General features: G+C 34.9%; 2 protein-coding genes, 2 non-coding genes and 2 pseudogenes across 4 annotated transcripts; 2 read left to right on the top strand and 4 right to left on the bottom strand.

Moving 5' to 3' along the window:
• Positions 1-8877: 8877 nt before the first annotated feature.
• Positions 8878-25200, bottom strand: LOC145633079 (uncharacterized; annotated as a pseudogene).
• On the bottom strand, positions 13826-13932 carry LOC145633410 (small nucleolar RNA R71). The gene has a single exon (XR_014112737.1). It is a non-coding gene; the product is annotated as a small nucleolar RNA R71 (small nucleolar RNA).
• Positions 25201-48108: 22908 nt separating the features above from the next.
• LOC145633078 (uncharacterized) lies at positions 48109-48477 on the top strand. The gene has a single exon (XM_081685373.1). The coding sequence runs from the start codon at positions 48109-48111 to the stop codon at positions 48475-48477; it is 369 nt and encodes a 122-aa protein (XP_081541499.1).
• Positions 48478-49982: 1505 nt separating this feature from the next.
• Positions 49983-57657, bottom strand: LOC145630945 (outer envelope pore protein 16-3, chloroplastic/mitochondrial-like). The gene is made up of 3 exons (XM_081683065.1): positions 57501-57657; positions 56273-56624; positions 49983-50403 (listed from the first exon to the last, which is right to left on the bottom strand). Exons 2-3 carry the CDS (start codon positions 56610-56612, stop codon positions 50255-50257), a joined length of 489 nt encoding a protein of 162 aa, XP_081539191.1. The 5' UTR covers positions 56613-56624; positions 57501-57657; the 3' UTR covers positions 49983-50254.
• A 2119-nt stretch (positions 57658-59776) lies between these two features.
• Positions 59777-60268, bottom strand: LOC145630944 (pathogenesis-related protein 1 pseudogene; annotated as a pseudogene).
• Positions 60269-69795: 9527 nt separating this feature from the next.
• On the top strand, positions 69796-69902 carry LOC145633506 (small nucleolar RNA R71). Its single transcript, XR_014112828.1, has one exon. It is a non-coding gene; the product is annotated as a small nucleolar RNA R71 (small nucleolar RNA).
• The last annotated feature ends 2187 nt before the right edge of the window (positions 69903-72089 follow it).

The raw sequence follows: 72089 nt of genomic DNA, 5'->3' as shown, positions 1-72089 counted from the left end.
GCCCTATCGGGAGCGAGAACAATGGTAAATTTTGCTGTTTTTCTGCCCGAACGGGCAGTGGTGGCCCGATCATAATTTAAATGTTCATCATCATAATTTACCAAATTTTGGTTTACATTTGACCACAAATATACTACACACTATTGTGATTGTCTTCGTTGTATCTCCTGGTAATTTCGTGATACCCGGTGTGTTTTAATCAGGGTCGAAATATTACTTTGGGAAACTGATTTTGTTCAGCCTCGATTTGAAATTTGTTCAAGTTCGTTGTGGTTTTTTGTGACCCGGTAATCATTTTCACCGACAATCCAAAGTAATAATTTCAGCAAAAATGGCAACTGTAGACACCTAAAAATGTCTCACCAAAACCAAACATGATGATGAACAACCTTTCACTGCCATTATTGGTTAGGTTGAGTATTTAATCTTGGAGTGCTTAAATCCATATTTCCATTTCTTAAATCAACCCAATTCCTATCCCATTTTCCCAAACCATAACTTATTTTCCTCTTTTCGTGCCTTAAAACCCAAAATAATTCTTTTCGTGTCCTTTAAAATCATTCATTTCGTGTCCTTTTTACAAAAACGTTTAATCCAATTTATTTTGGTCCATAATTTGGGTCCAATGATTTAATAATTGGATGGGGATTTAAAATAGCTTTCCAACGATATATTATAAGCCCAAATCCGAGTTATAACGAATAAGTTATGACCAAAATATTAAACTAAGCTCAAACCGAACCTAAGCCCACCTTACCTACGACCCATTGATCATGTGGAGAGTCAAAATTATTTAATCCCATTCCTAAACCAATTAGGATTAATTAGAAGATTCTATAATTTTCTAAAATATCTTAATTATCATTTTTCGAAAAGATAAGATTAAAGAGTTTGAAATTGAATAAAACTCCTTTTATTGAAAGTCCTAATTCTATTCGAATTGAAAGACGTTCAAAGATAGATAGATATTATTTTTGTGCCTCATATTTTTTATCCAAATCTTTGATGGTTGGATAGCCCTTGAAATTATCTTTCTAATGATATATTATAATATCAATTTGGAGCTATAACGGAAAAGATATGAATAAAATATCAAACTCTATCCAAAACTGACACCTTCTCACTATTTCGACCACATCTTTTATTATAAAAAATATTTTAATCTGATTCTAATTATCTTAGAAAGTAGACTTCAAGAACTTTCCAATGATATCTTATTTATCTTATTCCAAGTTCTGGATCAAAATATATGATAAAAATAAAAACCGCAAAATCTGTTGTCTATCGCAAGAGTTTATTTCGATTCGAATTCTTATCTTTTCTTGATTCTTCGACCCTCTTTTTTCCTTATAAATAGAGGTCATATATCCTATTTTTCAATCATCAATAATATTGATCACAAATTCATTCTCTTCTCCCTCTTTAGCCTAAACACTAGCCTCCCCATTCTTTCACTATTCCTTCCTTTAAGCACTCCAAGGAGTCCATACATTACCCAAAGTTCTATACTTAAACCAAGGTGCGAAAGGTATAATTAACTGAGGGTTTGGACTAAATCAACTCTACTTTTTATTTAATTTAATTGTTTCAATTTGATTTATATTTTAATTGAAGTTACTAACAGTTTATTCATAATGTAGCAATTCAAGGAAACGCGGAAAGTGAGTAATTAATCACTTAATTACTCTTATTTTTATTTTAATATTGCTAGTATCATGATTAGGTTATTTTATATTTGATTTGACTAACGCTATTATTGTTAAATTTCTTCCAAAATTAATGTTTATTATATTATATTTATTATGGTCACCATATTGCATGTTAAAGGGAATATGTAATTGAAAATCACGACTAATAAGATAATTTGGACAACCCGTTTAGGTTCCTTTTTAATCTTGTTAATAATTCAAGTGATCACAATATTTTAGAATAATGTGTTTCATTAATATTCAATCAATTTAGCTTAATAATAGTTTGGAGCAAATTGAATATTTTGTTTGTACGCTTTTGAGATCACAGGAATCACTTTTCAGAATAAAAATCGAGTAGAGGCCAATACGGGCGAATGTTACTCCATGACTCACTTCGTACCATCATCCCCGATCCTCCTTTTGTGGTTCCGAACCATATGGAGTTAGTAATCTCATGGATTATGAATGGGGTGTAACCTTCACGGGTCAATCGTTGTTGCCTATCGTTGTCCCTTAATTGTGGTTGCCTTTTATGATCCGTGAACGGTATACAAGTTCCTAACAAAAATTTGTTAGCGGCTCCCTACTTTCCTTTTCCCTAATCGTATTATGTCAATTCCCACTTCCTATGAGTGCCAAGCATATTCACACATGCTTTAACGTAGGTGCACTTCAAGCGACGCCTACAGCAACGGTGAAAGAATTAATGTCAAACATTCAAAGGACAAATTTGAATGAGTTGATTTCCAAAGATGGGAAAAGAAGATGCATTTCTTCTTGACCACGATTGGGGTGGCTTATGTTCTCGCTACTCCGAAGCCTGCGGAGAAGGAGGATGAGACTTTGGATGAAACAAGAAAACACAACAAGTGGGAGAATGACAATTACATTTGTTGTGGTCATATTCTCAATGGTATGTATAATGAACTCTTTGATGTTTATCAGTTTAATGATTATGCTAAGTCTCTATGGGATGAATTAGAGGCTAAATATATGGCTGGAGACGCTTCTAGCAAGAAATTTCTTGTTAGTAAATTTAACAACATGACAACATGACATAATTCTTGATGAGACCTTTATAGTGTCATCTATTATATACAAGTTGCCTTCCTCTTGGAAAGATTTTAAGAATGGTTTAAAGAATAGAAAGGATGATGTAAACTTTAAAGGTTTGGCTACTCACATCCGGATTGAGGAAGAAATCCGGGTACAAGAGGGTAATAAGGATGCAAATCCTAGTTCCACTATGGTAAATGTAGTGGAGGGTGCCAATCCAAATGAGAGGAAGAGAGGTAATGACTCCAACAAAAATAAGGGCAAGAATCCTAAGTTTAGCGGTGATGGTTCAAAGTCACGTGCTTGTTGCATTTGTGGAAAACCCGGATACTTTAAGAAATATTGCACAATCTGGAAGAAAAAATTGAGCAAGAAGAAGGCTCAAGGTGGGGATGGAAATGCTAGCCAATCCAAGACAAACAAGGTAAATCTTGTGCACAAATTTCATTTTATTCATTTATGGATTATGTGTGTATGATTTCTGAAATCAATTGTGTACATGCTAATTGTTCGTGGTATATCAATTCGGGCGCATCAAGGCACGTGTGCAAGGATAGATCATTATTCAAGACCTTCTTGGAGGTTGATGATGGAGAAATTCTCTATATGGGCAATGGCTCTACAGCTAAGGTGCTTTGCAAAGGACAACTGGAGCTAGTCTTTAGTTCAGGAAAGTCTCTTATTTTAAGAGATGTGTTGTATTCTCCCGAACTTAGGAGGAATCTTGTATCCGGTGCGATCTTAAATCGATTAGGTTTTAAGATGGTGTTTGAGTCAGATAAAATTATTTTGTCTAAAGGAGGTCAATTTGTAGGACTTGGTTATTTGTGTAATGGTATGTTTAAGTTAAGTATTTTAAATACATTGAATGATGTTGTGTATGTTATTAATGATAATTCTTCTGAATGGCATTTGCGACTTGGTAATTTTAATTATAAAAATTGATATTTTATGTCTAAGCATGATTTGATACCCATGTTTGATCAAAGAATAGAGAAGTGTAAGATATGCATGTTAACCAAAATCACAAGGAAACCATTTCCTAAAGTTGTTGAGAAAAATACTTCATTGCTTGATTTAGTGCATAGTGACTTGTGTGATTTTCACAACACACCTTCTTTAGGGAATAAAAAATACTTGGTAACTTTTATTGATGACTATTCAAGGTTTTGTTACATTTATTTGTTATTTTCTAAAGATGAAGCCCTTGACAAATTTAAAATCTACAAAAATGAAGTAGAATTGCAAACCAATGGAAAGATTAAAAAGCTAAGAACCGATAAAGGAGGTGAATACTATAACCCAAGTTATTTTCAATCTTTAGTTTAGTACATGAAACTACCGCGACATATACACCACAACAAAATTGTGTAGCGGAAAGGAAGAATAGGACACTAGAAGAAATGGTAAATTCTATGTTGTCATATTCAGGTTTGAGTGATGGATTTTGGGGTAAAGCCGTTTTAACGGCTTGTTACGTGTTAAATCGTGTTCCTATGAAAGGGAAAGATGTATCCCCATATGAGATATGGTATAAAAGGAAACCAAACTTGGGTCATCTCAAAGTTTGGGGTTATAGGGCAATTGTAAAAGTGTCGATACTTAAACATAAAAAGTTAGGTGAAAGAGGAGTTAAATGCATTTTTATAGGATATGAAAATCATAGCAAATCCTATAGGTTCTATGTAATAGATAAAAAAATGAATTTTGGTCGGTTCACACCACCATTGATTCAAGGGATGCATTGTTTGATGAAAATCAATTTTCTTCAATTCCTAGACCAAAGGATATAACTCCAAATATCAATGCTCAAAATTTTGATCAAGGTTTTATTGATCAAGAGGTGGATGACCAAAATCATTTAGAGGAGGCATATACATCATCATCACAATTAAGGAGAAGTAAAAGGCCAAGAAAATAAAAATCTTTTGGCTCGGATTTTCATGTGTACTTGGTTGAAGGATCAAGGGATGAAGTTTCACTACAACATCCATACATTTTTAATGTGGAAGATGATCCTTTAACGTATGAAGAGTCTATGAAGTCTCGGGATGCTCCATTTTGGAAGGAAACAATTAATGATGAGATGGATTCCATCATGGGAAATAACACTTGGGTTTTAGCTAATTTACCGCCTAATTTTAAACCAATAGGGTGCAAGTGGATCATCAAAAAGAAATTGAGGATTGATTATTTTGATCCAATAATGGCACAAGGTTTTACACAAAAACCTGGCATTGATTATTTTGATACATATTCACCGGTAGATAGAATTTCAACTATTAAATTGTTAATTACACTAGCGGAAATTAAGAATCTAGTGATCCATCAAATGGATGTCAAGACTGCTTTCTTGAATGGAGATTTGGTAGAAGAGGTTTATATGCGACAACTGGAAGGGTTTGTTGTGGAAGGTCAAGAGACAAAAGTTTGCAAGTTAATTAAATCACTGTATGGGCTAAAACAAGCACCTAAGCAATGGCATCAAAAGTTTGATGAGGTTGTGTTGTCTAATGGTTTTAAGTTGAATAATTCTGACAAATGTGTGTATAGCAAATTTAATGAAAATGGTCAAGGTGTCATAATTTATCTATATGTAGATGACATGTTGATCTTTGAAACAGATTTGTCACAAGTTGAGATGACAAAATCCTTCCTTAGTTCTCAGTTTTCCATGAAAGACATGGGAGAAGCGGATGTCATCTTAGGAATAAGAATAAAGAAAGAACAAGGGAATTTGATCTTGTCACAGTCTCGTTACATTGAGAAAGTGCCCAAGAAGTTTAATGTTAGTGAAAGTTCAGTTTTTCTTTATTCAACACCTATGGACCCTTGTATAAAGTTGGTACCTAATGAAGGTAATGCAGTTTCACAACCGGAATATGCTAGAGTTATAGGATTTTTGATGTATGCCATGACAAGTACTAGGCCGGATATTGCTTATGCGGTTGGTCAATTGAGCAGGTTCACTAGTAATTCTAGTATGCTCCATTGGCAAGCGATTCATCGTTTGTTGAAGAACTTAAAGAAAAAAATGGATTATGGTTTGTGTTATAGTGGATACCCTTTGGTTGTTGAAGGCTATTCGGATGCAAGTTGGATCTCAAATAGAGATCAATCATCCACAAGTGGATGGGTATTCCTATATGGGGGAGGTGCCATTTCATGGGCATCTAAGAAGAAAACTTGCATTGCTGATTCTACATTGACATCGGAGTTTATTGCACTACATTCCGCTGGTAAAGAAGCATAATGGTTAAGGGATTTAATGCATAAGATACCTTTGTTGCAAAAGCCAATATCGCCAATTGTGATACATTGCGATAATAATGCTACTTTGTCTAAGGCATATAGCCAAGTGTATACTGCTAAGTTAAGGAATAATGGAGTGCGGCATAGCTACATCCAAGGGCTTATCAAGAATAGTGTGATCACTATTGATTATTTTCGAACATATTTCAATCTAGCCGATTGTTTCACCAAGGCATTAGCTAGAGATGTGAATAAAAGGATGACAATAAATTTGGGATTGGAGCCCTAGTTAATTACCAATGAGGGAGTCTTAACTTAACGCCCAATAAGACATTGGGTCTTAAGTTCAATAAGATTAACTTTCTTACTTGGTAATTGGGAACTTGTTTATTCATCCAAGGTAAAGTTCCGGTTTACTGTGATGAAAAGAGGTTGTTTTAAACTTAATAGAATTCCTAATTAAGTTCTTTGTCACAGGAGCATGTTGGAAGCATACCTATATAAGTATGAAATTTAGCCGCTCCAAGAAGCTATTTGGGCATAATTTTGAAGTACTTATAAAAAGATAGGGACATATGGCTTTACGTGTCAAGTATAAATATAATCAAGTAATTTATTTTGTGTCTGTAATATCTTCATGAATTCAATATACATTGCTATTGGTTCAATCGTTTTACAACACCAAATGGATACGGATTCTTGGAATGTGTATTGCACTAAGTGGGAGTTCAAGTCTTTGTACACTTTCATTTATGCACAAAATTGTTTTTTATGATGATGATTTTTTGCAATGTGTCTAGTTTAATTCTCAAAATGGGGGAGGATTGTTAAATAATTTTGAGAACTTAACAAAATGTCAAGTTAATTAATTAATTTACTTAGGAAATGGTGTTGTAAATTAATTAAGTAAGAATATTAAAGCAAAAGGAACAAAAAAACAATGGTGAAAAGAGCAGCTTTCGGTTTTGTGAAAGCTGTAATTGTAGACCCCATTTCCTCCTGGACTGTCGCCCAATTTGGGTGTTGATCGCCCGAACGGGCGTGATGGTGGGTCTGTTACTCTGGTAGTCATCTCCGCCGCCTGATCGGGCAGCCACCACCCTATCGGGCGCGAGAACGATGGTAAATTTTGCTTTTTTTTTCTGCCTGATCAAGCCACCACCACCCGTTTGAGCTCGAGAGTAACCATCATTCGTCACTCTGGTCTGCCCGGTCGGGCGGCAACAGCCCGATCGGTCGCGTGTGTCTTGGTTGATTCTTGAATTGAATTGTGACGGTTACCTTCGAATATCAATGGCGGTTGCTTAGTGTCCGTTGAAGTTCATTTGCTTTTGATATAAATATTATTAACTCATTTACAAATGTGTGTCTAATTTATTATGTAGGAATCAGTGGGTTCTTTTGGTTTTATGCATGGCTAAGCGTGAAGTCTACATCTTTGATTCTTTAAGGCAGAAGCGAAATTTAGCAATTAAGTTTGCAATGACAACGTAAGTCTAATTTGTTATTAATGTCATGATTTTATGTGTGTGTAAGGATAATAGATGGTTTTACATATTATGTATAAATATGTTATTTATTTCAAATGTGTAGTGCTTTTTGAAGTTACAAGGCATTAAGTGGACAATCTAGGGGAAGTAAATTGACATGGCATTTGGGACTAGTTACCTTAATTCCTTGCCCAAACTTTTAGTTTCTTAATAATTTAAGTATAGCAATTTAATTCAACTTATAAATATATTACATGCAGTGTCCTCAACAATTTGGTGGACATGAGTGTGGTTACTACGTCATACGTTATATGTACGAAATACTTGAACATCATCATAGCAGTGATGATCTTATTAAGGTATGAGTTGTCTATTTCATTTTTGTTTGATAAATACAATTTGATGTTAGCTACAATCTTGAATTAAAGCTTTCCTCTTGTATATTTGTTGTGTTGGACTACACCGTATACCGAGGAGGAGATAAATGAAATTCGGGATATTTGGGCCGAGTATTTTATATGTAATGTTGAACTTTAGATTTACACTTAGCAAATGTTGGACTCTTGTTTTGGATTATAGGCTTGACATGAATGAATTTAGTTAATTGGTGTTGGGATGATGAGTATAATGTCAATGATATTGAGATGTAAACTTATTGGACATGTTGTTAATATAATGCCGTCATTCCCAATTTTATGGGTAGGCCAAAATACAAAGGAAACTCTGCCGAAATTTACATTTGCATTCATTAATATTGCATTTTAATTTCAATTATTGGCGTTAGCATATTACGTTATACCACTACCAAGGGAAACAGGTACTACAAACATATACAAACAATTATTATAATTAAAAATAAAAAAAATCACATCATTTGCGTCGCTCATTAAACAAACAAGTGACGTAAATAACTCGCTTTTGTATTGTTTAGTAAGACATTTGCGTCACTCCTATATAAACAAGTGACGCAAATAAAAAACAAGAAGTTGCTCAGAACAACTATTTGCGTCACTTGTTTATAAAGGAGTGACGCAAATAACTCTTATTTGTGTCGCTCCTAGGAGCGACACAGATGATTTAAAAGTCATTTGCGTCGCGAGCAGTTGCGTCGCTCATAGAAGCGACGTAAATACACTATAAATGTGCGACGCAAATGAGCCTTTTTCTACTAGTGAACATATGTGTCAGGAACTTTTTCAAAAGAAAAACTTGTTTCTTTATTTTTCTTTCTTGAAAAAAACAAATTGCAAGTTCAATTGTTTATCATCATAATTTACCAAACTTTGTTTTATATTTGACCACAAATATACTACACACTATTGTGGTTGTCTTCGTTGTATCTCCTGGTAATTTCGTGATACCCGGTGTGTTTAATCAGGGTCGAAATATTACTTTGGGAAACTGATTTTGTTCAGGCCTCGAAGTGAAATTTGTTCAAGTTCGTTGCGGTTTTTTGTGACCTGATAATCATTTTCCCCAACACTTTCCACACTTGCAGTCGCAACTGGTAAAAGCAATGCTAGCTTTATGAGAATATGTACTGATGGATATATCACATATTTCCCTGTTTCAACCATCACTTTACAAAGATCACCAAAGTCAACAAGACCTTGAAACTCATCACGTTGTCGCACATTAATGATAAAGTTTCTCAACTCAGAAGAAAGTCCCCTAATATCATTTGAATCAAAATCATAGGGATATAGTTCTGCCATTCTTACCAATTTCATGACATCAAAATTATGGAATGAGTTCTTTGGACACAAGCAAGCCACACAACGGAGCAACTTCGTATTGATTTCATTGAAGAGATTGTTAAGCTCTTGAAGCTGTAAATCAATAGTAGCATAAAACACCTCTACATGATAGGGATGTTCATAAGTGATTTTTGGAGAATTTCTCTTTAGTCTTCCTGGAGTCATATAAAAATCATTCATGTTAGGAACATCAATATCATGACCATAACAAAACTGATTTACCTTTTCTGACAAATCCTCAAATTCATCTTCTCTCATCAATTGGAGGCGTTGCTCGGCTGCTCCGACCAAATCCATCGCATTGATAATATCTTGATCCTCCCTTTGAAAAGCTAATGATAACTCATTTGTGATACCCAAAAGATCAAACATGAGGTGCAGTATGAATGCAAAATCAAATGAGCGTAATGAAATCATAAGACCACGTGCATTCTTTCTATGTCCCGAAAAAGAAGCATCACCATAAATGAAATCCAATACATCAATCACATATGGGTACAACTCAATCAAATTCAACAATGATTTATATTGAGATCCCCACCTTGTTTCCCCTGGTCTTTTTAGACCAAGTTCTTGGTTTAACCCCTTTCCAATTTCAATCTCACCATTATTTATCTGCTCTGCAACTCTCATGGCACGTTTTTCTCGAAGAATATCTTGTCTCTTACAAGAAGATCCAAAAACATTGAGCATATCATAAACGACATCAAAGAACGAAATTATATCAACATGATACTTAGAAGTTCCTACAAGTGTTAATTGTAACTGATGGGCAAAACAATGAACATAATAAGCTGATTTATTTTCATTCAAAACCAATGTTTTAAGTCCACCAAATTCATCACACATATATATTACTTGCCCTATCATAACCCTGTTCTCGAATGCTTGTCATACTTAACCCATTTTCCAACAATAAAGATTTAATGGAAAATTTGAGAGAAATGGCAGATTTGAGAGATATGGCACAAGTATTGGGAACATGCATAAGTCCAAGAAAGCGTTCCACAACCGAACCCGACTTATTAACAAAATGCAACACAACAGCCAATTGCTCTTTGACAGAAACATCACTAGATTCATCAACTAGTATGCCAAACAAATCACCTCCAAGTTCTTCAATAATAGCTTTAGTTGTTTCTTTAGCACATGCATGCACAATTTCTTTTTGGATACTAAGAGCAATCATTTGTAGATTTTTGGGAGCATAGTTTAACACAACTTTATAAATTTCACCATTCAAACACAGCAACAACTTTTACAAGTTCAATGAAATTTCCCCGATTACTTAACTAATCAGATTCATCATGATCACGGAATGCCAATCCTATCCGCAACAAATATATAATACATACAATAGATGTATTTAAACGAGTCTTATAATCATTTTTCATTTGAGGTGTTTGCAATGGATTGAATGATGTTTCAATGGAAGCATGGACATTTTTAAGATATAAATATTTTTCAACAGCTTTATTGTGTGAGCTTTCAAAATCACCAACATGCAAATCTAACCTATCCTTTTTATTCCAAGATGAAAATCCATCAACAATAAAAGAATCACCCCCACCTTTATACCCCTCGGGTTTGAACAAGTAGCAAGGCAAACAAAACAATGCATCTTTTTTAATGCTATATTCTAACCAATTGCTATAATCATCATACGAACTAGAGTTAAATCTTCTCAACTTATTTCTAATCAATTTTTGAGGAAAGATATGAGTGTGAGGTTGGATAGGACCAATGGTAATATATTTTTGTTTTACCACCTCTTGGAATTTAGAAGGATAGTCCGAAATTCGTGTTCTTTCTCCCGGATCAATTGGAAGATTTTCTAAATCAACTTACTCATTAGGAACGGGTTTAAACGATTTTGGGGTACTCCCACTTGTACCTTCATCCGTTCTAGCCTTTTTCCTTATTACAAATTTGTCCATAACTGAAAAAAAAATATGAAATATACATATATTAATTAGCGTCTAGACAATAACAGTAAAAAAATCTTGTCACTTTCGAACATTCAAGAAGGTATACTAACATACTGTATAAGTTTAAAAGGTATAAATCTAATCTAACTATTACCAAATATTAATAATTTGATACTTAAATAATTCATATAAACTAAAATTAAAATTAAATAACATTAAAAATTAAAAACCAAAAAAAAAATATATATTGTCAGCCGCACAACCAAAGCGTCAATTTTGTCTATTGATTGTTGAATTTTGGATGATTGGATTAATGATATGTCCATTTTATATAATGTTTTACCCCCGTCCCTTGGTCGTTATTAGTAGTGTTTTTGGCTCTTTCGGGCCACTTTTATTACTAATTTGTGTTTTCTAGTGTTTTTGTAGTTTTAGTTATATTTTACAGGAAATTGCACTCTATGAGCATTTTCCCGGGCTTTATGGATCAACTACAGAAGCTAGAAAGACACGACCACTTTTGGAGCCCAGGATCGGTGAGAGCCAGTGATTAAGGGCTCGGTAATTGGGATCCCGAGGTATTCGGACCAAGTATTCAAGACCCGAGGAGGAAATCCGGATTGGGCCGAGAAATTAAGCCCAATCGAAGTTCGAGCCTCAAAGTGGAGCAAGGGCCCGATCGGGAAACCTCTAGCCCGATCGGGCGCTGCAAGACCATAGTGTTGTGCATGCTAAGGCGCGCCCGATCGTGCGAGCATCTAGCACGATCGGGCGATGCTGCTTGGGAGGAACGCGAAGAAAAAGGCGCGCCCGATCGGGCGCGCGTTTTTTAAGAGACCTGATTAGTTAGCCTTAACTTTTGTTTTAGGAAACGTTTATATTGGAGTTTTGTACAAAATTTTTGTTTATCTTCTTCCTTAGACTTTCTCTCTCTACTTAGGATGTTTTCTCTCTCTTAACTCTTCTCTAAACTCTTGTTCTTGATTATTTCCATTAATACATATTAGTTTGGTAACGATTTCTCTTCCCTTAATCTTAGTTGTTTATTTTATTCCTTTCATCATGATTTATTTTATTTCTTTGATTAGTTTAGTTTTTAATATGTGTGAGTAGTTTTATTTCTAGGGTTTATGGGGATCCATAAATAATATGAAGGGGTAATTTATTGTTGTTGATTATCAATGCTAGATTAATTTCCTATTGATTGATTTAATGCTCTGTGACTAGATTTGCGCAGATCTTTTATGCATGAGTTTGACAACATTGATTCGAGATTCGACAGATGAGAACTAATGTTTAGGTCTAGTTTCAATAGGCAGATTAATTTATAAATGGTTAAGTCGAGATTCGAGAGATGAGATTTAATACCGGTAAATTAATTGTGTGATTGTAATACGTAGCGAAAGCCCTTTACAATCTGGTTAATTGATGCATTGATGATTGACTATTATTGATTATTGGTATGGCATGATAATTTCTTATTGAATTGTTTTAACGTTTTACAATTACGACTTGTAAAAGTATAGCAATATTAAATTGATGAATCGAGCAGATGTTGATTTGATATTAAAGGCTATTTTCAATAAGAACTTAGATCTAGTAAATTGCGAAAGCCTGTTAGATCTATGTTGATTAATAAATTGCGAGAGCCTGTTAATCGTGTTATTTATGCAATGTCAATGATTGATTACTATGTTTTACCTTGGAGTATTATTTATTGGTGAACCTATACCCTAGATCCTTCTATATATTGTTTTCTCCCTATTCTCAATCTTAGTATTTTAGTTTCTTATTCAAATATAAATATTGGTTACTTAGATAATTTAGATTATAATAATTAATTAGGAGTAAAAAGACTTGTTTCCCTGTGGAGATCGACCCTACTTCCCTATCTACTTTAGTTAGAGGACTTAGGAATTATTTTTGATTAGGGGATACGACTTTACCCTGTCAAAATTTGGCGACGTTGCCGGGGAAACGGTTTTATTTTTATTTCTGATTGTTTTTGTAGTCTAGATTATTTATCTTTTGTCTCAGAGAGCGTTAACGCTCTCTGAGACAAATCTCATATTTGCTTCTAGTTTTTGTTTATGTCCAGGTGTTCCAGAACAGGTTACATCCCATTCGATCCTGAGATCGAACGTTCCTTCCATAGACAGAAAAATCTCTACAAGCAAATCCTGGCGGATTCTGGTGATAATAACAATAATCACCGAGATCCTCCAACTGGTTCTAGCGATTCAGAGGTATCATCAGACGCAGAATCAGAGATGACGACTCCAAAGAAGCTTAGTGATTATTCACAACCAAAGCTTACGGATTTTCCACATCTCACCCCTACTCCGGCTCTTGATGAGGTTCCATTTGAAATTAAACCTCAATTTATAACGATGATAGAGAGGAAGCAATTCAGTGGAGCCAAGGGTGAAGACCCGAATCTTCACATTTTCGACTATTGTCAATATTGCAACACCATCAGGCAAGTCGGGGTCACTCAAGACCAAATCAGGGAGATTCTCTTTCCCTTCTCTTTAACTGGAAAAGCTAAATTGTGGTTTAATGGCTTAAATAGAACTACACTTGGTATAACTGACTGGGAAACTCTTGTTTTGAATTTCTATAACAAGTATTACCCTGCAGAGAGAACAGCCGTACTACGGAGTGCGATTCAGAACTTTGCCCAAGAAGCCGATGAATCTTTATATGAGGCTTGGGAGAGGTTCAAGGACTTACAAAGAGAATGCCCTCGCCATAATTTAGCGCAATGGCAGTTAATCCAAGCCTTTTCTAACGGCATTGGAAATTACTCTAGAATAATTTTAGATTCTGCAGCTAGTGGGAGATTTATGAATCTTAATGTTGATGATGCAGGTCAGGTTATTGAAGACATGGCGATACACAATTCCCAATATGGGAATCCTAGAGGATTTGCGAACAAGGGGAAACATAATGTTGACTCTGTATCCTTTTTGCAAGCTCAACTAACCTCTATTTGCCAAAAATTAGATAATCTGAGCACTGCTAATGTAGCTAATGTTTCTGCGATTAATAATAATTCTAATGAGGCTTTCTGTGAAAATTGTGGTATTGTAGGTCATTGGGAGCAAGATTGCAGGAGTTCCGTGGAGCAAGTTAATGCCTTTCAAGCCTATAGGCAGAACAACCCATACTCCAACACCTACAATCCTGGGTATCGGAACCATACGTACCTTTCCTACCGGAGCACTAATGTTTAAAATCCACCACCACAAGAACCACAGGCGCCACAGCAACAGCAGCAGAAATATTATCATTCCAATGCTGGCCAGAAGAACCAACCACAACAACCCTCCTCATCTTCTGACCCTTCTCTGGTGGAAATTAGAGCAATGTTGGTAAATATGCAAAAGCACATGGAGAGCAGAGATGCGACAATTGATCAAATTCTAGCGCATAATAAATTTGTAGATAATCAAATTGCGCAACTCTCCGCTACCCTACAAGCCCGCCAACAAGGAGCTCTGCCGGCACAGCCGACTAGGCCTACGGATCAAGCATTTTCAATTACTCTAAGGAGTGGTTCAAACTATGAAGGGCCCTCTATGCCCGGAGTTGATGGACCTGTTTTGTTAAATAATGCTAATCTTAATTCCGTTAAACCAAACAATGTAGTTGATAGCCCTGCAGGGCTAAAGGATAATACTAACATATCTAATTCTACATTGCAGGGTACAACTCTAGAGAAGGTGGCTACTCCAGACAAGAGTAATAATGCTCCAAAGCCAATTATCAAACTTCCATTCCCCAATCGTCAATTGAAGACAAACTTGGATAAGCAGTTTGGTAAGTTCCTGGAGGTAGTAAAAGATTTGAAGGTAACAGTTCCCTTTACTGAATTAATCACACAAATCCCCTCGTATGCAAAATTTATGAAAGAAATATTGACGAGAAAAAGGTCTATTAGTGAGGTAGAGACAGTAGCTTTCACTGTAGAGTGTAGTGCCGTACTTCAAAATAAGTCTCCACCTAAATTAAAAGATGCGGGTAGTTTTTCTATCCCTTGTCATATTGGAAATCTCTTGATTGATAATGCATTATGTGATTTGGGTGCTAGTGTTAGCGTCATGCCATTATCTATGTGTTCTAAGTTGAATATGGGTAAACTAAAAGCTACCAATATAACTCTACAAATGGCCGACCGTTCTTTCAAATACCCCTTAGGTCTTTTAGAGGATGTCCCCGTTAGAGTAGGTAAATTTTATATACCTGTAGATTTTGTTGTTCTTGATATGGCTGAGGATATTCAAACCCCAATTATTTTGGGTAGACCATTCCTTAACACTACAGGAGCAGTCATAAATGTAAGAAGTGGTAAGTTAACATTATCAGTAGGGGATGATAAAGTTGTTTTTAATCTGAATAATGCCCCTAAAAGCTCCATGACTGAGGAGAAATGTTTCAGTGTTAATGTGGTTGTAAATTATTCTAACAAGCCCCAAGCTCTTGAAAAAGATCCCTTGGAGGCGGTATCTTGTGTTGCATCCTTTTCAGATGAGATAGACAAATGGCAGAAGGAAGTCGATGCAATAGAAAGAGCGCTTTACACTGTTGGTCTTGGTTTCGAGGATGAACAGGTGGAACCGATCGAGCAAGTTGTGCGACTCGAGCCTACGGTAAGTGTTCCGCCAGATCGAGTTGCAAATGTTGAACGCAATGACAATTTGAAGCAACCTTCGATCGAAGAAGGATTTTTAGTGCGTAGCATTGAAGATCCCCCAGTCCAAGTCAAGGAGGATCCACCGGATAAGGTGATTTGGCGTCCTACAGGGTATGTCAGGAAGCCGCATCGCAACCTGAACACTGCTAGACCGGGTGAGAAACCACCTGATCAAGCGTTAGGCCGAGGATCCTAGACATTGTACTTGGTAAGAGGGTCGTGCGGAACCTGGATAAACCAGCGCTTTGCGGGAGGCAACCCGTATTTCTTGCTTTCTAGACTAGTTTTCCTTTTTATTTATCTTTATTTTTATTTTTTTTGAGAGGCGAGGAAAGTGAAATTTTACCGTTTATAAGTGTTTTTGTACAGCTATAGGTTTAAGAGGTCGAAAGACTTAGATGAAATTTGAAGACGAAGAAAAAGCTGAGGAATGCTGACCGGGCACAGGCCCGATTGGGCGGAGCTCGCCTGATCGGGCGCGCAAGCATGGCAAATTCCAATCTTAAATTCGCCCGATCGGGCGCGCAAGGAGGGCTGGAAACTCGAGTGAAATTCACCCGATCGGGCGCGCAAGGAGGGCTGGAAACTCGAGTGAAATTCACCCGATCGGGCGAGGTTGCCCGATCGGGCGCAAATCGAGTGAAGGAAAAGATATGTCGGGCGAGTAAGAGGGCGAAAATTTCGTTCGTGTTCGCGCCCGATAGGGCGAGGCTCGCCCGATCGGGCGCGCCTATTTTGGCCGTCCCTTTAAACTTTTCCTCCTCTTTCTTTCCTCACTTTCTTCTTATTTCATCTTCTTCTCCATTACTTTCTCTCTCTAAAACCTCCATTTTTACACCTTCAAACTCACTTGTTTTTCAAGATCTCCTCAAATTCATCCATCAAAACCTCAAAATTCTTACATATTATTAATCCTCACATCTTCCTCTACATTTCCCACCTATTTTCTCCCACTTTCTCTCATACTTCCTTCAAACCCCTAGAGAGAGAAAGCTCCAAGCATCAAATTTTTCCACATATAATGGCCTCAAAACGTTCAAGGACACAAAGAGGTGAGAGTTCGAGGGCACCACAACCAACGGTCAACCCGGATCTTCAAATTCCGGGATGGAGGAGGTTGTCATTACCTCGGAGGAGCAACGGGCTAGGATGCTAAACCTTATCGATCGCCAGGTAATCTCTACCTGTTTTATTCATCATCCCACACTAGTTAGGTTAGGCTTAGATAAATATTTGGAAAAATTGTTCAAAGGTATAGGCATGAGTGGTTTCTTTCAAATGTGCCATGATACGTATGACTACTTAACATTAGAATTTATTTCAAGTTTTAATGTTATTAAAATGAATGCACTAATTACTCATGTACAATTCAGATTATTAAACAACGATGTGAGACTAACTCTTAAAGAATTCGGAAAGTTGTTTGATTTAAAATCGGATAAACCGATTGAACCCTCTCAAGACCACACCGCCGTGGTCTATAAGAGGCTAACTGGGGAGGATTTAGTTAACCTCCAACATGCCAAAGGGACGTGGATTCAACATCCTGTCCCAAAACATTGGCAAAGATTTGTCGGCCTCACTATTTTTGGGAGGCATGAACCGGCAAATGTTAGGAGAGATGAATTGGAACTTTTGGCATCCTATATAATTCCTACCGCCGAAAAATTGAACATACCCCATAGGATAGTCAATCACTTCCAAAGGGCGGCCAATGCGGCCGAGGCTAGTAGGTCTAGGGCGCCTATTTATTTTGGGGGTTAGTGACCCACATTGCTAGAAATCACCTAGGTTGGAACCCGGATGGGCATAGGAAAGTTGTAGGGTCAAACCTCATGGACATAGCCTATTTAGGGAGTTTGAACTGGGTGCAACCCGTGGGGAGTGACACTTGGTGGATAGTCCACCGACAATCGGGTAGGAGGGATCAAGCCTTTACCTTACCCAACCCCGCCTTGACCAAATTTGAGAAGGGGAAGCCTTCTTATACTTTCGAGATTAATGGTCAAGGCGAGGTTCAACCACCTCACCCTTCACCACAACCCCACCAATCCCCCCTAGACCATTCCCCCACTCACCATTCACCACACTACCAACCACCTCCACCCTTCACCTATGACATACCCACTTCCTCGGTCGACTATAACGTCGACCCCAATGCCCCTTATGACTTTTCGGCTTTTAGGAGTCAATTAGACCGTATCGAGACGGGGCAAGGGAGAGTTAAGGGTATGATGCAAAACCTAGATACTAGGTTAAGCACCTTAGATGGGCGGGTTGGTTACATAGAGAGGAACCTCAGGAGGGGTCTATACCCCATGTATGACAATTATGCCCGTCGGGGGGCTATTCCTCCCGATTCACTTACTCCCGATTGGTTCCAATCCCCCAAGGAGGGTATTCTCACCCCGGTGCGTATAGTACTTATGTGGACTACTCTTCAGTCCACGGATATGGGGGCGATGCTCCTTTTGGGGGTATGGGGGGAAATGTGGACCCTAACTACTTTGCAGGTGGTTCGGGTTATGGTGGTGCTGGACCAAGCCAGGGTGGTGCCGGCTCGAGTCATGGAGGAGGATATGAGAGGATGGATGACGATGAGGAGTAGCTCTTCCTAGCTACCCTCACAAGTCAATGAGGGCATTGCTTGATTTGGCTTGGGGGGAGATTTCTTGTATATATGGTAATCCTCTTTCACTTTTCTCTATTTATTGCTTTCCTAGTGTAGTTTTTATTGCTTTCTTATTTATAAAAATACAAAAAAATTCAAAAAATAAAAAATTCAAAAATACGTTCCAATGAATTGTAAATTATGCTTCCCTGTGCCCCTTACTTGAGAAAATTGTTTTTATTCTTGGTATTTGATGATAGGCATTGTGGATTAGTTGATCATGATTTGATGTTTGATTGCCTTGAAACCTTTACATGCGTCAATTTTGTCCAACTACTTGTGAATATAGTGCTTGACTAGTTGATTTGGTAAGGAATGTGTGATACTTCCGTAGTTCCTGGTATGTCAATGAATTTGAGTATTGGTTTGCAACTATTAGTAATATTTATATGATCCATTATTATGCACATTGTGGAGGACGAAGGCATTTGTTCTTTTAGGTAGCCTCCAAATATTGTAGATACATTTGTTCCCTTCTTGCTACCCATGTTGTTGCCTTGACCTTTTGTTGTTTATTAGCCGCATTACAAGCCTATTTTTCCCCATTGGTTACTAGTCCCAAGCTTGGCTTGGGGGAGCTATTAGTGAGTGAGGTGAGGGAGTTTGTAGTGTGCTTATTATTTGCACAATTTGGGTGGGCTTTTGAGAAGTTATTTTGTTTTTGATCATGTTTATTTTTGATGAGTTTGAGAGTTATATTTTCTTGAAAAAATAAAGCATGATATTATGAAAAAAAAGAGAAGTTCAAGAAAAAAAAATGTGAAAAAAATAAGTGAACTTCAAAAGAAAATAAAAGTGTTCAAATGTTCTAATTTGAGGTTGATCTAAAGAAAAATGATAGAGCTTCAATGAAAAATTCAAGTTTGGAAATAAAGTTTGTTTATTCACTCTATTACTTCATTATTATATCTTATGAGTGAAACTGTAAGAGTTGGGTTTATTTATTGTGATTGAAGTATATTTGGTTGATGTTAGAGTTGGTTATGTAGGAGGTGTATGATCATTATTTATTTTGATCATGGGTTTTATTAGGATATGGCTCCTTTAAGCATAGCTTTTCTCTCACTTATTCCTAAATTTATCCTACCCTTTACCCTAGCCTTACATTACAAGCTTTAAAGACCTTCCGACCTTTGTGCATAGAATTATATGAATGTGAAAGTGTTGTTTATCAGTGCAAGTTATGACTTGGCATATTTCGAGTCGACTAGTAGGATGAGCGTTCATTGTTTTATACACACGAGAGTGTGAGTTGGGAGGGCATTGTTCACAAAGAGGGGTTGGATGGAGAGCGATCGAGTACATCTTTTACTCGCCACATAAATGAGAGTTGAGTGTGTGAGCACTAGTCTTGAATTCTATATGCTCTTGTGGTTTGCTCTATTTGACAATTGTTAGGGAGATTGGTAATTAGATGGATTTGATTTGTTGACTTTGAAGCATGTTTATTTGATTTACCCTGGATCGTTTGTGCTTGATTTTTACTTTTTGGGGTGAAGCATATTTATTGATTCATTGATGAGCTCTTTGCTTAGGGACAAGCAAAGGTTTGGCTTGGGGGAGTTTGATATGTTCATTTTATATAATGTTTTACCCCCGTCCCTTGGTCATTATTAGTAGTGTTTTTGGCTCTTTCGGACCACTTTTATTACTAATTTGTGTTTTCTAGTGTTTTTGTAGTTTTAGTTATATTTTACAGGAAATTGCACTCTATGAGCATTTTCCTGGGCTTTATGGATCTGGCTTTATGGATCAACTACGGAAGCTAGAAAGACACGACCACTTTTGGAGCCCAGGATCGGTGAGAGCCAGTGATTAAGGGCTCGGTAATTGGGATCCCGAGGTATTCGGACCAAGTATTCAAGACCCGAGGAGGAAATCCGGATTGGGCCGAGAAATCAAGCTCAATCGAGTTCGAGCCTCAAAGTGGAGCAAGGGCCCGATCGGGCAACCTCTAGCCCGATCGGGCGCGGCAAGACCATAGTGTTGTGCATGCTAAGGCGCGCCCGATCGTGCGAGCATCTAGCACGATCGGGCGATGCGGTTTAGGAGTAACGCGAAGAAAAAGGCGCGCCCGATCGGGCGCGCGTTTTTTAAGAGACCTGATTAGTTTAGCTTTAACTTTTGTTTTAGGAAACGTTTATATTGGAGTTTTGTATGGAATTTTTTTTCATCTTCTTCCTTAGACTTTCTCTCTCTACTTAGGATCTTTTCTCCCTCTTAACTCTTCTCTAAACTCTTGTTCTTGATTATTTCCATTAATACAGATTAGTTTGGTAACGATTTCTCTTCCCCTAATCTTAGTTGTTTATTTTATTCCTTTCATCATGATTTATTTTATTGCTTTGATTAGTTTAGTTTTTAATATGTGTGAGTAGTTTTATTTCTAGGGTTTATGGGGATCCATAAATAATATGAAGGGGTAATTTATTGTTGTTGATTATCAATGCTAGATTAATTTCCTATTGATTGATTTAATGCTCTGTGACTAGATTTGCGCAGATCTTTTATGCATGAGTTTGACAACATTGATTCGAGATTCGACAGATGAGAACTAATGTTTAGGTCTAGTTTCAATAGGCAGATTAATTTATAAATGGTTAAGTCGAGATTCGAGAGATGAGATTTAATACCGGTAAATTAATTGTGTGATTGTAATACGTAGCGAAAGCCCTTTACAATCTGGTTAATTGATGCATTGATGATTGACTATTATTGATTATTGGTATGGCATGATAATTTCTTATTGAATTGTTTTAACGTTTTACAATTGCGGCTTGTAAAAGTATAGCAATATTAAATTGATGAATCGAGCAGATGTTGATTTGATATTAAAGGCTATTTTCAATAAGAACTTAGATCTAGTAAATTGCGAAAGCCTGTTAGATCTATGTTGATTAATAAATTGCGAGAGCCTGTTAATCGTGTTATTTATGCAATGTCAATGATTGATTACTATGTTTTACCCTGGATTATTATTTATTGGTGAACCTATACCCTAGATCCTTCTATATAGTGTTTTCTCCCTATTCTCAATCTTAGTAGTTTAGTTTCTTATTCGAATATAAATATTGGGTACTTAGATAATTTAGATTATAATAATTAATTAGGAGTAAAAAGACTTGTTTCCCTGTGGAGATCGACCCTACTTCCCTATCTACTTTAGTTAGAGGACTTAGGAATTATTTTTGATTAGGGGATACGACTTTACCCTGTCAATTAAAAAAATAGGTTTTGCTTTTGAATGTTTGACTTTTGATTGTTGGGTGAAAATAAAAAGTGTAGTATTATAATGATATTAAGAAGAAAGAGAGTAAATAAGTGGAAGAACAAAGAAATAAACTGTAGAAAAAGTGATGGTCTGCATTCACATACAAAAATAATAAAGAAAAATACAAATAAAATAGGATAGTCATAATAGGAAGTCTTGGAAACGTAAATTAGGGGTATAAAATTTATCTTTATTTTTTTTACCTTTTCTTTTTCTAAGAATATGTAAAGTCTCCTGAAAGTGGTAAAATAGGGGGTCACTTTTTAGCTATAAGTGGGGTCATCTTTGTATATATAATTTTTTTTTTCTGTACTAGCTTCTTTATTTATGGAAAAAAATTTCACCAAGTGGGGTCTAGTGCCCCCCTTATTCTAACATACATCCGCCATGGATTAAATGATTCAACTTAGTTATGTGATCTCATGTATACTATGATGGACATTGCTTCATATGTTTTAGAAATATTCGAATATCATTGAGACTGATTGTATTTGCCGCTGAGTCAAATAGAGAAGATAAAGTTTGTCTTTAAATGTTATGTGACATACCGATAAAATACAATAATTATCCTACCATGCATAAAATTACGTGGAAACTACCCTAATGACATTGTTATTTCCCTACAAAACAATATTCTCAAAGTGGAACTTGTTGAAAGTCTTGAATCATACTAATCCGCCTTTCGGTAAAAGAGCAAGCCACCACGACCCAGCTAGCTTTGCCACTAGTAGGATGACATGTAATAGTCTTAAGGGCCTGTTCACATTTACTTAATTTCAGTTCAGTTCAGCTCCAATTAGTTCAGTTCAGTTCAGTTTAGCTCTTAATTTCCCTCTCTCATAAAATACTCATTTAAGCTCAGTTCAGTTTAATTGAGCTCGAATCAGTTCAGTTCAGTTCAATTCAGTTCAGTTCAGCTCCAATCAGTTCAGTTCAGTTCAGTTCCAATCAGTTCAGTTCAGTTTAGCTCAGTTCAGTAAATGTGAACATGCCCAAAGTGTCTAAGCTAATTTGATAACAAACTATGTCACATGTTTATAGTTTTAAAGTGATTGAATATAGTCATAATGGCGAAACAACCATGACACTTAATATCCATTAATTATTGCGTGCTTTCTATGTATGATTTTTGAATTTATGATCTTAAGAAAGCAAAAGAAACTAGGGTTTAGGTTTGTAAGAAATATGATAGGAAACTAATAATTAATATATTAAATATGTTGCTTTAATTATGGTATTCAAGTTTAAGTAATTATGACCTATACGGGTTTGAAAACTGTTGAATTTTTAGTATGCCGATCATTATAATCCAAACATATAATTCACAAACGTTAGTTAAAAGAGTGTGTAAAAAAATGCATAAATCCTCAAATGTAGAGATTTAAAAAGAATAATTGAGAAAATTTATTACATATCAAAATGATTTTACTATATTTAAATTTAAAAGAACATATAAATATAATCAAAGAAAGAAAAGGATAGCATTAAAGAAATCTTGAGTGATGATCTTACTTTAATATATATGTAATAATTTTACTTTAATCCTGTTAATATGATTAATTGAAATATTGATTATTAAATATTGTGTTTTATCTTGAAATATTATTTATTGATGAATATGTATCCTATGCTTTTATTGATTTTCTCCGTAGTTTAATTATTTCTTTAGTTTAATAATAATTCACAACTCATGGATTCTTGATAACTTAGATTTTTACTTAATTAGGAATAAAACACTGTTTCTTAGTGGATTCGACCCTACTTCCCTAACTATCTTATTAGTTGATTCCAAGATTACTTTTAATTAGATCCTATGACGTACTTTAGCTTGCCAGAAACCCTTAGAATGACTGCGCGAGGTTCCTTGATTTGATTTGTTGCTTTGATTGCAACACGTAGCCTCAAAGATATAGCCTTTTTTTCATTTACTACCCTGAATCATTTTACTTGTTTACTATATACTTATAACTTGTGATATATACTCATCCATTTCAACGACTTGAAATTAAGTCACGACTTTAAAAATATTAAAGTATATAGCTTCAAATCAAAATTCGCCTCATCTTTATGTTTAAGGTGTACATTCACTTCATGATAATCGTGAAGGCTATTCCACCTCTTTGCGGATTGGGTTACTCTAGCTGGAGTTTTTCAAAATCAGCTCTCCTCCTCCTACAGGTGTCGATCTTCCCCTCTATTCCATTGTGTTAGAGTGGTGGTCTTATTGATCCTCTTGACCATTGTCTACTTTTTTATGGTGTCTATAATCATCATGACAATAGTGCAGGTGCAGGCTAGATTTGTAGGGATGTTCATTCGGATATAGAGTGCTTGGTACTTGTAAAGATTTGATCTTTATATTCTTTTCTTAAGAAAACACTCACAATGATGAATCAAATCTTTATATTGATTTTCTGTGTATTGCGCTCTCTCCCTTTACAACCTAATCTGCCAGTATATATATATATATATATATATATATATATATATATATATATATATATATATATCAGGGTACACCCCAAAACCCTATACACCTAACCAAAGACAAAAAAAAAAAAGCTAAGAAAAAAACAAAAAAAGGCTTATAGCTATACAGGACAGCTATATACATAAGATTACAAATGAAATAAATCAGATAATTAGCATGTGTTTACACGCTAATTTCCACACCCCCCCCCCCTCAAGTTAGACTTGGGGAGGTTCCAACGAGCCCTAACTTGAAGGATAGGAAATTGTGCTGACTTTCTCCTAGAGGTTTTGTCATGAGATCCGCTAATTGTGATCCTGATTTCACATAGGCAATGAATATGAATCCATCATCAATGTGCTCCCTGACATAATGGCAATCCAGCCTCAGATGCTTAGTCAAATCGTGAAAAACTAGATTGTGTGCGATGTAATGTGCTGCCTTATTATCACACATTAAAGGTATTGGTTTGGGAATAGCTACTCTCATATCCTGAAGTATCCCATCCAACCAAGCCAGTTCACTAGTTGTGTGTGACATGCTCTTGTATTCTGATTCAGCAAAGGACTTTGAGACTGTCTTCTGCTTCTTGGTTTTCCAAGATATGAGACTATTCCCTAAGAATATACAATATCCCGTTAGGGATCGACCACTGTAAGCACAAGTACCCCAGTTTGCATTACAGAATCCTATAAGTTTCAAATCAGTGTCTGAGGGATAGAACAAGCCCTAATCACTTGTTCCCTGTAAATAGGATATCACATGAAGTGCTGCAAGCAGATGAGGCTTCCTGGGAGTTTGCATAAATTGGCTAAGCTGCTGCACTGAATATGAGATATCTAGTCTGGACAATCTCAAGTACAACAGTCTTCCAATGAGTCTTCTATACTGCTCTGGATCCGGGAGTATTTCTCCCATGTCAACTGACAATTTCAGCCCCTTTTGCATAGGGAACTTGCTGCATTTGCTTCCCTTCTATCCTGAATCTTCCACCAGATCGTGGATATATTTTCTCTGGTTGAGGATTATTCCTTCCTCATTCCTTGATACTTCTAACCCAAGAAAGTATCTCATTTCTCCTAGGTCCTTGATGGTGAAAGCTTTATCAAGGTTTCTCTTCAATTCTTCAATATACTGTTTTTCATCTCCAGTAACCAATAAATCATCAACATACACTAGCACCATCGTTGTCTTCCCATCTTTCACTCTGGTGAATAATGAGTGATCTCTCTTTAACTGCTCAAAACCAAATTCCATAAGAAATCTGGTCAATTCTTGATTCCATTGTCTCGAAGCCTGTTTTAATCCATACAAACTCCTTTTCAACTTGCATACTTTCCCTTCTTCTTGTCTCCCATACCCTTGTGGTAGCTTCATGTATATCTCTTCCTCAAGAAACCCATGTAGGAACGCATTATTTATGTCAAGTTGATGCAATTTCCATCGCTTTGCAGATGCCAATGCAATTAAACTTCTTACAGTGGTAAACTTTGCCACAGGGGAAAATGTGTCCACATAATCCTTCCCTTTAATTTGTTTGTGTCTCCTCTTGCCACAACTCTAGCCTTCAATCTCTCAATAGTTCCATCCTTTTTGAACTTTGTTTTATATACCCATTTGCAATCTAAAGCTTTTTTTCCTTCCGGTAACTCTGTCAACTCCCATGTCCCATTCTTCTCCAATGCTTCTAATTCCTCATTCATGGCGTTTACCCACCCAGGATCTTTGCTTGCTTTATAGTAATTATGCGGTTCTTTCACCTTAAACACATTGTTCAAGGATACTATGTACTCCTTAGAATAAGAGCTCAGATCACTAAGATCTTTTTGCTACAAAACTTTCTGTCTCACTCATGTTGCTGCTGCTGTTCTTTCCTGGTAAGGTGTACACATAATCCTTGAACTTTCTGGGAACTACAGATTCCCTGGTACTTCTTTTATTCTTTTCTTCTACATTATTTCCTTGTATCACTATAACTCTTCCAACTTCCCCTTCCTCTATTTCATCAGGAATTATCGATGTATCCTCATTCTGAAAATTCTCTAATTTTGTAATATTTTCTTCATTTTCAATTCTCTCTTCCTCTTTTATCCCAGCTGGGTCAGTTCTTGTCTCTTGAATCAAGTCCTCTTCTCCATCTTCATCTGTCATCACTTCTTTCTCACTTGAAAATTCTCCCAGAATTCTTTTCCTTTCTTCTTTATTGTGTTCTGAGATAAGGAAAGGGAATATATCCTCCTTGAACAACACATCCCTAGTCACAAACACCTTCCTTTTTTCTAGATCAAATACTTTGTATCCCTTTTGATCACTTTCGTATCCAACCAACACACATCTTATTCCCTTGTTTCCAAACTTATCCAATCTTCTATCAGGGTTCGAGGCATAGCATAGGCATCCTATGATCCTAAGATGATCATATTCTTGTTTCTTCTTTAACAACCTCTCATAAGGTGTTTTCCACCCAACTACTGCACTTGTCAATAGATTAATGATGTGTGTAGCTGCCAATACACACTCTCCCCATAAGTATCTTGGTAATCCTGCATAAATTCTCATAGTTCTAGCTGTCTCGATCAAGTGCCTGTGCTTTCTCTCAACTCGGCCATTTTGTTGAGGCACACCTGCAATACTTCTTTGATGTTTTATCCCTTTCTCATGAAATATCTTCCTGCATTCACTCTGAAACACTTCTGTTCCATTATCACTTCTCACAATTTTCACCCTTACATTAAAGTGATTTTCAATGTAATTGAAGAAAGTACTCAAGATATCTTTCACCTGTTCTTTGCAAGATAATAAATGTGTCCAACTCCCTCTACTATAGTCATCCACTATAGTGAGAAAGTATCTTTCCCCTGTCACAGCAGGAACTCTATAGGGCCCCCAAAGATCTACATGTATAAGATCAAAAATTCCATTTGTAATTGAATTACTTAATTTAAAAGGGAGTTTATGATGTTTTCCTATGCAACACGCATCGCAAAAGAAATTTTTTAAGGAATTAAAATTGCAAATCTCGATATGTTTCATTTTAGAAAGAGAACTATGCCCTAGTCTAGCATGAAGAACATTCAACTTTGTTCCTTCATTACAAAAGGTTACATTATTGCTCATCTTCTTCTCTACTCCTCTCGTAGCTTCATTTCCTTCATTACACTTCACTTCCAGCCTGTAAAGACCATTCTCCTTCACTCCACTTGCAACATTCTCCTTACAGTAAGGGTCCTGTAAGATACAACTTTCTGTATCAAACATCACATTGAGCTTGCTAGTTTCAATCAGCTTACTCACTGATACTAAGTTAAGTTTAAATTCTTTAATGTACAGAACATCATGAAGAATCAGTTTGTTTGACAACTTAACTTCTCTTATTTTCTCAACTAATTTGATAGTTCCATCTAGGAACCCTACTTTAAATGGTTTCTTTAGAAATTTAAAATTAGTAAAAGCTCTCTCATTACCACACATATGATCAGAGGCACCGGAGTCAAAAATCCAAGTATTCTTATCATATTTTCTACTGGAAGTTATAGCATTCGAGACTAAGATTATACCTGCAAAATTGGCCATTTTGCTACTGCCTGCTCCGGATCCTTGTTGAGTGTTGAATGCCTTCATTACTTCTTGTACTACTGCAGACACAAGCTTGCTGTCTATCTTGCCTTCTGTATTGCCACCCTTGCTTCCATAATCAAGTGGTTCTTCCTCCAGGTACTCATTTTCCTCTTTCTCAGCATTAGCAGCATATTTCATTCCTCCTTTTCCTTTTGGGTTGTTCTTGAACCAGTCTGGGTACCCATGAATCTTGAAACAATCATCAATAGTGTGTCCCTTCATTTTGCAATGATCACACCATTTCTTCATCTTCATCTCTTTCGTCTCCCTTCTTTGGAAACTTCCATTTCCTCTTCCTTGATTCATCTTGTTCACTGCAAACGCACTTGCTTCTGTTGTGTTCTGTCCTTCCAATATCTGCCTCTGTTTTTCAGCTTGCTGAACCAAATGGAATGCCCTATTCAGACTTGGAAGTGGCTCCATCGCCATTATATTCCCAGCAATGTTCTCATTTTTCTTGCTTAGACCCATTACAAAATCTATCACCTTGTTTCTTTCCTGTATCTCCATTAATTTCTTGAGCAGCTCGCAAGTGCACTTCTTCATAGCACTACAAGTGCATTCAGGCAACCCTTCTACGTCTTGTATTTCATCCCAAATTTGTTTTATCTTGAAGTAATAATACTCAGAAACTGGCATACTTTCTTGTTCAAGGTTCTTAACCTGTTTCTTCATTCAGAGAGTAAAGGAGAGGTGCATTCGTTTCTCCATATCTCTCCTTAAGTTCATTCCAGAGCTTCTCAACAGAATCTATGTATGTGAGACTATTCGCAATCTTCTCATCCATAGACCTGCACAACCATCCTCTGAGCATGTAATCATTTCTCATCCAAAGAGCATACTTTGGATCATCAGGTTTAGGCTTAGTGACCTTCCCTTCAAGGAATCCAAGCTTATTCTTAGACCCCAATGCAAGCTTGATGCTTCTGCTCCAGTTCAGAAAATTTTCTCCATTAAATGTAATGTTTCCAAGAGGAACATTAGCATTATCAGAGTTCGCAAGGAACAATGGATCTGCGTATCCATTTTCATTCCTTATTTCCTTATCTTGTCCTGCCATTTTATCAAGGATCAAGAAATTCTTCTGATTTTAAGTCGATTTAGATGCAGTAAGGTAAAAAGATTCAAGCTTTAAACCTTGCTGCTCTGATACCATGTAAAGATTTGATCTTTATATTCTTTTCTTAAGAAACCACTCATAATGATGAATCAAATCTCTATATTGATTTCTGTGTACGTATTGCGGCTCTCTCCCTTTACAACCTAATATGCCAGTATACATATATATATATATATATATATATATATATATATATATATATATATATATACATATATATATATATATACATATATATGTATATATATATATCACAGGGTACACCCCAAAACCCTATACACCTAACCAAAGACAAAAAAAAACAACAGCTAAGAAAAAAACAAAAAAAGGCTTACAGCTATACAGGACATCTATATACATAAGATTACAAATGAAATAAATCAGATAATTAGCATGTGTTTACACGCTAATTTCCACAGCAGTAGTGCTAGGGCCAATAGAACTATGTCTACTTGCTTGTGGGCAGCTACTCATAATTAAGGGTTACCTTCGCCTTCATTCTCATCTATACGGATTGCGTTGCCATGGTTTCTTCGTTCTGGTACACTAATTCGGCTGATATTTCCTATGCTTGGCTAATTCAGGATCTTAAGGGAATTCTCCCTCGATTTTTTGGTTGCAGGATCTGTATGGTCTCTAGAGGATTCGTATCTAGAAATTCCCTTTGTTAGTATCTTTAGTTTATGTGTATTTTGTTTGTATCTGGTGATATTTGTCAAAAGAAAAAAAAAATCGTGACCACTATTGGATCTCCTTATTACGGAGTATCATCAATTTAGACGATTCTTTTTCCAACATTAATGACAAACTCGATATGCTTTATATGTGAGCATTTTTAACTTTGAACAAAGATTTTTTTTTTGGATTTATTATTTTGTTGATGCATGGCACGTACTCCTTCTATATTAAGCTGTGTTAGCTACGCAAAAAAAAAAAAAATAAATAAATAAATTTTAAAAAAAAGTAAAAAAAAAGCTTATATGAGGACCATACATATATGCGAGTACTTTACCTTATCGAAGAAAGAAATAGAAAGTGTGCTCATGCAATAATAATGGAGCCAAATTACAGGAAGAATTTATAAAATATATTCAAGGAAATTAGTTAAAGCATGTAAAATTTGTTTTGAAAATAGACATAAAAAAAATCAATGTTAAAAGTCTATTTAGTCCTTCCTAGGTAAGTAGTTTTATATATCTCAATAAACATATCTCTATAAACATTGTTTACCGTAAACCCGGAAATTAACTACAATGAAGTGAAATCAATCTATAATTGATAATTCATTCAATTTATTGACATTTATATATACATCATAATTTCATTAATTTTTTTTATTCTATTACCTAATATTATATTATTTCATAAATAATTTAGAAAAATTTGGAAAATAACACCACAAATTTTACAAAAAATGGATTATAACACCACAAAATCTCAAACTTTTATTATAACATCACAAAAAAAAAAAAAAAAAAAAAAAAACAAAAAAACAAAAAAAAACAAAAATTGGATTTCACCACCATCTACCAGAACTTTTGGATGGAATCCGTAAGTAGAACCCGCTAAGCACACGTGTCATTCATTCATTGGTTTAAAAATAGAAAAATACAAAAATTTTAAAAAAAAATAAACCCTAACCCAGCCCCACCGTCGGCACCCCCAACCACCGAAAAACCCACCAGAGCCAACCTCAAAACACCCCAACCACCGAAAAACCCACCTAACCCATCCTTGAAACACCCTAGCCACCAAAAAAACACCCCTGTCGCCGCTAGCAGGAATGGGGTCGTAGACTATGGTAGGAATCAGAGAAGGGGTCGTCGCGCAGGTGGAGTTCTGTGGGTCGTCAAGCATGTAGAGTTCGGTGGGTCACCATCTATGCTAGGTGCTGGAGTCGGTACAACGTGAGATAATTGCGGTGGCTAGGGTGGTTTTTGTGGAGGAGGAAAGAGGGATTAGGTAAATTCGGTGGTTTTGGTGGGGTTAGGGGTTTCGGCGGGAGGTTATGGTGTTTTGACGGGTTTCGATAGAAGGTCAGGGGCTGTCGACGGCTTTGGCTGGTGGTTCCGATGGTGAGGTTGGGTTGGGTTAGGATTTAGGATTTTTTATTTATTTATTTATTTATTTAAACAAATCAATGAGTGACCCGTGTCCACAGTGAGCCCCACTAACGGATTCAATCCAAGAATTCGTTAGATGGTGGTGAAATCAAATTTTTGATTTTTTTTTTTTTTTTTTGTGTGTGTTTTTATAATAAAAGTTTGAAAAAAAATGTGGTGTTATAGTCCATTTTTTGTAAAATTTATGGTGTTATTTTCTAAATTTTCCTAATTTATTCAAGTTAAATTATATTTCTATAAGGAGTTTATGGTAGAAAGCATATATTACACTATATAATTTATCTCTACGTAACTATTCATTTTAAATACTTGGATCATTATTTTCTTATTTACATTTCAATTCAAATTAGTATACATTGAATTTTATTAATCATTCTAGTTAATTCCAAAAAATAGATTGAAACAACAAATGACCAAACATTGCATAATTTTTATATAAAAAATAAATACCACAATTATGATTGCACGGGATTTAGTCTAAGTAATAACGAGATTACATTATTCATTGAATCTGATCCATTGTAGATACACCTTCTTTTTCCAGTTTGATTACTATTTAGAGATTCAATAGGCAATCTATAATATAAATAAACACTCAAGTTTCACCTCTTTTAATTTGATCAACAATCGCTCATTCCAATAAAAAAAAGAGAAGAATGTTTGTAAAATGTTGAGGGGATGATAAAATTGCTGGAAAAAAATGATTAAAGAGAAGATGATGCAAGCTTGAATAATAAAACATTTGCTTTCTCTTATTATTTTATTACGAGTATAATAATATTAATGAATTAAATGGATCATTCTAAGACCATCAACAAATTAAAGGAATAAATAAACAATAAGTAGAAATTTTACTAAAATCAATGAAATATTATACGATCCAAAATATATTAATAAAACAAAGAATAACGTTATAAAATTTAAATAAATGTTTTATAAAAAAAAACTTTATTATTCATGAATGCACATATTAACCTAATTTTAGATTGGACTAATGAATCACTGATAAGTCATCGAAGTGGATAAAGCTCCAATATATATAATAACAAGGTTACATTCATTGGATTGGAGCTAATCCACTTTGATGACTAATTAGTGACTCATTAGTCAATCTAAACTTTATATCTATCCTAGGTCAAGCAACTACTATAAATACATGCTCAAGTTTCATCTTATTGCATCAACCACTCATTCCAACATAAAGAGAGAAATATTAGAATAATGTTGAGGGGATATTAGAGTTTACAAAAAACTATATGGAAAAATTAGTTTTTAAAAAACTAACTAGATAGATAATAATGAAAGGATTCAGCATTTGCTTTTGGCTATGGTTGATTGTTGTGCTGTCACCCCCTCGGATTTGATTGCGGGGACGTGAGTGCAACTTCGACCGTGGTTACTCTGTCTAATCGTCACTACGACAACTGGCTTGCAGGCACATTAACTATACTTGTTTAATTATTTAATTTAAGCCATTAATAGATTTATATAACGAAGTCTTCTTATAAACTTGGTGCCAACACATGACAAACAAATTAAAATATTAGCTTCTATTGCAATGAAGATGGAGGGGAAATCAGGGAAGCAGTGTCGTGAACGATGTTTTAATCATTTACGGCCAAGTAGCAATTCAAGGTAATTAGATTTTTTTTTTTAGGTAAATTTTGAAGTTCTTTTTTCATTTTTTTATGTTGTACTTGCGCCTATTACGAGAGTTTTTTTTTTCTTTCTTTAACATGCTAAGAGGTACCATATAAAAAATTAGAAGGAAAAAATTAACCAATAACTTTTTCAACTTTTAATCACAACACTCCAAACTCTTAATCTTCAATTATTGTTAACTTCACCTTTTTTATTTTTTATTTTATTATTTTTTTTTAACCCATCAATTTTTATTATAACTTCCTATTCTATAACTAGCTTCCACTAAACAAATTCAATAACTCCCATAATAACATGACATATACAATTAATATATTCCGTGCTTTAACACGGGTGCAATCTAAGCTAGTAAGTAGAATTATATAAAAAAAAACTAACATATATAATAATTAATACGAGTAATTCATATCTATCCGACACATGTTGCTCTCCCTCATTTATGAAATAAATCATGAATAATCAATCTTGAATATAATTTATCCATTATGTATAGGATCATCAATTAAATATTTTAAGATTTGTTTCAACATTAATTTGAAAATATTAAAATTTGAGATCAAATACATAATTAATGATATCTTTATGTTATATTTCAAATAAAAACTTTTATTGATTACTGATCAATAGTATACATCTTTAGTGCAATCTTGATATGTTTAGGGATATTGCATTAGTGGCTTCATCTTGAGTATATGTATAGTATTTACTTTTAACATGTGCAACCTTTTTGTTTATAAAAAAAATAAAAAATAAAAATTTAACACTTCTTTCTTACAACCTCGTATTAATCCACTCTTTTCTTATCAACATTGAATCATAGCAGCAAATCTAGACAGGAAGAGTCGCAGAGAAGGCATAGTGATGGACCTAAGGGAAGAGATTTCATGGAATCCAAGAAGCTTGCCAAAGAAATTGCAGGGCCAAAAGAGGAATAAAATAGAGAAAGATGTGATGACTGGTAGTAAAGAAGCAAGGTCGAAGAAAACTCAGCACAAAAACAAGGAAAACAGGCCCATTGTGCTGGGACTTGAAGCGAAAAAGGAAGAGGAACAACAACGGGGCAAAAAGTGAAGGTTAACAAAGACAATAGCTCCAGAAAAAGTCGGGTTCAAGCTAGTGCAGGAAAAAGCACCAGGAAAGGTCAAGTAGAGGCTAGTGCAGGAAAAGTCCCCATGATAAAAAACGAACTAGCTCGTGAAGCCATACCCTCAAGAAAAGGTTGGGAACAAGCTAGTGAAGGCAGAAGCTCCAGAAAAGGTGAGTTTCAAGCTAGTGAAGACATAAGCTTCGGAAATGGTCAGAAACAAGCTAGTGTGAAACTAATAATACAGATAAAATATTTACTAAAAGCATGAGAAAGAAAGAACATAAAAAAAACCATAGTGTGAAACTAATAATACAGATTTACTAAAAGCATGAGAAAGAAAGAACATAAAAAACCATAAATGAACAGATTTAGGAGGAGTTTATTCCAAAAAAAAAAAAAAAAAAAAAAAAAAAAAAAAAAAAAAAAAAAAAAAAAACTAAAATTTAAGAGCAACTTTATTTTCTTATCAGGTGTGAGGACAGTTGAAGATTTAAATTTATGTGAAATATAAAGTGGAGCAGCTATTAGGGTAGCTATGATGGATAATTTTTTTAAAAGAAAATAATTCCTTATTTTTAATTGTAAATAAAAGAGGTAATTTTGCAAATTGTGAATGACATTTTGGGAAAAAGCAAATGTATCACCAAAAAAGTCATTTTCCTTTATATTGTACTATAGATAAGAAGAGTTCTCATCAACCTTTTGCAACATTTTGTGTAGATTCTATTAACTTTTAGTATTTTTTTACTATATAACTACAAAGTTGGAGAAGATTATAAATAAAGTGGCAAAAAGGAGCGAGAGTCTATTTGTTATATTAAAAACAATACGGAGTAAAAAGTTAGAAAAGGAGAGTAGTTATTTATTTTAGGAAAATTTTATACAATTGTAGGCGTCGTTCGAAATGCGCCTACTTTAAGTATTTTGTGAATATGCTTGGTAATCATAGGAAGTGGGAATTAACATATACGATTAGGGACAAGGAAAGTAGGGAGCCTCCAACAAGTTTTTAAGGAACTTGTAAACCTGTTAATTCGGATGAAATACTACAAGAGGGGGGTGAATTGTAGTATGTTCCTAGTGCCTACTTTTCGCGGAATATAAAACTGATTGCTGTTAGGAACTTAGACAATGCAAAGCGGATTTTACGAGGAAACCATCCAGAGCCCAACTGGAAGTAAAACCTCGACCCTACCTTAGGGATTTCAAACACAAACCACTTCACTATAATAGGGAAAACACCAAGTTACAACCTATTAGACACGGACCTTTATTTCACAAGTTCCTCACTGAACTTGCTACTTGATAGGATCCTAACCTACCCAATCTAAGTACCACACTTAGATTCACTCGTACCACCAAAGTACTACACGTACTGCCAAAGCACTAAATACTTGTACCACCTAAGTACAAGACTCACAACTTCACCTAGAAGCTTACACATTGCACTCTTACAATTATAACGAGAATCTTCACGAACTCTCACACCCCAATACATAAAACACTCAAAACCCTTTTTCCCAATTACAAGCTCTCAAAGAATAACTCTAAATACATATCAATGAATAAAGAGATAAAACTAATATACTGGACACTTCAAGATCTGTCTGGAACTTACTGGACGAACTGTAACTGGAACCTGACTGGAACTTCGACCTGGAGGTTTGACTTAGCTTCGTAGTGAAGGATGAAACCATTAAGCACGACCACTAAGCTTCATCAGCCTCGACTTTGAATGAATACATATGAGCATATTTATAGTACACCCAAATTATTCTTTTCGTAAAAGATAAGTTTTATTAAAAGATAGAAATAAAAGATATTTTCCAAAAATAAGTTTTCCAAAAATATATCTTTTGTTAAGAATATATTCTATCAATAATAATAAGATATATTTACCATAAAATCATATTTTATCTAAATCTTATATTTTCCAAATATACTAATATATCTTTTAACAAAAGATATACTTACCATATCTTTTTACAAAATATATACTTGCCATATCTTTTTATAAAAGATATACTTGCCATAAAATTAGATTTTATTTAAAACTTATTTTACTGAAAATATTTTCCAAAAATAACTTATCTTTTTCCAAAAGGGATTTATTAGAAAATAAATATTTTTATTCTGTAAAACCAAATCCCTAAAAGATATGCACGTATTAGGTAAATATTTATATCATTAAATTCGACCTGCGACCTTTAACGACGTGCAGACCTAAGTTCCGATTAGGTTTCGGAACTCTGACAGTCTCTGAGTTCCTGACAAGTCAATAACTCTAATTTCATTGACTATCATGAGTTCACCTTGGTTCTTTAGACTTGTTCCAGACTGACTTTTATGTCCAACATACTTACATGAATCCTAGAGCGACATACTTCGATTTCTCCGTCTTCATGTTGTTTCTTTGAAACACTTGTTCTGGAATCTTGTAATATTGATGTATTCTATATCTCGGGGCAAGTTCCTGTTAGGGAACTTAGATAGTTCTTGTTAGAGAACTAAGTTCCTGTTAGGGAACTCTTCATGTACCTGTTAGGGAACATGGAACTCTTCATGTACCTGTTAGGGAACATGCTCCGGCTCTCGTGGGAAAGCCTGCCGAAAGTTCCTTCTTGATCTTGTTAGAGAATACCTTCAGGTTCCTTCGTAGTTTAGTTCTCGTGGGAGAACCTGCTTTAGGTTTATTCATTCTCTCTTGTTCCTCTTGAAGTCTTCTATATTCCAACCCATTGAATTCACCTAAGTCAGTTCCTGTCTTCACATAAACACTTAAGAGAAACATTAGATTGAAGTTTGTTTGTCATAAACAAACTTCAAGTGAGAGAACTAATTAAACTTAAAGCTTATGTAAATACTCCTACACATATACGACTCATGTATGCATAGTGTACTTACCTCATGAAGCTAACATATGCAAACACCTATTTTTATAGTTACCTTCATGGTTCCTTAGCCATCCTCATGTTTATCAACCATAACACTCATCATTGTTCTTGTTTCTTTATTGCTTATCATATATTGCTCAGGTTCCTTATATATATATATGTGACTGCTCAGGTTCCTTGTATCCTCAACTTGTTCTTTCTATGCACAACTTAACAAACACATTAGATAGATAATCATCATTAGTTTACAATCATCAAAACCTAATTACTCAACAAAACCGTTCACGGATCATAAAAGGCAACCACGATAAAGGGACAACGATAGGCAACAACGATTGACCCGTGAATGTTACACCCCATTCATAATCCATTAGATTACTAACTCCATATGATTCGGAACCACGAAAGGAGGATCGGGGATGATGGTACGAAGTGAGTCATGGAGTCACATTCTCCCGTATTGGCCTCTACTCGATTCTTATAGTGAAAAGTGATTCGTGCGATCTCAAAGGCATACAAACAAAATATTCAATTTGCTCCAAACTATTATTAAGCTAAATTGGTTGAATATTAATGCAACATATAATTCTAAAATATTAGTGATCACTTTAATTAATAACAAGATTAAAAAGGAACCTAAACCGGTCGTCCAAATTATCTTATTAGGCATGATTTTCAGTTACATATTCCCTTTAAACATGTAATATAGTGATCATAATAACAATATAATAAACATTAATATTGGAAGCAATTTAACAATTATAGCGTTAGTCAAATCAAATATAAAATAATCCTAATCAAGATACTAGAAATATTAAAGTAAAATAAGAGTAATTAAATTAATTAATTACTCACATTCTGCGCATTCCTTTAAGGTTCTACATCATGAATAAATTGTTAGTAACTTCAATAAAAAAATATAAATCAAATGAAAATTAAATTAAATAAATGTAGATTTGATTTGGTCCAAACCCTCAGTTATTTGTACCTTTCACGCCTTGGTTTAAGGACGGAACCTCGGGTTAAGTATGGACTCCTTGGAGTGCTTAAGGGAAGAATGGTGTAATTAGAAATATAGGTTTAAGGCTTAGAATTTGAGAGAGAGAGAGAAGAGAATGATTTTTGGTGTAAAAGAGAGAAAGAGAGAAGGATTTGATGCCCCGAACTGCAGAAAGGGGGGTCCTATTTATAGGGAAAATGAGCAGAGGGAACACACGGAACCCTAAAAAGATAAAAACCCTAAAAAAAACACCGTATCACGGCAAAGAGCACCGTGACACGGTGCTAGGCACCGTCAGATGGGGGAAGATCCCGTGACACGGGGGAAAACTAAGTAACGTGGGAAATTATTAGGTTACGGGAAGTGAAAACGCGTTTAGGGATTACACAAAGAAAACACGGAGCAATCCCGTGTCACGGGATGTGCACCGTGACACGGGAAGACATGTCATGACATGGCATTGTCCACCGTGGCACAGTGCAATATGCCGTGTCACGGTGTAAAAAGTACGCGGAAATTACACGGAATATCCCCGTGTCACGGAATGGGCACCGTGACACGGGAAATTACACCGTGACACGATACAAAATCCCGTGACACGGTGAAAAATCTCGTGACACGGTGGATTAAATGTGCATAATTACACAAAAAGGGCACCGTGTCACGGGAATAAGCCCCGTGACACGTCAGAATTTGCCGCGTCGCGGCGTTTTAGCTGCTGCGCGGTAATTTCAGTTTTTTACCCGTTTTTAAAATAATCATAACTTTTTATCCGTAACTCATAATAAGGCATATAATATATCATTGGAAAGTTTATCAAGTCTAATTTCTAACCCAATTAGAATCAGGTCGAAATGATTTGTAGATTTTAAGATATGTCTGTTTTAGTGGAAGGGTGTCGGTTTTAGGCCGAGTTTAGTGTTTTGCTCATATCTTTTTCGTTATAGCTCGGAATTAGGCTTATGATATATGGTTGGAAAGCTTATTTAAAGGCCTATCCAACAAAATAATAATTTTATAAAAATTTTATAGCCATAAAATCAGTTTCTCTTGGTTTTGCGATGTGGACACGAAAAGTGGAAAATAGGTTATGGTTTAGGGAAATGAGCTAGAAATTGGATTGGTTCATGAAATATATTGGATAGAACATGGATTTAAGCACTCCAAAGATTAAATACTCAACCCGACCAATAATGGCGGTGAAAGGTGTTCGTCAACGGGTTTGGTTTTGGGGAGACATTTTTAGGTGTCTACAACAGTCCATAAGGCTACATATAACCATTAAAAACACTCTTGAAAATTGTTTAAACTTAGAAAATCATGACAAAAACACACTAATTACACACATTTACGCGTGTTTTTGTCATGAATTAATATTTTTATACTATTTTCAAAAGTATTTTTGATGCTTATATGTAGCCCTTAGGGCTATGTATAGCATTACCTTTTATTTTTAAAAGGTCTCTTTTTTTCCAATTAATAGCCACTATAAAATTTACAATGAAAACTGGCCCGTTAGTTGATTACTAGGTCTATTCTGCGCTTCTAGAGACATGTTGTGGGTATAGTAATATAAGGCCTCTTTTATCAAAGAGATTTGTTTTATGCGCTACGAGTCTTTTTGACCTTTTTATATAGTAATGCGTATAAAATGATGAATTTGTTTTTAAATAGCTTAATATTATAAGGAAAAATATATATATGCAGCCCTTGGGCTGCATATAAGAAGCTAAAAGTGGAAAGAATAAACAATAAATAAACATTTATTGCACCGATTTACTCGTGAATTGTCGATAAGTTTCCAAATTAATACTAAAAAGGAAATATATTAAATGCTTATATGCATCCATAAGGATTGCATATAGCATTACTCATATTATAATAATTTACTGATTGTATTACTTAGTAAAGGTGTATCATTTGACTAACTTAATTCGATTATTTATGTGGATTTTGGTTTAAATATTTATGATGTGCCGTTGTAAAAATTATTTAAGTATGACAATACAATGTGACAAAATCTGAGAACATATGAGTTTGCTATAAGTATGATATTTGTGTTTATGTAAAAGAAAAAGAAGTCAGGTTATTGTTTTATTTAGTTTTGTTACAATCTTACATATTTTTAATTTGCATCAGGCGAAGGTTAATTGTCCAAATCCAAAAAATTGACACTATATAGCTAGGAATAGTATTGGGATGTTAAACTTATTGAAATCTATAAGAAAATAAGGCAGTATAACAACTTTTGCATTAAGACGACAATAATAGGTTCAACCTATTTATGAATGGTTAATTGAGTTATGTGATCTCATTTATACTATAATGGACATAACTTTTTATTTATTTAAATGTATTAGAATGTAATGATTCAAAGACGACTATTGGAGCAGACATATCAGTCACAGCGTAGCTGTGTGAAATCGAGGAGTTGGAGCTAATTGAATCTTGTGTATCTAATAAAAAATAGAGGAAGTATAAAAAACATATTAATCAAATTGCCACGACTATGCTGGCAAATAAAAGTCTGACAATAAGTTTTGGAGTAAAACATTAGACGGTTACATTAGCCCATCTATAAAGTTTAAAATGAACATTTAAGTTTGTGCTTCCTCTTCTCCACCTTTGCTAGCATATGTTACCAAATTTACGTCATTCTGTAACACCATATATGTTATTGCTTTGTGAGGATGATTTTTGAATTTCTTATCTTGAAATGTTGCTTTTCAATTATGGTTTTCGGATTTAGGATAATTATCAAATTATGTATTATATGGATTTGACAAATGCTAAATTAAACTTTTAGTATGTTAATCATTAATAGTATTGCTGAGGAAAAGTGATAATTAATGTTAATATTAATGACTCGAAATCTTTTTTTTGTTAGTGATGTTAAATGTAACTTAACAATATAAGCCTTTACATAATATAAAGTGAGTTAATTTGTCAAATTTCTTTCAAATTTTACCTAATCTCATGTTGTTATATTTGGCAATCGACATAATTGTGAGTATCCCATATGCTAGTGCTAGATGGTAGGGTAAGTTATAGTTCCGGAATATGTAAGAATTTGTTATCCAATAAAAAAAAGTGATATTAAACATATTGATAGCAAATTAATTATGAGATCTTACTAATTCTTATTTTATATTTTCCATTAACAGTAGAGATTTCAATCCCTAATTCTGATCTCCACCATCTCACAACATCTCTATGCATTGCTCATCATGTAATATCGTTATTTACCTCTCAAGAAAATATAAACTGTAAGAATTTTTTATTTCTTACATCAATCTCCACCCACAGATCAACACCTCTATTCATTGCTTGTTGTCTAAGATCGTTATTCCTTAATTTTAAGGATTTTTATCTCTTATTTTAATCTTCACCCACACCTATGTCTTAATTTTATCACAAAAAGAGACTAGTGATGTACTATAGGCTTGTCGATCTATTAAAAAAAATGTGCAATCAATTTATTTGGTATTAATGTGTATAAATGTAAATGAGATTGTTTTTTTTTTTTTTTGTTAAGGGAAATATAAGAAAGGTTAGGGGAGCTCTTTCAAGACTTTCTAACTTATCCGTGATAAAAAATAAAAAATTAAAAGTATATCTATAAATAGTTCTTAAGCAAATAAGGTATTTCATAAGATAATTAGCTTAGTCTGCAAAATTTCTTGCCATAACAAAGCTTGTACCTTCGAGTAATTTTTTTTTTTTTTTGACATAAGCTTAAACACACCAACTAAACAACAATATTAAAAGAAGATAAACTATTATTAGTCGTGGTTGCAAGGATGCACCTTGTCTACACGATCGCTCTAAACCTTGTGGATGCTACACCATGCAAATGCTTTATTAGCTCGGTGAATGTTATTAACTGTCCATCGAAGACTTACATATGTGATTGTATTGCCCCTGAGCATCCTTTGTAGAGAAACGAAATCCGTGTAAATTATGACAGCATGTAGTAAACACATTTCTCCCCATCGCAGACCTTCAAGACATGCATTCATCTTCCCATGTAAAGCTAATTGAGCCAAACCGTAAGCCGCACCTCCCAATACTCCTTGAATACCAAACTCTATAGCCTCCGGGCACCACCCCATTCCTGATTTATGTGTATGCTTGTTCCATGAGCAATCTAGCTACTAGTATTGCTATTCTAAAAGGACCTTCCTTGCCATCATTTTGTAAAATAACACACCAAAATCCTGGTGGGTGATCCAAATTCTCTTCAGGAGGATGTAACCACATTAGGTTGTTCCCTAAGCCCTCTGAAAATGAACCTGCTGCCTTAGGCCTTCTGAAATAATAGCTGGCGTTGACCCTTGATCGCTGCTAGTTGATCCAAATATTCTATTATTTTGTGAAACCCACAACCCCCCAAAGTGTGGCAATAAAAAAGTGGTTTGATGACCATTGATTCCATCATGGCAAAAAAATAGCCGAATATAGTACAAACTCTAGTCAAAAAATGGTTGTTCTGCATTTGCTTCTGAGTGGATATGCAAAATTCCACCCTTTATACTTCCTTTGCAAATCTACAAAATCTGAAAAGATGTTGTAAATCTTCATCACCTAACCGACCTAAATCACAACTAATAAGATCAATATCCATCCTCCGCCTTTTCAAATTACTCTTTGTTGCAATCATGTTTGATAACATTTTCCACATAAACACCTTTCATTTAGGCAAGATGTTGTGAGACACAAAACCTTAAAGATGTTTGTCGAACTATTAGGCGGCAAACCTCCCTATGATTGTTTTAGGAAAGCATAGCCTGATTTAACCTTATAGCTGCCATATTTGTGAAACTGCCAATGCAGAAAGTCCTTCGTGTCCTGATCCAGTAATTCCAAACTTACAATTGTAGTCGCATCGTCCCTCTCAATACAAGATACCAGTCTAGCATGATTTCACTCATTACGTACTCAAGGGTTTCATGAAACCACTTGATTTCCATCTCTTATTAGCCTGGAAAAAACTAACATGAGACTTGAATTCTAGCACGCACGTTACCTGCCATTCATCTATCTTTTCTAGCCACTATAGATTTCCCATTCCTTAACTTCCAACTACAGCCCTTGGTAAGTAGGTTTCCTGCTTTTGCAAGACCACACATACCCTACGCGTAATATTTGTGCTGTAGAGAAACTAGACTTCCTTTGCAAAGTGGAGACTAAAAATATGCTAAGTAGGCTTTTGGAAGAAGCTATTGTGGATTATGGCTAATTCTCCATGCTTGCTTCATCAAAAGGGATTTATTGAATGAACCTAAACTACGAATTCCTAGTCCCCCCCCCCCCCCCCCCCATTCCCTTTGGAAGATGCATTGTCTCCTTAGCTTGTTCACCCAGTGCATACCCTTGTAAGAATAAATCACTGAAAAATATACAACTATAACAAATTTTTTTTAAATAAACATGACATATTAAGACTTAAATAATTATCATTATTTAACAATAAATTAAATAATCATGAATGCAAAGAATTTAACCTTGTTTTCACTATATGTAATAATGAAGTTACATTCTTTTGATCCAATTCCTTATTAGTACACTATCCTATCCACTTTGATGAATCATTAGTGATTCATTTGTCCAATCTTGGAAAAAAAAATTCTTCTTTAGGTTTAGTAGTTATTATAAGTTCATACTCAAGCTACATCTCATTTCATTAGCCGTTTATTTCATTAAAAGATAGAAGAATGTTAGGAAGATGTTGAGAGGATGTTATGATTTTTTGAAAAAATGATTAGAGATAATGTAATGCAAGAATGGAGCATCTTGTTTTGGTCAATATTAATTACATTATTGTCACTTTAATTTTCGGATTTGATCGCGAGGATGCAGAGAAAAATTCGATTTTATCTTGTTTAAAATGAATACCCTTAAGGTTTTATTATTACAAAATAATTCAAAGGATATATTATTAAAAAATAATTGGTCAGAGGTTGTATTATTTTTAGCAATTTTTCCGAAATAAAAAAAATTGTTGATAATACCTTTTTTTTTTCTTTGAAGAAAGGTTTAGTGCCAATTTCATTAATCTATGGACAATTTGTCCATGAGAACATAAGAGGAAATTCAACAATACTCCCAAACTTGTTCAGAGCCAAAAGGCACAAAACTAGCTAAGTGATGGGCAACAACATTCTCATCCCTTTTAACATAAGACCAAGACACAAAATAAAAAAAAAATTACATGAATAAAGAACATCATCTAGAATAGAATTGAGGTCGAAAAAATAAGTAGCTGCTTTTGATAGGCAAGAGATTACAACTTAACAATTTGATTCAACCACCACCTTCTTGAAATCGTGCCTGCGAGCCAGCTTCACCCCAAAGAGAATGGCTTTGCACTAGGCTATTTCGGGGGGGGGGGGGGGGGGGGGGGGGGGGGGTCACGCAACACCGCCCCATCCCCTTCACAATCTTCCACAAGTCTTGTGACTCTCTCACACACCACCAAATGAGGAATATCTTTATTGTTAAAAATTTTATCGTTTCTTCTGCTCCAGATAAACCACATCAAAGCAGCCCCTTTCAAGCACTTTTTCTTGTCTTTTGAACTCCAGCACGCCAGCCAATTCTTTAAATCAATATGGAGGTCAACACACACTAGTTTATCACATTCACACAGCAGGGCAATGAAAGAGAGCATGGGCAGCAGTTTCAGGCTCAACAGCACACCAGGGACAGAGCTCAGTATCTAGCATGTGTCGACTATGCAGTAGCACACGAGTGGGGAAAGAATTGGTGCACACTCTCCGTGATAATACTATTTAATACCATTATTAAAGTAATATAATAATTACTTGGAAAAAAATGTCAATTATGAACTATATAATCATTAAAATATTATAGTAGTCTTGTGTGGGGAATAGTACTTCTAACTAATTTTTTTATGAAAAAAAATCCTAGCCTTCTCTCTCTCTTCTCTCTCATAAACTCTAGCCTCCATTGTCAATTTTGAAAAGGCTTCCATCGGATTTCACCGGTGAAAAGCCCCAATCCTTATTTTCTTGTAAGTTTTTTGTTTCTTAGGTTACAATAATTTCTCCCTCGAAAGAATGGGTTTCTCCTTCGAAAGACAAGATTTTTTCGACCTCCTTTCGAAAAACAAGGTTTTTCGAACTCTTTTGAAAAACAAGGTTTTATTTGTATTTAATTTGGTCTCCGCTTGTGCGGGGCTACGATTGATTATGGCTCGAATTCGGGTTACGGAATCAGCACAAAAATTTACTTTCTCCCAAAATTGCGAAACGACGACGGATCCACTCAAAATAAAAAGTTGTATGAGACAACGAATCGAGAATGTGCCGAATTGTTGTATTCATATATTTGGATTCTTAGCCCTTCCTCGATTAATTCTTGTTTGATTTTGTTAAATTCCTTTTCATTAATATTAATTGTCAATTGTAGTTGTCGTAGGGCTTTATTTAATGAAATTTATTGTCCTTTGAGACTTCTTTCAACAAAAAAAATATTATATTAGTCATATTTCATGTAAAATTTTAAATCACTCAAACATTGTTTTTAATAATCTACAATAAAAAAAAATAAGAAAAAAAATTTAAAAAAAATTATTTGCTGCCAAATTTAAGATATTCATACTTTTTTGTTTTTTTTTTTTTTTTTTTTTTTTTGGACAAGGGTGTTTATACATTATCTATTCTAGACTTCTAGTTCTAGATAATATAATTAATAATATTAAGTCAAACATAATGATATACTACATATTTTCCCAATTTCATTCTTGTGCGCCAAGGAATATAAAAATGTCCGTTCATTATGTTAGAGTATACATATAATTACGTATTTTCCCAATTTCATTATTTTGGGTCAAAAAGAAAAAAATCATTACTCTTGCTACGTACACCTTTCTTCTCTTAATTCCTCTTGTTCTTGATTAAGAGAAGTAGTGTACAAGTACAACCTCTCTTCCACAACACAGCTAGGGCATACAATCTTCTTGATCACATTATTGACGACATCGCGTCCTACCAACGTCAATGATGATAAATAAAATCATTTATTCCCAAAAATAAAAGGTCGGTTCATTTATTTAAAAAAAAAAAAAAAAAAAGTCGGTTTATGTCTAACAATTGGATATATATTTGCATAACGAACTGTTAAAAAATATGTGTTGGTGATATTATTTCCGCAAGCAACGAACACAGCTTCATCATAAGAATTATTGAGGTATTATATTCTCTCAACAAAACATTGTTATTACTCCTTTGAATTATAATTTGTCTTCTTATTTTTGTGTTTCGGATTCATAGAAATCGTAAGTAATTCTTTGTAACGCTTAAGATTTTCGATATCGATGTATGGCAAAGTGCATATCTTTGAAGGGTTAAGTAGCGTTAGATGTAATCAATCCATACAATGTGGTGTCTTTTCTTGACGCAAAGAGAGATCGAACGATGATGAGAGAGCCATAAATCAACCCTACAAATCACACAAACAAATCGAAGAAGAAATACGGGAAAACACACTATGTCGTATGGATTGATTACATCTATTGTTCTTTCTCTTCAAGTATATGCATTTGCCATACACCTATATCATAATCTTTATTAATTAATCTGTTGTTAATATGTGCTAGCAACATATTGCCTAATCTTTTTTTTTTATTATCTTTGTTTTGTTTTGTTTTTTTTGGAGTAATTTCTTTGTATTTCAGGGTTAGTTGCTATTTTATTTTATTTTTTGGAAAGAAAATTAGTTGCTAATATACATTCGCGTGGGCTTGTACAACGACTACAATCGGTATGATTATGGGTTTTCGATTAATGACTATTTTGAGAAAGAACTAAAAAAATTTTGTATTACATGCTTTAGTATGTTTTTATTGATTTTATGATTCATAACATAATTCGTTTTTGTTGATTGATATTATGGAACTTTATTTTTTTGGAGGATATTATGGAACTTTATATTTGTTCTCTTTGTACTAAGGCTATGTTTGAATAACAAAAAATGAAGGGAGACAAACTTCCTTGTTTGGATAATATATTACACTTCATATATATTGTGATACTTATGTTTATGAACATTGGTTTCAAAAAGAAAAAAATAATAATAATAATAATTGTATATGAACATTGGTTTCAAAAAGAAAAAAAAATAAAATAAAAATTGTTTATGAACATTAATGCATACAGTACTTTTGATTATATTTTTCATACAATCGTACTAAAATTATTGTATCTATCATTCATTGTCGATCATACCTATCTGGAAATATATATTATATAAGATATTGTTAACGTACGTCACCGGGATGTTAAATAACTTTTTAACATATTTTCTAATATGGTACTCCCTCTATCCCTTTATTAGAAGCCTATTTTTAATATTTTTTACTCACATAATAAAATTAGGTTTCTAATAAAGGGATGGATGGGAGTACTTATTTGGAAATTAATGCATGCCAAAATTATGCGTGAATCGGTGTAATTAATATATATTACCTCCGTTACATATTATTTGCAACAATTAGACATTTTTCCTCTCTACTTTATGTTAAATCGTTGAAAATAATATGAAATGGAGGTAGTATTTCAAATCAAGTTAATATTTCTATTTTTAATTATTTTATTCAATGTATCTGGGCGTTCATTAGCTTTTGTCATTATAATTATTGTGATCATCTTTTTTACAAACTTAAATGTACGTAACTGGTTCACATTAAATTATTCTGAACCACTACGTACTGTTATAGGCACTATGATTCTATGATTGTTTTATTAATTTAAAAAAAAAAAAGTTTATTATGTTAAAATAAAATTCATTGTGTTTTTATAAAAAACAAAAGAGGTTGGTTTCTTAGAAAAAAAAAATGAGGTTAAATTTTTATTAATGAAAGTTCAAGTTACTAGTCAATATGAATAAATAAAGGTTACCATGTTAAAATATGGATTATTAGGTTCAACATAATGTTGCCTAACATGTGTGTCAAGAGCCGGTGATTCTTTTAGGGACTGGTGTTGTTCTGTCCGTAAAAGTCACAAAGATCCCTCATGGTGGAACTTATTTTGGAGTATCCTATGGGGGGTTTGGGCGTTTGGCTGAGAAGAAACGCTTGGGTGTTCGAAGGAAGGAGAAGAGATGCGGGTGACATCATATACAAGGTCGTGGGCATTGTTGGAGACTATGAACGAGCGAAGCATGATACTAGCACAAACTCAACTCCACAATAATTGGAATCTCAATGGCTGCCACCTCCACAAGATACGATCAAAGTTAATTCTGATGCACCGGTTTCCAGCTCAAATTGCGTGGGGTTGGGTGGAGTGATGCGTGACATGGAGGGTGATGTTGTGGTCTCGACATGCCTAAGATTGAGTGGAAAATTTGAGGCTGATGTTGCTGAGGCCTTAGCAATGCGACACGCTTTGGCTATTACTCTTGACTCGGGTTTTAGTAGGGTGTGTTTGGAAACGGACTGCTTGAAGCTTCACAATCATCTATTGAAAGGAAAGGCTCCTCCTACAGCTTTTGGCCTTGTTGTCAATGATATACTACAACTTGCTCTTCGCTGCCAAGCATGTTCGTTCTCATTTGTGAAGAGGAATGGCAACCGGGTTGCTCACGAGCCAGCAAAACTAAGTCTTTCTTTTAATGAGCTTAGAGTTTGGATGGAAGAGGTTCCTTTGGGTATCTCTGATATGTAATTGATGAATTAAACCATTTGGTTGATTAATAAAATTTGTTATGCTCGGTTTATGTCAAAAAAAAAAAAACAAAAACAAAAACAAAAAAAAAAAAAAAGGAAAACATATACAATTTTATTTCCTTAATACAAACTATTATAATCATGAAGGGACAAAAAAAGTAATAGAAGGTAATCGTTAAATATGCTGCATACATATTATTGAGTAGTTGGATATTTATGAAAAACATTGTAACATATTTATTACATTATTCCAAAAAAATGGTAGGTTCATCAAATTAAATTTATTAGATTAAAAGTAAATACTACTTCCTCCGTCCCTAAATTACATTTCTCTTTCTCTCTATTATGTGAGGAATAAATGCTAGAAAGAGGAATGTAATTTAGGGACGGATGGAGTAACAAATAGGCTAATAAACAACATTTATTACTTGACTAGACTTGAAATTTGATTGCAGTCAATTGAAAGCAAGATCAAGGTCTACATAAATCCATTCATTTCTTCGTTTTATTGGGCGCATTATAAGCATTGTGCCATGAGGTGCAAATAGCGCAATTCCAAGGACCAAGCCAAGCGTTGAACTTAATGGTCTAGTCTATGACTTCCTGAGGACATATATGATTAAAATCTTTGAGATAAATTGGGTAGAAAAGGCAGGTTTGAGTTTGATAATATCCTTGTATCCCCCATTTTACTATACTTGAACTTTGTAGGCTTCTTATCCCACCAAGTTGCCAAAGAAACATCCTTATTCATTTGTGACCCAATAAACTCCAAACAAGAACCCAACTTTCATCTTCAATACCAAGTGTATATCAACTAGCTTAATCAGAATCGTGCCCAAGATGTGGGATCAAATATCATTTACATGTCATGAGTGTGGTTTCCTCCTTGATCTTGGATGACGACTATCACTTATAACTCCAATCCGAGGAAAGTCTGTAAGACAATTCTAGGCCTGGACAAACCTAGTTCTATCCATGAAAGATAAATCACTTATAAGATTTCCTACGTATTGGCTTAAGGATAAAAAAAATTGGTCAAGAATTATCTGGTCCTTTTCCTATTAGGGGTCCAAGCTAATCCTCAAAGTTTAGTTTCCAAGCATAAATTCATTCTCTTCCCTTTCTATTCAGTAGCCAATCCTAAGGTTTACAAAAAAAATTCCAACTTATCCAGCTGAATTTTGTGGTTGCAGTGCTAGCCCAGAAGAGGTTAACATGGAGTCCAACCTTTCAATAGTATATTCAGTACCAATGTAGCATATACTAGTCATTTCGTTTTGAAAACAAACCTCATAACATCCGTGTCACACAATGCACAGGCAAAACTTAAAAGGGATCAGCCTGTAATCTTGAACTGCATCTGCCATGCATTCGAATATTTATGGAAATCTTCAGCGGAAAGAATTTCACATATTATATGGGCTCTGGCTGCCAAAAATTTACAGCCTTAACAAGTTTTAAGCCACTGACTAGTTAACAAGTAAGAAAAGGCACTAACAGTGGGTAAACATCAGGAATTAACGCTCATTATACATCCTTGCTCTCTTAAGGATATCAAGAAGCAGCAAAATGTTTTCCTTAATTTTGTTTGGAAAACAAAATAAGTTAAAAACTTGCAAAATGGCAGTACAAATTTATTCAACAATTCACTCAAATGTGGCTAACGAGTTTGAAAGTAAGGCCAAGGCAAAAAGAAATTACACAAGAAAATACATCTTATCTGAGAATAAGCCAAAGCATTGCCTCTAAAATACGGTAGCAGCAACACGAGCTTATTCTGTGGGTGCAGGCCTTTTCTTGACAGTGTAAGGGTAGTACTCTTTACCGTTGTCAATTCTTGTTGTCTGACCACCAATATCAATGAGGGCAGAAGTGGCAGCCAATGCAGCTCCCGCAGAAATTGCTGTTGGAATGCTCCTTCCTGAAAAATACTTAATACATTACACAACAGTAACAAATGCTTGGAAAAAAAGACTTTGCCTTAATACGCTCGACAATGAATAAGAATATGCGATATGACAAGAAGGCCCAGCAAAAATAATCAGAGCAGACCAGATTTCCAATTCAAAAAAAAACTTTCAAAGTTATTAATGTTTACTAAAAGATCATCAATAGTTCAGTAGTACCTACTCAGTGAAAGCTCAGTTATTTCACTGTTTCAACATTTATACGGAGTACAATAACAGGCCAATTTTAATTTTTATGGTCAAGCTTAGTCAGCATGACCATTACTAATTATTTTGTCAAATATGTCTCACGAAAAACCCAGAAATATCAATTTTAATCATTCTATCAAGTAATATGAGTCTCAAATTTGAAAATTTGCACACAACGTATGACCAGGAGAATATAAACTTTTGAGCTTTATCCTCCAAAGTCAAATGTGACCGAAGTACTATTTTAATAGTAGTAGTCAGTGCTAAGTTTGTCCTCATACAGTGGCTTCATTTCTTAGCACAGTCATACTGGAGTATAATCTTCCTTCCTTAGTTTGTTACAGCACCTACATCGATTAAAAGAGCCAATAGGGCATATCTCCCAATTTCAGCCTCATTATTTATGAGTAGAGCATTCCCAATCAACTTTACAATTTTACTAGAGATATTACTAAGAACGAACTTGGAAGAATTAATTTCCCTCCATAATATAAAAGTGTACATTATGAGGACAGATCACTCAATAATAGCCACTCAATGAAGAGCCTATATATTACGCCCTTCAAGGGAGGACAGATCACTCAATATTAGCCACTCAATGAAGAAAATATATATTACGCCCTTCAAAAAGAAAAAAGAAAATGTTGTATAGAAACAGAGGCATCGAGAACACACACTGATAAAGAATGAAAGGGAAGATGACATGAAAAGAAGCCTAACACCATGTTTGGATAGAGAGAAATGGAAGGAAAGGAAAAAAAGAGAAAGGAGGGGAATGGTCATCCCTTATTTGGATAGCATATGGAAGGAGGGAAGGTGTGATAGTTAGTTGGATCAATTTACCTTCTCCTTTAATAAACCAAATCCTTCAAATTTGTAAGGATTTGGAAAGAAAATAGAATCTCACTCTCTCCCTCTCCTTCTTTATACTTCCCTTCCCTTTCTTTCCCTTCATAATTGCTAACCAAACATAGTGTATGATAACAATAGTGAAGGGGGAAGGAAAAAGAGGAAGAAGGGAGGTGAAGGGAGAGAGAGAGTCTGTGACCTTCCTTTTTCTTTCCAAATCTCTCCAACAATAGAGGGATTTGATTTATTAAAAGGGAAGGAAAATGCATTGCTCCATTTCCTTTCCCTTCCCTTGTTGTATGTCATAACCAACTAAGAAAAATTATATCCCTTACTTCTTCTTCCCACCCTTTCCCATTAAATATTCCTATTAAAACATAGTGTAAAAGTTCGCAAATTCCCCACTATGATAGTGGGTGGTGGCATTAACATATGAAAATTTACCCATCTCCATTTTTTTTTTAAAAAATTTATTTGGAAGCTTGTTGAATATATTTATATATATTTCTCCGTTCTTATTTAGTTGACATATTTCTTTTATCACATTTGTGTTATAGACTGATATTCTGGTTTTTATGTTTAAATGAATAATTGGAAAATTTAAGATGAAAGCTTGGAAATTTCATTTTTAATGGCAAAAGAAGTTGCAAAATGATTAAGTAAATAGCTTTCTCTCAAAATAGCTTGAGGCTATCACTATCTAACAATGGCTTGAGGCCATAACTCTCTAGTTTTTCCATACAAATTTCTGCCTAACTTTTTCTTCCCCCTCCCGCTCTATTTATACAAAGGACTATTAACCTAGTAAACTTTTCATTTTAAATGGCAAAAAAAGTTGCAAAATGATCCAGTAAATAGCTCTCTCAAAATAGCATGAGGCTATCACTCTCTAACAATGGCTTGAGGCCATAACACTCTAGTTTTTCCATATAAATTTCTGCCTAACTTTTTCTTCCCCCTCCCTCTCTATTTATACAAAGGACTATTAACCTAGTAAACTAACATTACAAGAATACCTATACTACCCTTCCTTGGCTAGTCTATTACAGTTTGTCAACGCACAACTTTACCAATTAATATCTCTCATTATTAAAAAGTAAAAATTATAACAAGTTGATACTATGAATATATATATTGAGGGTGGTGTCAATATATATACTTCCTCCGTTCTTTTATTATTGCACCACTTGCCTTTTTAGGAAGTTTCACAAATATTGCACCATTTCCTCTTTAGGAAAAAAATTATTTGTGTTCACACTACAAATACCCAACATACCCTTGCTTTTTCACACTTACTTTTTAGTTTATTAATATGTCACATGGACAATTTTGTATTTTTACCTTTCTCTCTCTTACTTTTTTCCACTACCAAAATTTTTGCACCAAACTCTTATGGTGCAATAATAAAAAAACGAAGGAAGTATATATATATATATATAGAGAGAGAGAGAGAGAGAGAGAGGATTCTAACAATGTCTTATATGACTATCCTTTATCGTAACTACAAATCATTAAAGTAATGAAAGTAAAGTTTGTGAATAGTGTCAAAGGCCAAAAATATGTCAACTAAAAAAGGACGGATTAAGTATATAACAATGCACAATATACTAAACCATCAATTTCAAGTAATTTCCATATACTAGCGTTACGCATTCGCAAATTGATTCTCCGTATATCACAAGTAACAAGTTAGTTCATCCTTTTTCGCTAGACACTTTATTTTATTCTATTTTTGGCTTATCCGTTTTACCATCATACCCCTACAACCTCACAATAATTATATTTTTTCACACTTTCTATTACTTTTTTACTATGACAGCTAAGTTAATAAGTAGAACACAAACAAATAAAGAGAGTATAATCTATCTTATTTTTATAGGGAAATTTTCATTGGTAGCCTGGTACTTTTGATATTTATCATTGATAGCCAATTTTTTTTCATGTTTATCAATGGTAGCCCCAAACTACTACAATTTATTAAACACGAGATTATTAAAGATTTTTGGGTAAAATTTCCACTAAAACTGACTTTTCTTAACCAAGGTTAATTTTTCATTATAAAGATGAATAAAAACATACCAAACCCGCCCACCTCCATCCTCATTCTTGTTCTCTCTCCTCTAGCACCCTATCACCGATAAGCCTTCAACCACTGCACCTATCATTTATCACTGCAAATTTACCAGCGATACCACCACCTTTGTCTCCATCATGTCTTACATAATGTCAACTTAAACTAACCCTCAAAACTATATCTCTCACCTTAATTTTCTCCTCTCGATAAACACTCCCACAAAGCCATGAGCAATAATCCCTTCCTCCATTTTGATATGCTTCACCACCTGTGAGTAAACCGCATATATATGTATCACTGCCAGCGGTAGTTGACATGTGAGCAGCTGAACCTTCAGTTGATGATTCGGGAAATTATTAATGAGCCTTAAGATGATATTTTGAGAAATTCGATGGGCTTGAGGTTATTGAAGAAACCAATGACATGGTGGAATATAAGATTTGATGAATACAAGGATGAATGATATATCTCAATTGAAGAAAATGGCCAATATTTAGACAAATTTAGGGAAAGCCTTGAATAAGAGCATTGAGTATTTAGAGGTATAACTATCTTGACCCTAGAATTTTAAGATGTTTTGGAGAAGCAAAGGAGGAGTGAATGTATGATGTTAGTGCGAATTTAATGGAAAGAGAAAAAACGAGATGAGTTGGAATTTAATGGAGAAGAGGTGGAGGTTTTTTAATGGTAACATGATGTTGATTGTTTAGTGGAAAGAGAGAGGGAGAGGTTTAACCATGGTTAGATCAAGTTAAATTTTACCAAAATATGACATTAATGTTATTTTAGGTAAAGATTAAAAGTTCGGGACTACCAATACAATCGAAAAAACAGTTAGCAACCAATAATAAAGTCAAATGTAGAAGGCTACCAGCGAAAATTTCCCATTTTTATATTATTGACAATTATAAGACCTTATTGGACCTTACTTAGGGTCTTATTAGACCTTAATGTCACTTATTAACCCTATCTTATCTTATCCAAACTAAATAAACAATAATTGCTACTTTTCCTTACTAGTTCTTATCTCCCAAACCATTCTAGTGGAAATGATATAGCAAAAAAAAAAAAAAAGAAAGAAGGGGAGGAACTAACTAAAGGACAATAAAGTAACATAAGCAATAGGTCTAACATGTCACAGCCAAAAAATACTTCAATGCAACACTTGTATTGCAAAGAAATTTTTTTTAAATACCATAGATATCCTAATGGATGGTAACGAAATCTTTCACGTATGAAAAAGGTACCAGCATAAAACCACTTTAAATCTTCGTATAGTGTACAGATTTGAAGGAAACTAAGCTCATAATACCCTAGTGTCATCAACCTTTCAAAGGTTCATAGTGTACAATGGAGACCGCAGAGATGAGAACATACAAGAGACTTCAAGCTAAATCTCTTGAGATGAAAGCAGTAAATTGAAATTCACCAACTTCCATAAAAAATTAAGACAAGAACTCAAAACATAACACAAAACTGGATAGGAAATAGAGAAAAAGAAACATCAGTTGAAAGATGGGCATTTACGAATAGGATAAGCAAAAACTTAATGTACTTATTTTCATATACACCATGAGTTCAAGCAGTTCTTCATTTTCTATATTCAAGAGAAATTGTTCCTAAAGTTGTCGTGTATATTGAAATTTACCGATTTCCATCAAAATAAGAAAAGAACTAGATAGGAAATTGAGAATAACAAGGCTAGGGAAAAAACATCAAGGGAAAGATGCATAAACAACACTAGTTGTATATTTTTGTCATATACACCATGAGTACAAGTTGTCCTTTATCATCTATATTCAGGGGAGATTTTTCCTAAAGTTATCCTGAATTCACATTCATATCTTCAAGTAAATTCAAACACAGGTTCCTATATATTGAATTACTGATGTACATGATAACAATATTGAAAACTACATTTCAAACACAGGTTCCTATATTGCATAGTTCACACTATCATTGTCTAGGCTATGAAACCACAATGTGGCACTGAAGAAACTCGTTACATTTAAGCTGTACAAGCTGCTTGCAACCCTAGTTTCAAAGTAATGCACAGGTATTAAGGATAGCAAATACAACCACTTAAGTAGCCTTCAAAGCAATAAGAGATAGATAAATATGAGTTAAAAATATAATCTAGTAAGAAAAAGTGATGTATCAAATATAGGAAGTATAATGTAAGAAAAGTAGGGAAAGTTTTAATTATTAGTAACAAAGGGAGTGGGAAGTGTCGGCTATTTAAAATCAGCATACAGAATATAGGGCTTTAACTTCCCTCTTTAACTCTAAAAAATGCCAGCCACAGTCAATTTATATTTGCATGATATGCAAAAACCAACCTTAAGTGCCTAATTTAGGAATAAGGTGAGGAAAGAAGCAACCAGGTAAAGCCATCATAAAATGCAGATAGAAATCTTATAGGGTTTCTTGAATAGAATTTTGAAATATGATGTTGAAGGTTTGTAACAACCTAGTATAATTACAAATGTGATTTGAAACACACAGTTACCTTAATTTCTTTAGTTTATACAAGTTAGTTCCCCCTTCCTACTCTCCTAGTCTCCTACATTCAGTATATGGCATAATATCTCAGCACATTTAGCTTTAAGGTTTTACTTCACATAAAATTTCAATGTATTACAATTGAAGTTGCTAAGATATTCATTACTGATTACTAGTTTCAATAGCATCGGAAAAAGAATACTCCGTACCTTTGAAGCCCAAAACAGAAGCTCCAGCAACAAAGCCACCAACTGCCCCATTAACAAAGTCTCTCTTTTTCCTATAATGTTCCACCATCTGCTCTGCACCAATGAAAATACCACCTATAGCGGCAAATGTTAGCCCATAGTTACCCATCATCTTCAAAGTCCTTATCAATCCTGGTAGTGCAACTTTTCTCTCAACACGAGGCACGTCATACCATGTTGCCACAACGGTACCAAAGATTGTTCCAGCTGCTAAACCACTAGTTGTACCCTTAATAACTTTCATCATGGAGGTGTCATCGTCTTCAAAGTATCTGCGCTCTGCAGGGCTGACTGAATCCATAGCTTTTCCGAACTGAAAACAACAAGATATGCAGCTAGATAAAAAAGTCCTTTCACCAGATATATTCCTACCACTGAGTTAAAAGATAGCTTTGCGTCAACTCTTGGCTATTATTGAAATTACAAAATTCAGCATAACGAAAAATTCATATTAAGCTCCAGCGTCTTTGCCTCCCATGAAATACACGTATGATGAAGGCTTTACAAGTATGGGCAGCAACAATTTGCAAAGTCATGAACAAGAGAATGGTGACCGCTAAACTATGTCACATTTCATGTAATCGTTTCAAAATAAACTATAAATAAATTATTCAAATTATTCATGTAATAACCCGGGGCATCACCTACGCAAAAAGACTAATTTATGCTCAAAACAAAGCAGGGTGGCAGCTCGGCACAAGCGGTAGCCAATTTGATTGAAGAATAGCAGCATGATTGCAAGAATTAGTTTAGCTAGAATATTGACAAATAGTTTCTACTATAGAGAAATTGCAGTTTAACACTACACATTTACACAAATCAGGGAGAAAAGTCCCAATCATTATAGTTCGACCCTAAAATTAAAGGATTCCGCAACACATTAGCAACCAAAATTGATTCAATAATCAAATTAGGCTCAAAATTTACGAAAAAAAGGTCCCATTTAATAGATACATTCAGCAAATTTGATTCAAATATCAAATTAGGCTAGAAAAATCACATTAATTATTCTTCTCTAGCAACAAATTCGAGTTTAGAGATGATAAACAATTATTCAATGATCGAATTAAGAACCCTTAAATGAGTATACTAAGAAGTAAACTAACAATAAACCCTAGATTGTGAAATTGATAATCGATGATTACAAAAAAAAAAAAAAAAAAAAAAAAAAAAAAAAACAATATTTTACCTCAGACGCAGCTTCAACGGAAGATAGAAAATTTCAATGGAAAATGTGGAGTACGCTTCAATGGAAAACTAAGAGAGAGAAAGAGGACAGATCTAGGTTTTTGGTAAGATGTTGTTAGCTTAAATTAATGTTTTTTTTAGCTTTATTATTTGCTTGATATGAATTAAAGGAAACAAATTATTTTTCTTCACTTGAAATTATTTTTATTGAATTGAAATTAATTTAATTATCTTTACAGTATATTACCAAATATCCCCTTCAAAAAAAAAAATTATATTACCAAGTACTCATATTTATTTCAAGAATAAAGTGAACAAACTTAACACACTTTGACTTTTTTTTTCCTATGTTATAATAAAAATTTAAATGTGAAATGTCATGTACTTTCAAAAACATAATTGTTTTCATGCTAAATAAATGTTTTGTGGTACTTAGTTACTTACTAAAATAGTTTCAATGTATAGTTTTGAATATCAATTTAATATCAATTTTATAATTTAAACTTATTGATGATTTAAAATAATAAGAGTTAAGACCAAATTTGGATCCTCAATTCTTCATTTTTTCACCATTTAGGTACTCAACTTTTTTTCTTCACCGTTTGGGTACTCAGATCCATTTTCCGGCAAAAAAAAAATTAAATCCCCCTAAGCAATTGAGTACCCAAGGTTAAGAATTGAGTACAATGGGTTAAGTTATGTGGGGCCCACCCAAAAAAAATCTCCACTGTTGATCTCTCCCCATCCTCAAATCTCCACCGTTGATCTCCAACTCTGATCCCCACTTTCCTCTTTTTACCACTTCGACAACCATAGCCCACCTCCCAATTCCTTCCTTCTTCACACATACACATTTACTTTCTCTCCCCTCTTCCCTTCCACCCTACTCAAGATCCAAAACACCCATTTAAAGCAATCAATTTAATTCCCTTGTTAATCCACCTTTTTTCTACTCTTCCTTTTTAATTTATCTATCCAACCTCACAACTTATTATATTGTTGTTAGCGAAGATGTCGGCATGGAAGGTGTCGACGGTGGTGTTAATGGTAGTGTTAACTGCAATTTCAAAAGAACTAAATTAAATCAAATCCAGAAAATTGAAATTAAACATACAGTTGTTACAGAGAAGAAGGAAGGAATACATTGAGATGAGAAGATGAGTTGAAGATTTTGCCACGGCTAGCAAACACAAGAAGAATATGATGCAGAGAATTAAGATGAGAAGATGGGAATGAAGCAATTAATATGGGCAAAATCGCTGCTAACCATGCCATTCTTAGTAATCTTTCAATTTCTAACTCCATTTTCTGGATTTTTTTTTTTGTTGGGCAAATCGTGGATGATGATTTTGAACTGTATTTGTTTTCCGTTGTGCAAGGATGTATTCATGGCTTTTTTTGGCTACTTTACAGTTAAATTAATTAATTTTTTTTTAAAAAAAAATAATTTAATTATTTTTAATTATGTATGGTTAGTGGTGAGTTAGTGATGAGTTAGTTCGCCTGAAAATTTGTTAGGGTACCTAAAAGGTGAGGAAAAAAAAAATTGAGTACCTAAAAGGTGAAAAAATGAAGAATTGAGGGCCTAATTGTAGTCTTAACTCAAATAATAAGGGCTAAAGTATAAAATGACAAATGTGTCAGTCAAATTGTGTCATTTGTTTTGAAACAAAGTCACTGTATATCCCTGCAATTAAAAAGTATAAGATTACTTGTATGAAATGTGATTAATATGTACAAGTTTTTATTAATGAAAAGTGTTTGGACAACTATACCCTCAAAAATGTTTAATCACTTATTTTTATATCATAAATGTTAGTCTCCTTGGACATTTATACCCGTGAACATAGTTGTTTACATATCAAAAACTAAATTTGTGATTTAAGGTCAAACCGAAAGAATTTTTGAATATGACCAGCGCATATCGCGCGTTAGCTTGCCCTAGTTTTACTCTAAAAGGTTGAAATATTGCGATAATAATTTTTTTAATACCATCAAGGATTCTATTGTAGACAATAATATCGACAATGGCGGAATGTTGTAATTAACAATTAACTAGTTAATCGGTTGCATATTTTACGCCTCATAATTACATCAGCAACATTATGGTAGCAAATTAACAATATCACCAATTCTCTAAAGCAAGGTTAAATATGAAACATGGTGTCAATACATTACACTTATGTTTAGATATACAAAAATGTTTAACCAATATGAAGAATTATTAAAAAAAAAAAATGGCCCTAACACATAGAATTCTCCTACCAAAACAAATGCTTAAAAAGGTCTTTCCCCTATAACATTTCCCGGAGGATAATAATTGCAAGTAATAAAAGTGCCTCCATTTTGACACCTTTCTTTGGCACACCCAACACTTTGTGTATTTTTCCAAACAATTTGTGTGTAATGCCCACACATTTCTTTGCAATTATTAGAGCCATAATCATAATTAGGCTTTTCACCCGCCCACAAATCCACGGCTTCGGTTGGGCTTAATTCTCCAGGACTCATTGCAATATTCTCACCATATATTGGGTTGTTTGAGTGTTGCAATTTACAATCTACAGCCCTCTCTTTAGCATACGATCTAGCAAAGGTTGCAAGAGTCTCATTCCAAACTAAAGGGGGTTGCAATGCCGCAAGACGGGCAGCATTTGTTGGTGCAAGATACTGAAGTTTCCAATCAAATAGGGATGAGGCACAACATATATGAGTCATGGTAAGCCCACTTACCAAAACAATGGCTAAGAAAAGATTTAAAATAGCCATTGGTTTTGGTGAGTTTGAAACTATGGAGGGTGTGAGAATGAAAAGATAAGGAAAAAAGTTAAGGGAAATTATGTATATATAGGTGAGTTTTGTTTGTTTATTTGTTACAAATAGTATTGATGGTGCTTAAACATAGGATTTCCCGTGAAATTTTAGATATGTGGACCATAATTTGGCATTCTTTTTTAGTTAAAATGAGAAATTTAGCATCTTATAGAAGTCAAGCGCGCTATTATTTAACTTATCAATATTTGGTGATATTATATTCTATTTATATCCATTTTTATTGTAATGTTATTTCAATTGACAATAAAAGATATAGGAAGTATATAGGAAGTTAGAAATATATCACAATTTGCAATTTAATTTTTTGCTAAATAACTCTTGCTTAATAATGAACAAAATCATCAAATATTTGATTTGTTTTAAAAGATATGAAAATCTATCTTAAAAAATTAAATATATACTTCGTATGTATACCAAACCCTCTACTAAATAAGCAATATTAATCTAAACTTTAGCATTATAAAGCTAATTAAACTTATTAACATACTCCGATCCCTGATTAAAAAAAAAAAAAAAAAAAAAAAAAAAAAAAAAAAAAAAAAACCTTAAACGTTAGCAATATTATTGTTAAGTATAATCCTAGAAAATTAGAAATAACAAAGGCAAATTAGTAAGTAAGCACTGTAACAATATGAATTAAAATAGCATACCCTAAATTTGTACTAATTTATAGAAGGAATAATGTAATGTAGATTCTTTCTTAAAGCTAGCCACAAAATGATTGTATCAATATATTCGTTAGCATTGTATAACATAATAACATTAGTTGTCATCCGAGCTCCCGGCCATGTTATGAAAATATTTTTATATTTTTATTCGTCTTCTACTCATTAATTTTTTCATCCTTTAACGGTTTTCAAATAATTAAACTCTAACTGAGCAAATAATTAAAACACTAACTAAGCCAATAAAAGACTTGAATTTCAATATTTTTACGTTGGGTACGTAGTGACTATTTAAAAACAAGTTAAATTTAATTGTCAATTTTAAGTTAAGAGAGTAATCCTTTAATCCATGCAAAATTACTTTTATATTTACTACGTACCTCCGTTAATAGTTATGTGCAACTTTTGCCATTTCGGGATGATTGGAGTAATGTGCAACTTTCTGTTTTCTTACTGTTTTTAGTAATAAAAAAATAATAAAATATATAAAATAAAATAAAACTGAATTTAAATTCTTACTTTTACTTAAAAAATCAAATTCTCTTAATTTTACCCATATCTTATTTTAATCATATTAACCTAACTAATCAGATTTCCCTAATCTAATTACTCCCTCCATTTATTATCCCAATTCCCCCCAAATACTCTCATTTACTCATATTCCCAACCACCAAAAATTAATTTCGATGGTTGGATTTCTCTATTTGTCTCGGAGATTTCTCCAGATGAACCCTAGTTCATATACTGCATCTTTCTCTCTCCTCTTCATCCTTCGATTTCTCCACTTTCTCTCTCCTAATTGACACTTCACTACTCAGATCTTGCACAAATTGAGTACCCCGACAGAATGGTGAACCTTGATCCCCTCCACGAAGCTTACATGGCCATTGCTGACGAAGATGATAGGGTTGAGCAAAACTATCCGAAAATTTTAATCTGTATTCGATAAAAAAATCATGGATAACCGATCCGAAAACTATCCGAAAATCGGATATCGGACAGGATATCGGATACTGAAATATTGAATTTCGGATATCCGATAGATATCCGAAAAAATCGGATTTTTGAATATCGGATATCCGATCCGATATCCGAAACATACCCTAAACGAGTAAGCCTTAAATACTTCCAAAGGCCCAAATACCCCTATGACAGGGTAAAGTCGTATCCCCTAATAAAAAATAATTACCTAAGTCCTCTAACTAAAGTAGATAGGGAAGTAGGGTCGAACTCCACAGGGAAACAAGTCTTTCTACTCCTAATTAATTAATACAATCTAGATTATGAAGTAACCAATATATAAGTTCGAATATGAAACTAAACTACGAAGATTAAGAATAGGGAGAAAACAATATATAAAAGGATCTAGGGCATAGGTTCACCAATAAATAATATTCCAGGGTAAAATATAATAATCATTCATCAATGCATACATTAATCAGATTATAAAAGGCTTTCGCTACGTATTATAATCACACAATTAATTTACCGGTATTAAATCTCATCTTTCGAATCTCGACTTAACCATTTATAAATTAACCTGCCTATTGAAACTAGACCTAAACATCAATTCTCATCTGTCGAATCTCGAATCAATATTGTCAAACTCATGCATAAAAGATCAGGCCTAATCTAGTCACAGAGCATTAAATCAATAAATAGGAAATTAATCTAGCATTGACAATTAACAACAATAAATCACCCCTTCATATTATTTATGGATCCCCTTAAACCCTAAAAATAAAACTACTCACACATAATAGAAACTAAACCAATCAAAGCAACAAAACAAGACATGATCAAAAGAATAAAGTAAACAACTAAGATTAAGAGAAGAGAAATCGTTACCAAAAGAAATATTGATTAATGAAAAATAATTAAGAACAAAAGTATAAGAGAGAAATGAAGAGAGAGGAAATATCCTAAGTAGAGAGAGAAAATCTAAGAAAGAAGGTAATCAGAATTTACGTACATAATTCGTACTTAAACATTCCTAAAACAAAAACTAAAACAAACTAATCAGCACTAAGAAAAACACGCGCCCGATCGGGCCCGCCTTTTTGCCCTGCCTTTGCTTGGCACGTTGCGCCCGATCGAGCTTATGCTCACCCGATCGGGCGCGCATTCTTGAGGCTGATGTTGCGCGCATTCGCCTGATCGGGCGTACGCTTGCCCGATCGGGCCCGGCTTCCTCTTCGAGGCTTGGATTTCGATTGGGCTCGATTCCTCGGCCCAATCCGGATTTCCTCATCGGGTCTTGATTAGTCGATCCAATAGCCCCGGTATTACATACCGAGCCCTTAATCACCGGCTCACACCGATCCTGGGCTTCAAGAATGGTCGTGTCTTTCTAGCTTCCGTAGTCGATCCATGAAAACCCGGGAAAATGCTCCAAAAGTGCAATTTCCTATAAAACTCAACTAAAACTACGAAAACACTAGAAAACACAAATTAGTAATAAAAGTGGCTCTAAAGAGCCAAAAACACTACTAATAATGACCACGGGACGGGGGTAAAACACTATATAAATTGGATATATCAAACTCCCCCAAGCCAAACCTTTGCTTGTCCCTAAGCAAAGAGCTCATCAATGAACATATTAAACATGCCTCATCCCAATAAACAAAATCAAGCACAAACGATTCAAGATAAGTCTAATGAACATGATTCAATGTCAATCAATCTCATTCATCTAACCATCCTTCATCCCCAACAATTGTCAAGTAAAGCAAACCACATGAGCATATAGAATTCAAGATTAGTGCTCACGCACTCAACTCTCATTTATGTGGCGAGTAAAAGATGTACTCGATCGCTCTCCAACCAACCCCTTTTATTTGTGAACAACGCCCTCCCATCTCACACTCTCGTGTGTTTAAAACAATGAACGCTCAACCTACTAGTCGACTCGAAATATGTCAAGTCATAACTTGCATTGATAAACAACACTTTCACATTCATACAACTCTATGCACAAAGGTCGGAAGGTCTTTAAAGCTTGTAATGTAAGGCTAGGGTAAAGGGTACGATAAATTTAGGAAAATGTGAGAGTAAAGCTATGCTAAAGGGAGCCATATCCTAATAAAACCCAAGGTCACAACAAGTGATGACCAAAACATCTCCAATCACAACTCAACTCCACAAAAGTTCACCAAACAATCATATATACAACACAATCCCAACACTTACATATTCACTCACAAAATATGATAATATGGAATAGAGTGGATTAAAACAAACTTTGAACCACTTATTCTTTTTCTTTTCTTTTCTTTTTTTCAAACTTGAACTCTTTTTTTCTTTTGATTTTTTTTTTTTTTCTTGAACAACCTTCAAATAGTACATTTGAACATATGAAACAATATTTTTTCTTCTTTGCTTTTTTTTTTTTTTTTTCTTTTTACCTCATATTGGAAATTTTCAACTTTGTAACACAAAACATCAATATTTTCCAATCATAATATCAAAGAACAATTACTCTTCTTTTATTCCCACATTGTGCAAATAATGTGCACACCACAACTCCCTCACCTCACCAACTAATAGCTCCTCCAAGCCAAGCTTGGGACTAGTAACCAATGGGGCTCAAATAGGCTTGTAATGTGGCTAAATAAACAATAAAAGGGCACAAGCAACAACATGGTTAACAATAAGGGAACAAATGTATCTAATATCGCCTGAAGGCTTCCTAAGAGAACAAATGCCTTCGTCCTCCTCAATGTGCATAATATTGAGCTATATAAACATTACTAATAGTTGCAAACCAATACTCAAATTCATTGACATACCAGGAACTAACACACATTCCTAACCAAATCAACTAGTCAAGCACCATATTCACAAATAGTTGGCAAAATTGACGCATGTTTAGGAATCCAAACAATTAAACTTCAAATCATGATCAACAAATTCACAAAGCTCATTATCATGTACCAAGAATCAAAACAATATTTCTAAGTATGGGACACAGGGAAGCATGACAATTCATTGGAACGTATTTTTTTGAATTTTTTTGTTTTTGAATTTTTTTTTTTTTTTTTTTTGTTTTTGTATTTTTTCATAGAGGAAAGCAATAAAAACTACACTAGGAAAGCAATAGATAGAGAAGAGAGAAGGAGAGTTACCATATATACAAGAAATCTCCCCCCAAGCCAAATCAAGCAGTATCCTCATTGACTTGGGAAGGTAGCTAGGAGAAGCTACTCCTCATCATCATCCATCCTCTCATACCCTCCTCCATAGCTCGAGCCGGCACCACCCTAGCTCGTTCCAGCACCACCATAACCCGAACCACCTGCAAAGTAGTTAGGGTTCACATTCCCCCCATACCCCCAAAAGGAGCATCACCCCCATATCCCTGAACTGAAGAGTAGTCCACATAAGTACCAAATGCTCCGGGGGTGGAATACCCTCCTTGGGGGTATTGGAACCAGTCGGGAACTAATGCCTCGGGGGGGGGGGGGGATAGCCCCTCGGTGTGCATAGTCATCATACATGGGGTATAAACCCCTCCCAAGGTTCCTCTCTATGTGACCTACCCAACCATCCAAGGTGCTTAACCTAGAATTTAGGTTTTTCATCATGCCCTCTACTCTCCCTTGCCCCATCTCTATACGGTCCAGTTGGCTTCTAAAAGTCGAAAATTCATAGGGGGCATTGGGGTCGACGTTATAATCGACCGAGGAAGTGGGTATGCCATAGGTGAAGGGTGGTGGTGGGTACGTAGTGTGGTGAATGGTGTGGGGGGGATTGGTCTTAGGGTGATTGGTGGGGTTGTGGTGAAGGGTGAGGTGCTTGAACCTCGCCTTGACCGTTAATCTCAAATGTGTAAGAAGGCTTCCCCTTCTCAAATTTGGTCAAGGCGGGGTTGGGTAAGGTAAAGGCTTGGTCTCTCCTACCCGATTGTCGGTGGACTATCCACCAAGTGTCACCTCCCACGGGTTGCACCTAGTTTAGACTCCCTAAATAGGCTAGGTCCATGAGGTTTGAGCCCGCTACTTTCCTATGCCCATCCGGGTTCCAACCTAGGTGTTTTATGGCAATATGGGTCACTAACCCCCCAAAATAAATAGGTGCCCTAGACCTACCCGCTTCGGCTGCATTGGCCGCCCTTTGGAAGTGATTGGTTATCCTATGGGGTATGTTCAATTTTTCAGCATTAGGGATTACACAGGAAGCCAATAATTCTAATTCATCCCTCCTCACATTTGCCGGCTCATGCCTCCCAAAAATAGTGAGGCCGGAAAATCTTTGCCAAAACTTTGGGACGGGATGTTGAATCCACGTCCCTTTGGCATGTTGGAGGTTAGCCAAACCCTCCCAGTGAGTCTCTTGTAGACCACGGCAATGTGGTCTTGGGAGGGTTCGATTGGTTTATCCGATTTTAATTCACACAACTTCCCAAATTCTTTAAGAGTTAAACGCACATCGTTGTTCAATAATCGGAATTGCACATGAGTGATTATAGCATTGATTTTAATAACATTCAAACTAGAGATAAATTCTAATGTTAAATAATCATATGTATCATGGCACATTTGAAAGAAACCACTCATGCCTATACCCTTAAACAATTTTTCCACATATTTATCAAGACCTAGTCTAGATAACGTAGGGTGATGAACAAAGCGGGTTGAGATTACCTGTCTATCGATGAGATTTAGCATCCTAGCCCGTTGTTCCTTCGAGGTGATAACAACCTCCTCCCATCCCGGTACTTGAAGCTCCGGGTTGACTATTGGTTGTTGTTGCCTCGAACTTTCCCCCCTTTGTTGCCTAGAACGTTTTGAAGCCATGTTTATGTGGAAAAGTGGGTATTTGAAGCTTTCTCTCTCCAAGGGTTAGAAGGATTTATGAGAGAAAGTGGGAGAAATTGGGTGGAAAATGTAGAGGGAGGTGTGAAGATTAAGAATATGTAAAAAAAATTGAGGTTTTGATGGGTGAATTTGAGGAGATCTTGGATTGGAAGTGAAGTTGAAGGTTTGAAAATGGAGGTTTTAGAGAGAGAAAGTGTGAAAGAGAAAGAAGAAGTAAGAAAGAAAGAGAAAAGAGAAAGGGAGAAGGATGTCTAAAACATCTGGATAAATAGGCGCGCCCGATCAGGCGAAGGTGGCTTGTGCTGATTTGCAAAGTGCGCGCCCGATCGGGCAACCTCCGCCCGATCGGGCGCGAACACGAACTTGGAAATCGCCCTTTGCTCGCCTGATATTTCTTTTTGTGGCACTCGATTTCTCCAAAATTTCGCCCGATCGGGCAAAGTTTCCCTTGATTTCTTCCCTCACTTGCGCGCCCGATCGGGCAAAATTAAGCTCCGATAAAATCAATATTGCGCGCCCGATCGGGACTCTTTGCCCGATCGGGCGAAATTAAATTCAATTTGGACCCTTAGGTGCGCGCCCGATCGGGCGAGCCTTGCCCGATCTGGCCTGTACCCAAGCCTGGAGCTTCTCTTTCTTCGCCTTTATCTCTTGAAACCTCCGTACTTTATGATCTAAAACCTGTACAAAACACTCATGAAAGGTAAAATTCACTCTCCTCACCTCTATAAAAGAAATAAAAATAAAAATAAGGAAAAATTTAGTCTAGAAAGCAAGAAATACGGGTTGCCTCCCGCAAAGCGCTGGTTTATCTAGGTCCCGCACGACCTTCTTACCAAGTACAATAACTAGGACCCTTGGCCTAACACTTGATCGGGCGGTTTCTCACCCGGTCTAGCGGTGTTTTGGCTACGACGCGACTTCCTGACATGCCCTATGGGACGCCAATTCACTTTGTCTGGTGGATCCTCCTTGACTTGGATTGGGAGTTCTTCAATTCTACGCACTAAAGATCCTTCTTTAATCGAGGGTTGCTTCAAATTGTTATTGCAATTGACACTTGCAACTCGATCTGGCGGAACACTTACCGTAGGCTCAAATTGCACAACTTGCTTGATTGATTCCACCTTTTCGTCCTCGAAACCAAGACCAACAGTGTAGAGGGCTCTTTCTATTGCATCAACTTCCTTCTGCCATTTGTCTATCTCATCTGAAAGGGATGCAACACAAGATACCGCCTCCAAGGGATTTTTTTCAAGAGCTTGGGGATTGTTAGAATAATTCTCAACCACATTAACACTAAAACACTTCTCCTCTGTCATGGGGCTTTTAGGGGTATTATTAAGATTAAAAATAATTTTATCATCCCCTACTGATAGTGTTAATTTACCACTTCTCACATCTATGATTGCTCCTGTAGTGTTAAGGAATGGTCTACCCAAAATAATCGGGGTTTGCATATCCTCAGCCATATCAAGAACAACAAAATCAACAGGTGTATAAAATTTACCTACTTTAACAGGGACATCCTCTAAAACACCTAAGGGATATTTAAAAGAACGGTCGGCCATTTGTAGAGTAATATTAGTAGCTTTTAGTTTACCCATATTTAATTTGGAACACACAGATAATGGCATGACACTAACGCTAGCACCTAAATCACACAATGCATTATCAATCATTAGATTGCCAATATGACAAGGGATAGAAAAGCTACCCAGGTCTTTTAATTTAGGTGGAGATTTATTCTGAAGTACGACAACACTCTGCAGTGAAAGCTACTGTCTCTACCTCACTAATAGACCTTTTCCTTGTCAGTATTTCTTTCATAAATTTTGCATATGAAGGAATTTGTGTGATTAATTCAGTGAAGGGAACTGTTACCTTCAAATCTTTCACCATCTCCAGGAACTTACCAAACTGCTTATCTAAATTTGTCTTCAAGTGACGATTGGGAAATGGAAGTTTGATAATTGCCTTTGGAGCATTGTTGCTCTTATCTGGAGTGGCCACCTTCTCTGGAGTCGTACCCTGCAATGTAGAATTAGATATATTTGTACTATGCTTTAGCCCTGCAGGGATATTAGCTACATTGTCAGGTTTAATGGAATCAAGATTAGCATTATTTAATAAAACAGGTTCATCAACTCTGGGCATAGAGGGCCCTTCATAGTTTGAACCACTCCTTAGAGTAATTGCATAGGCTTGATCCGTAGGCCTGGTCGGCTGTGCTGGCAGAGCTCCCTGTTGGCGGGTTTGTAGAGTAGCGGAAAGTTGCACAATTTGATTATCTACAATTTTATTGTGCGCTAGAATTGAATCAATTTGCGCATCTCTACTCTCCATGTGCTTTTGCATATTAACCAACATCGCTCTAATTTCCACCAAAGAAGGGTCGGAAGATGAGGAGGGTTGTTGTGGTTGGTTCTTCTGGCCAGCATTGGGATGGTAATATTTCTGCTGCTGTTGCTATGGCGCCTGTGGTTCTTGTGGTGGTGGATTTTGAACATTTGTACTCCGGTAGGAAAGGTACAGATGATTCCGATACCCAGGATTGTAGGTGTTGGAGTATGGGTTATTCTGCCTATAAGCTTAAAAGGCATTAACTTGCTCCACGGAACTCCTGCAATCTTGTTCCCAATGACCTAAAATTCCATAATTTTCACAAAAAGCCTCATTAGAATTATTATTAATTGCAGATTCATTAGCTACATTAGCAGTGCTAAGATTATCTAATTTTTGGTAGATAGAGGTCAATTGAGCTTGCAAAAAGGATACAGAGTCAACACTATGCTTCCCCTTGTTAGCAAATCCTCTAGGATTTCCATATTGGGAATTATGTATCGCCATATCTTCAATAACCTGACCTGCATCATCAACATTAAGATTCATAAATCTCCCACTAGCTACAGAATCTAAAATTATCCTAGAAGAATTTCCAATGCCATTGTAGAAGGCTTGGATTAACTGCCATTGTGCTAAATTATGACGGGGGCATCCTCTTTGTAGGTCCTTGAACCTCTCCCAAGCCTCATATAAAGATTCATCGGCTTCTTGGGCAAAGTTCTGAATCGCACTCCGTAGTACGACTGTTCTCTCTGCAGGATAATACTTGTTATAAAAATTCAAAACCAGAGTTTCCCAGTCAGTTATACCAAGTGCAGTTCTATTTAAGCCATTAAACCACAATTTAGCTTTTCCAGTTAAAGAAAAGGGAAAGAGAATCTCCCTGATTTGGTCTTGAGTGACCACGACTTGCCTGATGGTACTACAATATTGACAATAGTCGGCAATGTGAAGATTTGGGTCTTCACCCTTAGCTCCACTGAATTGCTTCCTCTCTATCATCGTTATAAATTGAGGTTTAATTTCAAATTGTACCCCATCAAGAGCCGGAGTAGGGGTGAGATGTGGAAAATCTGTAAGCTTTGGTTGTGAGTAATCACTAAGCTTCTTTGGAGTCGTCATCTCTGATTTTGTATCTGATGATACCTCTGAATCGCTAGAACTAGTTGGAGGATCGCGGTGATTATTATTATCACCAGAGTCCGCCAGAATTTGCTTGTAGAAATTCTTCTGTCTATGAAAGGATCGCTCGATCTTAGGGTCGAATGAGATGTACCCTGATGTGGAACACCTGGGCATAAAAAAAACTAAAAGCAAATGTGAGATTTTCCCAGAGAACTAACGTTCTCTGAGACAAAAAGAAAATAACCTAGACTACAAAAATAATAGAAATAAAAATAAAACCGTTTCCCCGGCAACGGCGCCAAATTTTGACAGGGTAAAGTCGTATCCATTAATAAAAAATAATTACCTAAGTCCTCTAACTAAAGTAGATAGGGAAGTAGGGTCGAACTCCACAGGGAAACAAGTGTTTCTACTCCTAATTAATTAATATAATCTAGATTATGAAGTAACCAATATATAAGTTCGAATATGAAACTAAACTACGAAGATTAAGAATAGGGAGAAAACAATATATAAAAGGATCTAGGGCATAGGTTCACCAATAAATAATATTCCAGGGTAGAATATAATAATCATTCATCAATGCATACATTAATCAGATTATAAAGGGCTTTCGCTACGTATTATAATCACACAATTAATTTTCCGGTATTAACTCTCATCTTTCGAATCTCGACTTAACCATTTATAAATTAACCTGCCTATTGAAACTAGACCTAAACATCAATTTTCATCTGTGGAATCTCGAATCAATATTGTCTAACTCATGCATAAAAGATCAAGCCTAATCTAGTCACAGAGCATTAAATCAATAAATAGGAAATTAATCTAGCATTGACAATTAACAACAATAAATCACCCCTTCATATTATTTATGGATCCCCTTGACAGGGTAAAGTCGTATCCCCTAATCAAAAGTAAATACCTAAGTCCTCTAACTAAAGTAGATAGGGAAGTAGGGTCGAACTTCACAGGGAAACAAGTCTTTTTACTCCTAATTAATTATTATAATCTAAATTATCTAAGTAACCAATATTTTTGGGAATAAATTCTATACTACGAAGAATAAGTTTAGGGAGAAAAACAATAATAAGAAGGCCTAGGGTCACAGGTTCACCAATAATTAATATTTCGGGATAAAACATAATAATTAATAATTAACATTGCACAAATAACATGATTAACAGGCTCTCGCAATTTATTAATCAACATAGATCTAACAGGCTCTCGCAATTTACTAGATCTAAGTTCCTATTAAAAATAGCCTTTAATATTAAATTAACATCTGCTCGATTCATCAATTCAATATTGCTAAACATTCACAATCAAATTACATCTGCTCGATTCATAATCTAATTGCAAGGAATTAAAACAATTCAATAAGAAATTATCATGCAATACCAATAATCAATAATAACAAATTATCCCTTCATATTAATTATGGATCCCCATAAACCCTAGAATGAAACTACTCACACATAATAGAAACTAAACTAAACAAAGTAATTAAACAAGACATGAGAAAAGGAATGAAATAAACAACTAAGATTAAGAGAAAAGAAAATCGTTACCAAAATAAATCTGGAATTAAGAGTAGATTAAGAACAAAGGTTTAAGAGAAAGAAAATCTAAGAAAACAATTAAGAGAGTAAAGTAAGAGTAAAGAGAGAGAGAAAGAGAGATAGAGATACAACCATTAAAATCGTATTACGGAGGAGTATTTATACTCCGTACAAATCCTAAACTAAAACAAACCAAAACGACGCTAATCGTCTTCTAATAATTACACGCGCCCGATCGGGC

Source organism: Chenopodium album, chromosome 5 (assembly GCF_948465745.1).
Source record: "Chenopodium album chromosome 5, dcCheAlbu1.1, whole genome shotgun sequence".
Lineage (NCBI taxonomy): Eukaryota > Viridiplantae > Streptophyta > Magnoliopsida > Caryophyllales > Amaranthaceae > Chenopodium > Chenopodium album.
Note: the sequence above shows the minus strand (reverse complement) of the source record. Positions and strands in the feature narration are given on the sequence as shown.

Bases quoted from the DNA above. Each gene is read 5' to 3' on its own strand.
- LOC145630945 (XM_081683065.1), bottom strand. From the start codon at position 56,612: ATGGATTCAGTCAGCCCTGCAGAGCGCAGATACTTTGAAGACGATGAC. The intron at 50,404-56,272 runs GTACGGAGTATT...AGTATTTTTCAG, and splicing joins TTCTGTTTTGGGCTTCAAAG to GAAGGAGCATTCCAACAGCA.
- LOC145633078 (XM_081685373.1), top strand. From the start codon at position 48,109: ATGGAGGGTGATGTTGTGGTCTCGACATGCCTAAGATTGAGTGGAAAA.